The 72,089-nt window shown below is 41.5% G+C and overlaps 1 protein-coding gene across 1 annotated transcript; it reads left to right on the top strand.

Annotated features, from left to right (window-relative positions):
- Positions 1-32,095: 32,095 nt before the first annotated feature.
- On the top strand, positions 32,096-63,261 carry LOC134645546 (rho GTPase-activating protein 20-like). Its single transcript, XM_063499025.1, has 15 exons — positions 32,096-32,392; positions 34,930-35,015; positions 42,104-42,280; positions 43,422-43,571; positions 44,121-44,162; positions 44,425-44,509; positions 44,667-44,744; positions 44,980-45,046; positions 46,747-46,953; positions 50,971-51,161; positions 51,769-51,933; positions 52,653-52,762; positions 53,207-53,396; positions 58,647-58,758; positions 59,960-63,261. The coding sequence occupies exons 1-15, from the start codon at positions 32,300-32,302 to the stop codon at positions 61,618-61,620; spliced, it is 3,414 nt and encodes a 1,137-aa protein (XP_063355095.1). The 5' UTR covers positions 32,096-32,299; the 3' UTR covers positions 61,621-63,261.
- Positions 63,262-72,089: the final 8,828 nt, after the last annotated feature.

Raw genomic sequence — 72,089 nt, 5'->3', positions numbered from 1 at the left:
CATTTCAAATCTAAGGTCCTCCTAAAGGCTGTGTCCCAGTTCTTCCCCGATAATGAATTAACAAAACATCTAAAAACAAACAAACAAAAAACTATCCTCTACACATAATTATACTAAATGCTGATTCACACTAAGCATGTTGCAAAAAAGTGATGCAGATTTCCAAATTTTTCTTACTGAACACACGTGTTTTTGCGGAAAATTCACTGTGAAAAAATGAAGCTGACATCAAGCAATGATGAGCTGGTCCTGATGTTTTTAAATAAGACAAAGGGGGGGGGGGGGAACAAGATTCTGGGTTACTCCATTTCTCATGAGCAGAGAGCAGGGAGCTTTTCATGGTTTCATCCAGGAGTTGAAGCTGTATCATGGTTGCTTTCATAGATATTTCAGGATGTCAGTGGGGCAGTTTGAACTTGGCAGAGTTGGGACCACATCTGAGGAGGCAGGGAAATAATTTCAGAGGCCCAACTGGTCCAGAGGCGTGTCTAACCGTGTATCTGAGGCAAAATAGTATTATTTTACTGTTTGTATATTTAGTACTGGTGCACTTGTTGCAAAATGCACTGGTCTGAAAGATCAGATCTGTTTATTCTCATCAGAAAAATCAAGCTTTTCATGAAAAAATTGTGCTGTTTGTGTGAACGGCAGTACAAAGAATAGGTGGCTCTGAAAAAAATAATTTTTAATGCACAAAATATTTGCACTGATTTTACTGGTTTTCTTGAGGTCTTGATTTTTTGCTGCCTACCTTTTATTCTTTTATCTATGCTGACAGTCTTCTGCATCAGGTTGCACTCTGTTCAGACAAAAATGAGTGGAAAGCTACTAGCTGTTATGGAGACTGAATGTAGCCTCATCTCACAGTGACAAACTGCTGATGAACATCCACAGCAAACATTGACTGAGTTGATTCATTTCTACTGCTGACTGAAAGGACTGTAACACAAACCCTGTCCTCAACTTTTAATGCTGTGAACTTTCTGACTGTTTCAACATTTTTTTTCTTTGCCAAAAAAAACAAAACAAAAAACGGACCGAGCGACAAATCTAGAGCTTTTGGAACAAACCTTTGCTGCTTAGCAGATTAGTCAGTTTATGCTTGTTACACAGATGGGGGCTGTTCACTGTGGGAGAAAAAAGAAAAAAAGCCATTTTGTGCAGACCTGCCTTAGTTTGCGCCCTCTTTTTGTCCCTCTTTCTTTCTCTCTCTGTTGATGAGTTTGTGGGTGAAACTAACAACTCTCTTCTCAGTGTAGTCGTGGTCCAGCGAGGACCCAGGCAGACGAACTGTTTTTTATCTCCAGTCTCTGGCAGCGCTTAAACCTGGCTCTCATCTCCGCTTGTTGTCAGGGTGTTAACCTACCAAACATGGTAGCGTAGCGCGGGTAACCTTGCAGTTTTGATTAATGATATGTTAAACTGCCTGCTCTGTATTTGCGTACCTGTATTTACCTCTCCGTCTCCTCCTCCTCCTTCATAGAGATTCCTGGTTGGTGTGCTGGCTGGAGTACTTACGCCTAAACCTCTGAAGAGCCTGTAATGTTTCTAGGAAGGCTTCATGGTTTATTGAGCCAGCTTAAAGACAGTTTTCTGGCACAAAAGTGACTCTCTGCTTACCTGACTGGATTAGACTCATAATCTATGTTGGTTGAGAGGAAGTTATGTTCAGAGTTTCGGTTTAAAATAGTAAAAAATGCCTCTGCTGCCCTACCCACAGTTTTATATATATGTAAAGTATATAACACAACGGTTCTCTGTGTTATTAGACATGTGAGTGCTCTCTATTTAAATACATGAGTGTGTGTACAGCATCCCTCCATACAAGGCTTAAATATCTCTTTATAATGGTGCCTATTATCACTTCAGCATAGTGTATTTGAATAGCACAGTCTGCTGTGGCAGCAGAGGGTAGAGGTGAAGAACACCAGTGTACTGTCTGTCTGTGGGAAGAGCAGTGGGTGACACTGACACACACCCATTCAGACAGACAGAAACACACACATATAAAGCACGGTTTATTTTATCCTTTGCCTTAGTTTGTTTGCTATCTTTGGTTCTCACACTCTTCTTTTTGTTTTTGTCATTTTGCTACTTAAACTGTCTTTGACAGGTTGTTCTGATAAGCCTCAGGACCAATAAAGAGGCTTATGATGATCTGCTACCCCCTCTTCTCTCCCTTCTCTTGCTGACCCCTAAACCTTGGAATCGTAGAGATTAGGAGGCAGTGGAAATGAGTCCTATTTAAAAAGAAAACATGGATGTATCAATTACACTTCCTTGTCTGCACACCAGTGGTGTTTTTCCTCCTTTTCCACCACTTGTGACAGTTTGGATGACACTATCAGTCTTCTTTATGACCCCCAGTCATCTTTTTCTTCTATCATTCTCCTCCTTTTGCCCTCAGCCCCTCCTCCTGTTTGGCCCTTTCCACCTGACTAGCCAATGGGACCAGACGGACTAGTCTGGGTATGGAATGAACGGCCAAAAGGAGGGTGGGAATGACTGACCAGGCAGGACCAAACACCCTGCCCGCCAGACAGACAGAAGTAGAGAGCCTGAGAGTAGTGGGTTGAGACTTAATTTAAGAAAATTTGGCTTTTCTTATTATTTAATGGGCATTTTGTAATTGAAACTTGTCTTCTTGTTGGTTTATCTCAGTGGATCTACATGCATGCTGCAGGTTTGGAGGAGCGGGTGTCTAAACCTGAGACTTGTGAGGAAGACCACAGGACAAAGAATAAAATGGAAGACACAAATATTAAAGTTTAAGGAGGAGGAAAATTAAGGGTCGATGTCGGTTTAGCTGGTTCACTCTGTCAGCAGAGACACACAATGCCAGCAGGAGCACAGAGGTTTACTGACATGGAGATGTTAGTGGGGATGGAGGATGAGCAGGTTGACACTGCAAGGAGCAGGGCAGGGAGCTGTGTGGAGTTTCACAGTATCAAGGTAAGTTTTCCTTTTGCTTTCAAGCTCTCTGGGACAAACAGCCTTTCCAGAAAATTTTACTTGCGGATTATGATGACACTGCGAAAATAACACACCACAGTGAGTAATGCATATTTTGTGTTTGGGAATTTCACAGGTCTTGTCACAGGAATACATAAGAATGTTTTACCTGTTTTTTGCAGTCATTTTTTGCATTTCAAAATAGAAAAATAGCCAAACCAGGATTGTAGTAATAGGTAGTTCATACAAGATCATAGAAAATTAATGCATAATTAGTGGAAAATCTTGGATTTTTATCAGAGAGCCCATGGGACAGTAAATTTGCACTTAAACAAACAGGGCCACATTTGCATGATTCTGGGAAATGTCTGAAAAAATATTATCAACGGAGCAAAATTTTAGTCAAACGGAGGTCTTGGCCTATGCAAAATCCAATTAATGACCTATGGTAGAATTTGTTAGCTGTCATCAAAGCATCAAATGAGGAGATGCCTTTTGAAAGAATGGTGTTTTTATACCTTCAAAATAGTTATCCACCTTTGGAGAATCAGTGCTGAAGAGGACTGAATCTATTCTAACAGCCCAACACACTAAAACCCTTTGACCAGTCCCCTACGTATAGTAGGGGAACACATGTCGAAAACTTCTCCAAAAGTGTTTTGTTTCTTAACCATGTGTTTTAATGCAGATTTAAATCTCTGCAGCTCAGTAAAGTATACATAACATTTTCAGTGTTTAGAAGGATGTTTGGTCGTTATTGCAGCTACTTCTCTGTGCCTCTGTTAAAGCCAGCAGACCAGAACAGATCTGTATATGATTGGAAAGAGGTGAGCGGTTTAGGGAGGGTCTGGAACATGTTGCCAGATGCTTTGTCAATAAATGCAGCCGAACATGACATATATATCTATCTATATATATATAGATATAACCTTAAGCGGGTCCTTTGTTTGGTTTTAGTTGCAGATTGTATGTCATATATATCTATCTATATATATATAGATAGATATATATGTATTTGCACAGCTCTACACTGCATTAATGGCCTCAAAGTCTTACAGCAGCTCTGTGCTTTTAGTAAAACAGTAAATTCTGTTTTTATTGAATGGCACCTTTTGACACTTTAAGATTTCTCTGCAGCTTACATCTAAACAACTTTCTGTTTTAAGGAAGGTCAATAAAATTTAGATTTAATACAGCAAGCTGAAAAAGTTTGAGCTAAAGAGAGTTAAAATAAAGACTTTTGTACACCAAGGACACTTACCATTTACATGTTTTGACTCTCAAAATACGAGATGCCTGATTTAGTTTGAAGGATGTTTTTGGCAATACTGAACTTGACTCATCCCAAGATGTCAGCTACCACAGTTTTTCCCAATTCCATCATGTGAAATGTAAATCTCTCTTATTTAGACAGAAAAATGTTTTGGATGTTGAAAGCCTGGCAGTACTGAAAGTTACAAGTACATTTTAAACATTTTGAGTTTCACCTTTATTCACAGTTTAGGCACTAAACCTATTTGGATTTGGATAAACATCATGGTTTGAAAAAAAATATTGGGCTATAAAATCCAGAAAAAAAATTGTTCTTGCAAGCCATGACATCTTTTTAGCTGCAGTCCGGTGAAATCAGCTGATATCGATCTATGTCTCAGATAGGCACATCTGCATTAAGCTGTTTTAGCTTGCCCACTGTTGCGCCAATCCATGTCAATTCAAGCTTCTCCTTCTAGCTCTGTCTCTGACTTAATCAGTGTCAGCAATCCATTTTCTTCCAGTTATCTAATTCAGACCGTATCCCAGATGCCATAGGACAAGAACTAAGGTACCTCCTGAACCGCCTGGGTATCACAAGGTTAAGACACAGAGCAAGACAAAACTCCCACCTCCCAACCCAACATAATGTCTAACACACAGGAAGCTGGAGTACCCAGAGAGAACCCAAGCAGAGAATATGCAAAGAAAGATTCCAGACTGGATTCAAACCCAGGACCTTTTTGCTGTGACAACAAAGCTGACCAGTGCACCACCTCACCATCTGTCTGTGACATGTCTGTAGTTAATAATGCAGTGTTTGGCTTTTCATGTATGCACATGTTAGAGTAGGGAGTTCCCAGAACCACAGCATAATGCCAAATGCAAATTAGAGACAACACAGATGCCAAAGCACATCTGCATACATTTGAAACACCAGCACCTTTTAAAACAAAAACTACAGTCTTTGACACCCTGGAAATGACAACAGGCTGGAACATACGGAGAGCCTGAATAACCACGGTGAGGTCTGCTTTATATCAGCTCTGGCAGAAATTAGTCAGGCTTCTAACTTTGCTGCATTTGTCAGTCTTAATCCTTTTGGAAAGAAACAATGACTATGTATATATGTTACCCTTTTAGTACTGCATTTAAATGTCATTTATGACTCCACCTTACCTTTGATAAATTGCACACATGGAACACATCTAAACCTGAATCCTGGCTGAAACCCTGCAAGCTTTCTCAAGGATTAAAAATACTAATATTGCTCTATAACTTTATGTAGCACTATCCAGGTGTTTAAAGTCATTTGCTGACCTCAGCCCTGTCCTCACTGACTCAACAGCAGGTCTGCTGCACACCTAGGAATCTCTCTCTCATTCTATTACTGTGCAGTAAATAAACTTGCAATTTAAGAAGGGTCACGTGGATAGCATTAAAACACAGTAATGAAATGCTGCAGTGTGTATGCCTGCCTTTTCATTAATATTTCTTCCTTTATTTTTCTCTGCTGTAAAAAAAAATTACCTTTACCATTTTTATGGTGGTTGCCCTTAATTTCTAACTGTGTTGTGGGTGCGCGCGTGCGTGCGCGCGCACACACACACACACACACACACACACACACACACACACACACACACATTTTATCATTTGCGTGTATGGGATTACAGCAGTGTAAATGTGAGTTAGTGTGTACAGTAGAAGGTCAGGTGGCATCATGTGAGGCCCACAGACTGGGCAGACTCAGAGGAATGCTGTTTTTGTGTGTTGTGAGACCGCCTGCTCTTTGTTCAGAAACCTGGCTGAGAGGAGTCCTATTGTATCCCCCTAAAGATAATAGTGCTGGTTTTAGCAGCTCAACTTTTATATATATGGATTACGTATGGGTTTGATTTTACAAACGCAAAATGAGATAAATTAGCATAGTGTATCCTAGTGTAAAGTCGTCACATTTCGGGCCAATAAGAATTGAACAGAAACTTTGTGTTTGAATGATCTCTGTGAGCACTGGGAACACAAACATCAGGACTCATTAATTATTATGTGCATAGAAATGTTCTTAATTTGTGTATATAACAAGTGCTCAGACACACACATTTTCTTCTGACAGTATTTTCTGTATGTCATTCTGAGTGAGATAAAAGTGAGATAAAAAGCAAAATAATATATTGAACCCCCCCCCCCCCCCTCCCCCAAAAGTTCAAAAGTAATTGGACAATTCACAGAAAGCAGTTGCATGGCTGAGTGAAACCTGCTTTCTTGATATTCTGGGACAAATGAAGCAGACATAGCTGAACTGTAACGCATAGCTTTCCACTGTAATTTGAAATATTAGGCTCAAAGAGATTTCAGAGCAGGTGAGCAAGGCCATCATTGGTTCATTCTTAAAAAGAACGACTGTACAGGCCAGCTCAGCAACACCAAAGGTTCTTAAAAACCTGAAGACAACTAAAGTGCGTGATGACAGAATTATTACCATGGTTACAAAAAACAACTTCACAACAAGTGAAGAACACTCTCGAAGAGGTAGTCTTATCATTGTGTACAATATGAGATCAGTGGATATACAGGGTTTACAAATAGGTGCAAACCACTGGTTACACTAAGTTCTGAGTAGACTTTCCCAAAAACATCTATAAGAATCTGCACGGTTAGGAAAAAAACATGGAATCAAGATGTACTTGAACCACAAAAAATTCAAAGAGAAAAATATGGAGAAGAAGAAAAACAGCTCATGATCCAAACATAACACATCTATCAGACATGGTGGAGACAATGTTACGACATGGGTGTGGTATGGCTGCCAGTGATACTGGACCACTGTTGTTTATTGATGATGTGAGTGTTGAATGAATTATGAAGTGTTCACTGCTCAGATTCAGCTGATCAGACAGAACCTCACAGTGCAAACAGATAATGACCCAAAGCAAGCGTTGAAAGAATTACGCAAGGCAAATAAATTGGATACTCCTCAATGGCAATGTCAGTGACCTGATCTCAGTCCAGTGATTTAAAGTTGTTAAATTCAAAACTGAAGGCAGAAGGACCCACAAACAGGCAGCAACTGAAGGTGGCTGCCATAAAGGCCTAGCAGACCATCTCAATGGAGGAAACAGCATGTGGTGATGTCCATGAATCTAGACTTCAGGTAGCCATTGACTGGAAAGAATTTTCATCCAAGTGTTGAAAACAGTTATTATTTAAAAAAAAGTTTAAAAAGTTTTTATTTGAAAAATTGCACAAAGTATTTAGACTATTTTACATTTATCTTTTCTAATGTAGTAAATAAAAGCATCAATAATAGCCATGAACGTTAATCTAGTAACTCTGATGCAATTGAACTTTATAAGAACTTTTGACAGTAATTCTACCAAAACAGAAACAAAGCCCGAAAATTGGCAGCTTTTTCAGTGAAACAGAGCACAGTAATGGTCTTTAAACTGCAAGAAACCTGCTGAAGTTATTGGACAAACATCCCTAAGCGATACAACTAATTGGTAAGAAATGAGGCTTAAAGCATGACAGGCCATCAATTTCAGGGTTATTTTATATATTTAGTCAATGTGTAAAATCAGCTGTGTTAAATATTGATGTCTTATGTAAATAAATATTGCTTTAATTTGCTTAGCATTCAATAAATGTATGTATATTTGCATTTTCTGTGAATGCTGGGCTTCGTTATTGGTAAGAAAATATTGGTTTATCCCAGACTTATGGGTTTAGAATTTGTGTATCTTCACAATGTGTGGATGCCCATTGCCCAACAGTGTACTACAGTGCCAGCCCAGTGAAAACTAAACTGTACAGTATTATATAATGATTAAAAAAAGCAACATGCTGCAACAAAAACCCCACATGAGCCCTGAGCTGTTATAATAAATCATTCTTTACAGATGTAGTAGAATATAATAGAGTGTAATACCTTATGGCTAAAGGGCCATGCAACAACATGAGAGTTTATGGGATATTGTTTACTTTACATCAACTTCATAGACAGGATTTTCAGATTATAAAGTATACAGGTGATTAGCAAATGTCGTAATGCATGGAAAAAGTGCTTTGGGCTGGTGGGCGCTTAAAAGCTTCCTTCATATACTGCAAGTCACATAAACTTTATATTGCAGGGAACAGTTTTATAAACAATGTTACTCAGTTTTAATTCTGTCTTTCAGTACAATGTGAAAAAATAATTTGTGTGCTTTTGAAACTTACATCAGCTGTACAAACCATTACAGTAAATATCCAGTCTGCAGTTTGTCAAATCTTATGTTATTACAAGTGAACACAGTGCAGAGTTTTTAAATCAGCCACTCACAGAGCATTTAGCGTCCAACAATGAAGTAATACTGAAAAAAAAGGAGCGCAGGCTTAATGTTCACGATGATGGATGACACAGCTTAGGTGCGTTTTTAAGAGGCTCGTTGTAACATTGCACAGCAATTACTGAGCGAACGGTTTCCTGCGCATTTGACGAAATACAAGAAAAAAACCCAAAAACATCCATTCGAAACAAAAAAGTTTGAAAGAAGGGAACGTATACGTGATTTGCAGATAAGGAGCTAAAGCTTGCAAACACGCAGTCCTTCCAGCGGGAGGTTAAATACATTTTCCAAAATACGCTTCGAAACATCAACACGTTTGCTCTGGTGGAGGAGGAAAGCCACGAGCAAAGCTGTGTGACGCAGAGGTCAGCGGGGGATCTGTTTGTGTTCAACACAGCCCGCTCATACCATGAGTGAGCTGTCTGATGCTATATCAGTTATGCAGGCATCAGCATGTGCACACGCATACACACATACAGTGAGTTTGAAGTTCAGTAGCCATGAAGTCCAGTGTATTATTAAAGTTATCTCTTGACTCTTCCAGGTATATCATTACTGCCCCGTAAGTCATAACAAATCAGGCCTTACTGATGCACTGTATACGCACTTAGACGTGTATGGTGCCTGTGTATATGTTCAGTCCTGAGTGTCCATGTGAGGATTCAGGGGGAGTTAGCAATCGCAGTATATGAAAATATCTAATTTCTCTTGAGTGAATAAGTCCAACATCTAAGTGTTTTTCTGTGTGTGGTTTATTTGTGAAGAATCATCTGAATTTAAGGCCTTGGAAGTGAGTGAGGGCATTTATGGAAAGTTATTGGTTTGTCCTCAGTGAGGAGCAGACCTTCAAATGGTTGGTTGATAGTTGAGAATTGTTTTGAGCTTGGAATCACCCCGGGGATGCAGGGATCTGAGGGCGTGCATCTCATCTGTATTACTGATTCACTCATAATTTTACTGAATCTTCCATCAGTAATATTTTTTCATGAAGCAGATAGCTGATTCTGGGACACTTGTGACAGGTGCTGTGTTGTGCCTGGGGGAATCACAAGTACCGTCTTGTGTAGCCACGATCAGGCAGCATGTTTTAATGCTTTGTATCTTGTTCTGTTTAATCTCAACAAGCCCCTAAAAACAGTCAATGATCACTGTCGGCCTCTCTCAGTTTTTATTACCGCTAATCATTTTAAAGCTCAGTTTTTAAAACCTTATGATGCAACTACAGCCCAGCCCATGCAGCAGTGTATTAATGACTAACCTCGTATTGTGGATGGATTATCTCAGTTGTTCTCCTGACTGAAGTTTGGTCCATTTACAGCATCCTGCCATGCGATTGCATTTGTCCCTAACCTTCGGGAACCCTCATGTTAACTTTTATCGAGTGGAAAATGTTAGCGTTCATTCTCCAGCTTCACTGTTTATGTTATGCTAACTTAGCTGTGTTGCTAGCGATCACGTAGCACATCAGCAGCTAGCCAAACCTCAGTAACTCTACAAAAGTCACTGCTGTTTAGTTTTCTGTCTTCATTTATGTCGGAAGTGATAGCAGAGCTGTACGCCTTACCTTTTTTCAGAAATCCCTCAGTCAAATCAAATCAAATCAAATCACTTTTATTGTCACGTCACATGTGCAGGTACACTGGTACAGTACATGTGAGTGAAATTCTTGTGTGCGAGCTTCACAAGCAACAGAGTTGTGCAAAATACAATAATGTAAAACAAGCAAAATATAAAAATGGCTAATCTAAAAAGTAATAAATATATGTACAATATGTAAAGGTATATACATTACTGAATGTGTATACTAAATATGTTTTTCTACGTGTGTGTGTTTGAGTGTGTATATAGTATGTATATACATGTTTTACAAATGAAATAAAGTAAACAATAAAATAAGATATATAAAATATACAGAGGTTGGTATGTGCAAAACAGTGGTATTTATATACAGTATGGAGTGCATAATGTTGAAGCTCCAGTAGTGAAGGTGAGGTGTCTATGAAGTGTTCAGCAGTCTGATGGCCTGATGGAAAAAGCTGTCTCTCAGTCTGCTGGTACGGGACCGGATGCTGCAGAACCTCCTTCCTGATGGTAGTAGTCTGAACAGTTTATGGCTGGGGTGACTGGAGTCCTTGATGATCCTCCCCGCTTTCCTCAGGCACCGCTTCCTGTAGATGTCTTGGAGGGAGGGAAGCTCACCTCCAATTATCCGTTCAGCACACCGCACTACTCTCTGGAGAGCTTTGCGGTTGTGAGCGGTGCTGTTGCCGTACCAGGTGGTGATGCATCCAGTGAGGATGCTCTCAATGGCACAGTGATAGAAGGTCCTGAGGATGCGGGGGCTCATGCCGAATCTTTTCAGTCTCCTGAGAAAGAAGAGGCGCTGCTGCGCCTTCTTCACTGTTTTGTTTATGTGTACTGACCACGTAAGATCCTCAGCCAGATGTACACCAAGGAAGCGGAAGCTGCTCACTCTCTCCACAGCAGCGCCGTTGATGGTGATGGGGGTGTGTACTCCTCTGCACCTCCGGAAGTCCACTATCAACTCCTTTGTCTTTGCGACGTTGAGGGTGAGATGGTTGTCTTGACACCAGTGGGTCAGGGCGCTGACCTCCTCCCTGTAGGCCGTCTCATCACCGTTGGTAATAAGACCCACCACTGTAGTGTCGTCTGCAAACTTCACAATGATGTTGGAGTTTCTAGTGGCCGTGCAGTCGTAGGTGTAGAGTGAGTACAGGAGAGGGCTCAGTACACACCCCTGTCAGAACATGGTATATTATATTTATATGGAAACTAGTGAGCTAACTCCCTGCTAACGTCTAACTCCGTTAAATTTGTGCCTGGGCCTAAACTCTGCAGAGTTTAGGCCCAGGCACAGCTAATGACGTCAGACTTAAAGACCAGATAGGAATTAGTATAGGGCAAACAGAAGTATTTATTAAGGTGGGAGTAAGTGGCTTGAAAATGAAATAAGTTTAAAAGGAATAGTAATACAAATAAATATTCCTCTAGTTTTCTTATTTGCAGGAGAATCTTCCCAGAGTCTTCTAGAGAGCAAGCAAACTTAGAAAAATAGAAAAAGTGGGGTGGTGCTGGTGTGGTGGTGGACTAGTTTTGGCATTTTGGCATGTTTAGCTGAAAAGAGTAAAGAAAATGCAAGTAGCTGGACCAACTGATATATGAGCACAGTATTTCTGTGAAGTGACACACACATGCTTCACAACTTGAGCTAAATGTGTTAGAACAAAACTGCAAAAAGAGACATGCAAGTTTCAGACTGGAGACAGTGTGTTTAAAATGACAGAAAAAAGCCTTTAAGACCTTCAATGTGCTAGACTGCTGTATGCCTTGACCTTTTGAGAACTCAGCTCTCTGAAGACCTGAGACGTGAGAGCAATAACATTCAAGTGTCAAAACAAAACAGGGTCAGGAAGGCAAACGTTGTTACCAAAGACCTGAGACTAGACAAGAGTCTGTCCTAAAAGCATACATTTAACTGAAGAGGCTGATCTTTGACTTGCAGAGAAGATTTTTGAATCGATTTACTTGTGACTTGACTTGGATCTAATATTGTGAGCGCTAATGTCGTGATGTAGTGTTTGAGACTCTGTGTGAGACATTCAATAGAGGAAGCATTTCAGGTCCAAGGAGTTGCCTGATTTCTTTTCAAGCCTCACCTCATCATGGGGGTCCATTATGGCTTGGTGAGGCCTCCTTATACGCCATCATCAGGCCTTTGCTCCTCTAAAAGCAGCAAGAATATGCGACTCAACGTCAGCTTGCATTACCTCCTGTTAGCTTCAGAAAGTCGGCGTGACACTGAAGGTTGTGAAGTCTGAAACGTCATGGTGGTAGCAGGAGGCATTAGGCTAGACGCACATAGGGGGAGGGTGGATTATGTCTCACCGACCCTGCATTCCGAGGTTAGAGAGCAGAGGGAGGAGGGGGGGAGAAGGTGAAGGGTAATGGGGACCAGGGCGGAAAGAAAAGAAGCCGTCGGTAATTAAAGAGGGAGGAAAAGAGACGGAAGATGAAAGGTAGAAAGGAGAGGATCCAAGGAGAAAGGGAATAAAGTTTTTGATGAAATGGCACCTGGCAGGTCTTGGCAGCTACTCGAAAAACTTTTACAGCTACAGTGAACGAGGCAGCTCCCTCTGCTGAATGCACCGAGAATAACCTGACAAAAATAGACGCACTGTGCCTTTAGTCGCCAGAAAATGACCCCCTGTCACCAGGTCATGTGGTCTGTGGCTGCAGGATTGCAACAAGTATCCAGTGTGAAATCAAGAAAGAATACGCAGAACTTTGAATTTTTCTCTAATAAAAATGTAAACACAGCGCAGTAGTTGCAAATAAGGTGATTCTAGACAAAGATTATAATGTACTCATGTTTTGATATAAATAATAAGTGCAACTTTTACTTAGAGTTATGTTTTCTGATACTGGTTACCTTATCTGAGACCTTGTCTATAGGGCATCCTACATGCTTGCAGTGCCACAGTCTTTTCTAAAGATTTTCTCTATTTCTATAAAAAAAAAGAAATAAAGAAAAAAAAATGATAGAAAAGGCCAAAGCGTGTTGGCAAAAACAGACCATCCATTAGCCTCATTATCGTGAATCAGTAGGTACTGTTACTGTTTCTGTGATGTCAGATAGCAGACATGTTTAATAGCATGCGCTCTTAGATACAAGCATCTTCCGCTGTGACATGAAGCGTCTGCAGTGTCAAGATATTTAACCGATAAAAACCTCGAAAGCAGAAAGCAGGGGGATGACAGCTTTTGCTGTGTCCGGGGCTGCTGAGGACATAAATGAACTTAAATAATAATAATAATTTGCATGCATGTTAATAATAACATGCAAAAGCTGCTAGTTCAGTAACAACATGCTCCTGAAGGGACTGAATAATAGACTTGAATTCATCTATCAAATATAGTGGCTAACCCTGAAACTCTTCTTAGAGTCCGAGGTATGACAGGGCCAACACTTCAGCACTAAAAAGCTTTTAAAATGACAAACAAGCTAAGGAAGGAGAAGTGACCAAACAATGTGTGCATGCAAACAACGCAGCGCTCATTGCATTTCTATAGCAACCATCAAACACAGCTTTCCCTCGATCTGCTGATAGAAAGCCTCGGAGCTTCTCCAGATGGTTTCCAGAGCATTAAAGGAGATAAAAGCCTAGACTGGGCTTTTTTTTTGTTGCTTTGTTGTTTTAGTGTGTGCACAAATGTGTATGTTTGTGCGCGTAGAAGTGGTTTGCTCTCCCAAGCCATCCATGAAGCAATTTGGTCATTATGTTGGCTTATTATTATGGGTTTCTGAGGGTGACCTAGTGCAAAATATGCACGGGTCTGTCCGCACACTTTTTGCACACGCTGCAAACACTCAGAAAAGACAGAAAGGCTAACAGAGATACAGACGGGAAAGAGTTGTATAGAGAAAAAACACAGCTAGCAGGAAGGAAACGTGGACAGGCTGACAAAAACAGAGAGAAAAAAACAAGAAAAGAAAACGATCTGTGATTCATCAGCACGTCAGCTGATGGGTGGATTATAAAGGGAAAAGAAACTGGAAAAAAAAACTAAGAGTGGATTGATATATATATATTGCATGCAAGAAAATGTGGTAGAAACATTTTAGGTCAGCTTTCCACTAATTATTTCCTTGGTGCTCTATACAAGTGCACAGACTTTGATGCAGGGGCACTGTAACCATGTCAAACTTGCATGTGTTGTGATTGCAATATGTAAAGGTAAAACAGTCCCAGCTGCTCTGTAGTGTTCAGTCTACTTTAATTGCCATAAAGCTTTTTGGTTTCTGTTAAAGTTGTAATGATTCATAATGATTACCGTGTGCTGAAATGGTGACTTCCAAACTTTCAACCCCCTAGAAGTTTATGATAAGTAAAATACAAATACTGTATTTGGAACAATGCTATTAAGACTCTGGCTGCATGTTTTTGTTGGATTCCTCCTCTAATTAGGTTGTTTTCTCTTCTCATTTATGTCTCTGACCTCGTGAATCTTAAAAAGTTAAATGCGGGCCAAAACTCTGCACTTGCTCAACATTTTGAAACTTCAGCAAATTACAGTGCAAAGATGAGACATGCATAATTTCTGATATCACATAAAGCTTCCTGTGTTACTTGCTCGATGAGAACCAGTGTCTTAACCAGCAATCGTCACCGTGCCTTTTAAATCTTATCCGATACTTTCTAGGTGAAGATCAGACAGATAGCCACGCTCTGCGAAACGCCACAGCCCTGACAGCTCTCGGCACTGTGGGTGAGTAGAGAGCAGCGGCGGCTGATATGAGTTGTGGGTCATGGTTTGCGGTTGCTGCAGCAGATAAATCGTGGTTAATTGTTTTAGTGACAGGAAGGCGTTAGAGAACACTGGTAGCTTTTGCAGAGAGATGCCCTGCAATGCAGCTGCAAGAAGGGAATAACGGGAATAAAGTGGCAAATGCATTGCACTTATCTTTGTTGTGGGGAAGATGTCTGGACCATGCAAGACTTTTTTCACTTTTCTCTGCATTTACCTGACTGAATCTTAGGCAGTGTGCATCAACGTGTTGAAAAGCAGAACTGAAGTCAAACTGGACTTGAAATCAATGATTTTTTCATCCCAAACTGACTTAAAAACATAGAAATCATATATAACTCTCTCAGTTACTCAGTTTGACGTAGTTTGACGAAAGCTGTGCATTCACGTCTGCACACATCTCTTCTGTATGCCCATTTATCAATACTTCAATCTCATCTCCAGAATGCAATCTGCTGCTTCGCTCATATGCATTTCAGCTAGACTTGTAAGAACTTCAGATAAGACTTTTCACATGTGAAGACTAAGACAGTATGACTCTCAATGTGCTGATAACACTCGGTGAGAAACAAAAAGACAGAGATCGAAAACTGAGCTAATTTTAGCTCTGTGCTCATTATGCGATACCACTATTTCTCTTCCACAGTAGTTGGAGCACTGCTATGGCAACAAAGGCTTTAATGACTTAAGTGAATGCTTGCATTTGTCTTTGAGTGTGTGTCTGTGTGTGTGTGTGTGTGTGTGTATGCGTGTGTGTTTTTGCCCCTTTATGGTACTCTGCTAAGAAGTAAACAGAACTGTCTGCTAGTTTCTGTGTGACCATCTAAAAAGAATCACAGACAAGCTTTCTCTTTCTCTTCCTCACACACACACACACACACACACACACACACACACACACACACACACACACACACACACACTCACGCATTTGCATGAGACAAAAATTGTCCATGAAAACATTACGACCACTCAGAGGAAGGGGATGACTTTTGTGACACAACACAAGTTTTGCTGCTAATAACCACAAATGATCTTCAAAGGTCTTGTGGTGTTGAAGATGATTTGGTGCAAAGCACAAAACCTTCAGCACCATATCAAGCAGGACTGTGCTCAAACCGCAATGCATAGCAACACTGTGTTTTAACATCAACTTCTCAGAACAAAAAGTGAAACAAATGCACTCTTTCTAACACGATAATAACAAAGTCTTCTTTCATATCTCTTCTAAACATTCAGCTGTTCACTGTTAATGAGCCAAAATAGCTTCTGAGTTCTAGTCACACTCCCAGAGGACCAAAACTAAAAAAAAACATAGATACAAATATCAATATTATAAGTGGAAATTCAAAAGGACACACATAAAATCATGTAAATATAAATCATATAAATGAGCTGAACAATATTCAGGACTTTTACAAGAGTTCAATAACTTGCTGTGCCCCTTTATGTCTGTCAGAATATGATGAGCAAAAAGATTTGCACAGTGTATAAATCATGTGACTTTGCCTCAGTGCTATTTCTGTCATTGCGACATATTTCCAAATGTGCAATTGAAAGAAAACAGGAATCAGTTAAACAAAAGTTTCTCCACCCAGACCAGATATGTGGACATCAGACAAAAATGTTTTGGCTTACTATTAAAAATGCAACTTTGCCCAAGGGTTACCCTGATGTTGCTACATCAAACTTCAGCAGCTTTATATATCAAGCAAAGTTTTAGAGCTTCCACTGTTAATGTCCCAGTGATGTGTCCAAGGTGAGAGCTGAGGTGAAGGTATGTTTTCAGTCTTGTCTTCCCTCTGATAGAAAGACGGGTCAAAAAACACTGAAAAACAGCCCTATGTTAAACTATTAAAAGTGTGACAGAGATGTTTATCACTATCCTTATTTTACATTTTAAAAAGTGATAGATAGGATGTTAGCCTTGATGGAGCGTGCCATTTTTCTCCATGTTGAAAATGCATTATGAAAACTAGAATCTGAAAATGGTGCAGATTCTTTTATTTGTTGGATGATATGCTATGATTAAACAAAAATCTAATGAAGAATCGCCAAATTCATTTTACTTTTAGGCTACATACACTACATACACTTTGATCTTGCACACTTAATCCCAGGAATATCTGAATATTAGAAAAATATGTTCAGTTTCAACAGTGAATCTCATGTTTTCTGCATAACAGGAAAGTTCAACTCCAGTAAAGGAAAGAAATCTGTCACCACAACTCTCAGGGCTTAAATTTTAGGAAATAAATGTGTAACATTACAGAAATAGTTCTGGTAACTCATTGCTCAGAGTGCCCTATTAGTACAAAACATCATTTTTTTTGTTAATTCACAGAAAATGTCCTATTTTTAAATTGCTGTGGGCTAAAAAACAACAACAACAATGGAAATTTCTATAGTAGTAAAAAAATAAATAATTCAGGACGATTCCTCTTAATTGTTTTTTGTTTGTTAGTTTTTTTTACTATGGTGTCATATGAGTGTCCGTGTGAAAGGTCGTTATCGTGGAAAAAACTGTAAAACTTTTGAAAATACAATTAAAAGTCTAAAAATTATAACCTTCATATTCAACACGTTCTCACTCCCAAAGCGTAACATTTATTTACCGTAGTAAATAAGCACAAAAACAATTGAACCTGCTCAGCTATACCATACTGCCACTGCCAGTACTTACGATTGTTTTACTGTACTTTTATATATATATTTTTTACATTTATATTTATTATTGCATTTTGCACCAAGGGAGTGGCACTCCAATTTCGTTGTACTCTGTACAATGACAATAAAGGCTATTCATTCATTCATTTATTCATTCATTTTACGCTAGGTGACAAATCGTCAGTGTATCACACTTTCAGGCACCCAACACGTCCCTTTATTGCGAGATCGGAAAAATGAGGAAACATGAGAACCATTTGGAATGAATCTACACATATTTTACTTAAATCGCTTTGGAAAACACTAACGTCATTAGAGTGGCGGTTATGGTTAGGGCTGGAATACATGGCTGGAATGTCTATTACTGCAGGACCGTCGTTCTACTGGATTTCATCCACAAACTGGCGCGTAGCATAGGAACGCAGAAGATCACTTTTCGCGTTCCCATGGAGCGCCTCGGGACGTGACAAATGGTCGGTATATAACGAAGTGAGAACAGTCTGTCATATTTTCCAAAGCTGTCCAGTGGACTTTATTTGTCAGGCTCTGGAGAGACTCGGAGGCAGACCGTCACTTGAGTTCACAATTTATTTCCACAATACAGACACCAGGTGCGAATATATACAGGTGAGGAGGAGGGGGCACAGGAAGAGGGTCTCCGGAGAACACAGGCACGGAAGGGAAAGGGGCTATGTACAAGATCCTTGCAGCGGCTCAGGTTGGCTTAGACTCCGGCTAGCTCACCCAGTGGTGGTCCCAGGCCGGCGAGAATCTGGCACAGAGAGAAGAACAGGTAAGTCGCAGCACAAAAGAAACTCGAGACGAAGGCTTGATTTGCAGTGACACTGACGAGTGTTACTCAATAATCCAGCGAAGAAGCTTTCTCAGCCGCCGCCTTAAGTGAGCGTGGTGATGAGCTGATGAGTCGCAGGTGTTTGAGCCAGGGGCTGGAGTCGTCATGACTCCGCCCCGTAGAGCGCAGTGCACAGGAGGGGAGAGAGAGAGACGCAACATACTTGTAGCCATACAGGGACCGCCGAGGAGGCACAGGGTCATGACATTATTAGAGTCTTTGCAGGGCTGATCTTAGCCCCTGGACCTTATGTTTGACACCCTTGATCAGAGCCATTCAAGCTGAGCTGAAACTGATACAGGACCGTTTTTTTGAAGTGGGAAACAGCACGGTGCCAACCAAGCAGAACCATTTTTTATTGATTTTATTAACAGGTGAAACGTCACGGAGTGTAAAAGATTCTATTAGTGCTGCTCAGTTATCAGTGCTGATAACTTTTGGTTCATGAGGTTCTCAGTCATGAGGCAGAGCAGGTTAACTGGAAGGTCAGTTTCACATGTCAAAGTATCCTCGAACAAGATACCAAACCCCAAAACTCCCCTTGACATGCGTTTCTTAATGTGTTTGATGTCAAAGTGTCATATAAAAATGCACACTCAGTGGTCCACCTGTTACCATGAAGTGCACATGTTAAATGGACGATTAAACTACTTCTAGAACATTGATGACTGTATTTAAAAATCATACTCTGGCATTACTAGGAGCAGTTACATGGTGAGGATGAGGTAATCTAATCTTCTTCAGTTTGTCAAAACAGACCCCAGGTTATTACAGTTACTGTACAAAAAATAGTCTTCTTCTGTGACTAATTTCCAATTCACTGTATCAGAGTGATAGCGGAGTATTTGTAAGGAGGGAGTTGTTAATCATGCATAAAACTCTGTATATTCCAACAGATGTTGACACAGTGGGGTGGTTGTGTTTCAGGGACCAGTCCAGAGTTCTATCTACAGTGGGATCCTGGCCACATGCACACGTTTCTCTCAGGCTTTGTTTTGACAGAGCACATGACTGAATGTGCAGCAAGAAGCTATTACAGTGCTTGTGGCTCGCAGCAGCTCCGCTGCCCGCTTAAAAATAGCAACAGGCGTTCCCTGCAAGCAGCAGGGAGAAAGCTCTGTGTGTCTGTCAAAGTCCAACCAACACATTTTTGTGATTGTGTAGCATGTGACTAATAGGCATCTGTCTGCATAATGTGTGTGTGTGTGTGTGTGTGTGTGTGTGTGTGCGTTTGAGGAGTGCTCTTAAATTAGGGCGGGTTAATTGTGGCTGGAAACTGGAAAAAGTTCAACATTATAATTCTGGTCCTGATCCTGGTTTATTTCTGGCATTGCATATCCAAGGCGTGCCATCTAGTCTAATTAAGAAATGCACACACAACCACACACACACACACAATCGTGCCTTTTAATAAAATCCAGACCTTGCTTTGCTGGTTATTGCAGGGTTAGTGAAGCCACACTGGGGTGAAATCCCATCAAATTCCAACAGAGATCTACGGAGCCGTTCCTTCTCTGTCCAGTCAAATCTTTTTCTTCACATATAAACTATTATACAAGTGCTCTGTCTATTCTGCACTTTAGTGTAAATTGTCTGGCTGAGAGTTTGGCAGGGTCTTGGCAGTGTGCTGTTCTTATGTATTATTTGATGAAGTACATAACAAAAGAGATGAAAAAGAAGACTCAATCCTGCACTTCATTTCCATTTAATTTCAATTCAAATTTATTTGACAGGAACAATTTACAGCCAAAACAAAACATTAAACTCCTACGAGAAAAGGTGCAGATTTAGCTAATAGCTAATTAGCTATAAGCTAAATCTAGCAAACAAAAATGAGATGCTGAAATTGTTAATGATGACAAATCTGGTTTATCAAAATTCACCTTTTTACATCACATGAGAAAGAACAAAAGTGTATACTGGATTTCAAATAAGAAGCTTATTATCAGCCATTCCCTGATAGCTTTAAGGGATCTACCTTTCATTGTTTGCAGTGAGTTTATATTTTATAATACTTCTAATCCACTGCAACTTGGAGGAAAATATGGCACTCTCTTTGTGTACTTGACCATTTATTTCATTAGTATAGATACTTTCCAGATAACGCTAATTTGAAAATGTTGGTAACACATTACTGGATTAGTCTAGTTATGCCGTATAACCTATTAGCAAGTCTATATCATAAATATAACACTGTAATCTTACTGTATCTACAATACTTCAGTTAATACATTATCGAAACTTTCCAAGGTGAAGATTTCAATTCTTCAACCAGTGACTGATTAGCACTTACATAAGCCCTGATTCACATTCATATTCAGCACACAGTCTTTTGCTGTTTTCCAGTGACCTTTGACCTGATGTTCCTCAACCTCAAAAGGAAACTCAGTCTGTTAGATTTTCCTCTGGGGAACACTTAACTGTCCGTAAATGTGAAACTTTCAAGGCCCAGAGGAACCCTCCTCCGATTTCATTTTTCATTATGAGTTTAGGATCCTGGACATAGGAATGCAGACTTTGACCTCCTGACCTTTAACCCCTGCCGAGGCTGATAAGACTCGGCTGGTAGTGATAGGGGCTCACACACTGATCCCGGCTTATGCTGTGAAAGCATGCGCTGATTGACGTGACTCTCACACACAAGCAGTGTGCACAAATCCATCCAAACTCTGGGAGACGGACTTTACAATCACACACACACACACACACACACACACACACACACACACACACACACACACACACACACACACACACACACACACACACACACACACACATACGCCTCTGGTGATAAAAGGATGAGGCTGCTGACTGAAGTGTACATAAACACAGTTGAAAGTGTCTGATTGATTAGCGCTTCCTTCTCTGCTGCCTGTCTGACTCCTCCAGCAGAGAGCAACCAGTGTCATGAATCCCTGAGTGACTCTCTGTCTCCTCCTGTCTCCCGGCTGAGCTTCCAGACACATTATTCACAATCTAATGTGAGTCAGCACTGTTCACTGGCCTTTCATAAGAAGATGCTCAGATCTTTTATGCAAATTAGTATCTAGCTGGGTACCAGTTCAGGAAAGTTTTCCATCTAATGTTGTTGTTATTAACTCAGTTAAAGCATATCACATGACAATTAAAATCGTTAGAAGTGGAAGGAAATGATGGATACCTGCAGTGTGTATAGTGTTGTATAGTTTCTGCATAAACAGAACACACAGCTGCTGCATTAAAACAATGTGGATGGAGAACTGAAATACAGCAAACAAAGTCATCAGATTAAAAAAGAAATGACACAAATTGCTGTTAACACTCAAATGTGACCAGAGAAGCTATTATACTGAAGGGAGAGAGATTTTCTAATGAGTTTGTATTATTTGCTCCACCTCATCAAGCTGTCAGACAAGTCGCTGGCAGGGCTGATGGGGTCAGCACTTCAAGTCCTGCTGAGAGGGCTCAGCTGATGGACCGGATGGGAACAGATATTAAATGCCTGATGAGCGACAGTTTTGGCTTGCGGGGGGGTGGGGCAGACTGACTGCAATTCAAGCTGGTAGAATAAGAACGGTGGTAACCCAAGTTAACTGTCTAACTATCCATAGTCTAGCATGCAAAGATAATACATTTTCAGTGGCACAGAGACCCTCACACTCAATAATAACTAGCAAATAGGGTTTGACATCAAGTTCTGGACAATTCTGACATGGACAAAGTTGTTCTGTTTGCTCTTTATTGGCAATCCACTCGTCATTTACAGGTTTTAAGAAAACGTGCAGCAACCTGAAAAAGTCGTGCACTGAATAATCTCATGCACATTATCTCTGGCCAGCTGATCCTCTGCACCAAGGTCAAACTGCTTGAGTGCAATTCTTGCTTTAGGCTCTCATATTTTGGGAGTGCCATAACTTACGGGGGTAAACGTGACCGCTTTTTTACTTAAAGAGTTCACATTTTAGAAATTATCCAGAGTCTTATCTGCTGTCTTTGATTGTACATTATCCTTTCTTTGTGTTGCTGTGCAAACGGGTCAAACGTGATCGTGTTTACTTTGGGAAAATATGCTGCTCAGCTGATTTAAGGGTGACCTCTGCGCATACCCGTCATAGTCATTTCCCGGAGGGATTTGTTCCTACATTTTTCCCTAAAAAATACTAAAAAAAGACATGTTGAAGTGATGTTTTCCATGTTGTTTAGATGACAAAGTTTCAAAACATTACAGTCAGAAACTGCCAAAAATAGATGCAACATTTCCTGGCAGCTTCGTGATATATTGTATCAACAATTCTGAAGTAACTCCTTTTCCTTTTCTTGACTGAGAAAGAAAAGAATCAGATATTGATTTTACACTGAAGCATTTTTTTTCACTGTTTATGGAAGAATATGGCTGCAAAGTGCTGTTAAAAGATTACCTTTGTTTGAAGATGTCATTGCTCAGTGGATGGGGTCGTGAGGGTCAGCCTGCAGGGATCTGAGCCTGTAGCTCCAGTATGTGCTTCCGAAACAGACTGCTGAGTAAGTGCAATGGTTTCATTACTTTAAGAGTAGAAGAACAGTAATTGATAGAGCTAATATTTTTATTAAACATGTATGATTAAAGTAAGTGTTATTGGTTGCATTACTGGTGTGTGTCAAACTGTGCAGACCATGAATTTGCAGCGATCCTGGAATAATAAGAACAGTACGCTTTCAGGTTTTCCACTCTATGGATTAATCAACACTTCGGAAAGCTTCAGTATAACTATCAGACATTTTTATATTACACTGTGAAATGTGTGCAGACGACAGGCTGTCTCAAGTGAGGATCAAAAGTTCTCCAAGTTCAGTATAATTTATAAATATTTAATCTTTGACACAGACCGCGTGCGTAAATGTGCACAACTCTCCTACTTTGGAGAAGCCTGTGGAAAGGTTCTGCTGGTGCCTGATGCTGCAGGTATGTAAAACGCTCAAATTAAACAGTGCTATAAACATCTGGAAAAAGGTGATTTTTAGCCTCCTTTGGCATTTTAGCCAAAACTGATCATTCACTGCCTACAGGTGGTACCCTGAAGCTGCAATTTAATTGAAAAAAATAATGTGTAAAGCACATAAAACTGAAGAGAACAGTGAATTAGAGGTGTGTGGATTGATCCAAATATCCAAAGTATCAATATCCATGCAGGTATTGGTATCAGAGCTATACCAGCACAATAGGATCATATTTTTTTATCCTCTAAGTTTAGCATGTAATCCATAAATTGTGTTAAATTATTTTATTTCTTTAATGAACAAATATAACTCAATCATTCACAATGAAAAGTGTCTGACACACACAAAAACGACAGTTTTTTTCAAATACATGAAAAGCTGAAATGTGTATTTCTTGTGTTAAGTCATTATTGTGGACATAAAAAATCACTGTGATTTAATGTTAAAATGTGTTCAGAATGATTCACCTCATAAATTATGTCACTCTGCTGTCCCCTACATGAGCTACCTTTATACGTTACAAACACATCAGTGTCGGTATTGATATCGGTGATGCTGGAGACTCGGTACCTATAAAAGCAGTTCTATGTGCGCCTGTGACAGCACAATGCGTGCTATAATCCGTTCCGATTTTATCCATCATTCAATAAAAAGCGGGTTTTAAAAAATCAGCAGCGTTTTTAGGCTATAGTTTGCGTTCTCCAGAGCGAGAATTTTCGAGATGCTAGGAGCAGCAGGTGGGTGGGGTGCAGCGCAACGTGCAAACTTTCAGGTAGGCTTCATCTGAAACAGCTGCATACCTCGACTAGCTCACACTAGAGAATGTCACTCACACCCTGGAGACGTTTAAAAGAGGAACACACGCGCCTTTTCTAAGTTTGGAGGAATGTGATGAAGCCACGCCAACTTACTTAAATTATCTGACTTTAAGACACAGATGCACATAGATAGTGTCCCTTAATACCTGATTTTATAGAAACGGGGGATATCTAGGGATAGGCGCGCGTGTGCCACAACATCCCAGTACCACATTGGCTGATCCACAGCGCTAGTGCACAGAGGATATCTGGCTCTGTAACACAGAAACGTGGTGTGGTTGAATCTGCACCACGCACAACATTTTTTGAGTTCTGATTAAAAAAAGCTAACCCGTGTTGCTGCATCCTTAAGATGACTGTGGGCGAGCACGCATAAACACATGTAAGCAAAACATGTGCACACTCTCCCATATACGCAGGAAAAAAGGAATCCCTGATTATGAGCCAAGTCTCAAAAGCTAAATGAGTCCAAATTGCGGAAAATCACACGGAATTGTTGCGCTTGCTGTTTCATACGGTTCATATTTTCCTCATCAAAACATTTTAAGTGTTTTATACATATAGGGAGACTATAGGAAATTGAAAAAACAATAGTATGAGAATTTTATTTATATAAAACTATAAAAATTAAAGCGTAATGAATGTATTCTAAATGGCTTCTTTGTTCTGGATATGAGTTTAGCTTGATATATTTCGTATCGTATCGTTAAGATACTGGATGCAGTGCACACTGCAAACTAAGCGAGTGACATAGTGACAGAGAGTCCGTCACAACAACTATAAAGCACAAACATTCAGTGCGTCAGTAGCATCTTTCACTCTGTAGGGATACTGTGCTAATCAGATTACAAGGGCTAGAGGGTCTGAAGGCAGGAGTGTGTGTGTGTGTGTGTGTGTGTGTGTGTGTGTGTGTGTGTGTGTGTGTGTGTGTGTGTGTGTGCGCGCGCGCCCCTAACTAGAGAGCAGATGTAGCAGGCCAGCAGCCAGGCTTAGACCGTCTGTTTCTCTGATTTCAGTCTCAGTATCTCTGACTGAGTGAATGACAGTCTGTCTGTCTGTTTTTCTCAGACGGTGAAGTTTTAGACAACACGGAGGTTTCACACAATTTTAAAATGGCCATTAAAAAATGCATTTTTCACACATCCTCATTGTTTCAACAATCAATTGAAATAGTTTTTTGGGGTTTTTTTTGCTTTCTGTCTCAGAGTTTCATGCTTGTTCCCAGGACAGGGCAACAAAATGGATTGTTTGACCTTTTTTAATGTACTGAAAACAGCTTTACAAGTTGGAGAGGCAGTCCTTAGACCCTCTGTTTGCAAAGAGCCCAGTAAGAAGAAAGCTGGCTTAAAGGGAGTGAGGCTAAATTTTTTTTATAGATGGCTGCTTCCACAGTCTCTCTAGAGCACTCACCATACTTCTACTAGATTAGTTAAACTCTTCCTCTTTTCATTAATAAAGAATAGAGTAGAATAGAACAGAATAGATCTTTATTGTCACTGTTACAAGAACAATGGGTTTGGCATCTCTCCATTAGCAGCATGTAGATTTTTACATTAATGTACCTTTAGAAGGGGAAAAACAGTTTAAGAGGTGCCTACACAGGGAATGTATGTAATAACGTATAAATAAAGTTGAGCAACTTCTATTTTTGAAGCTATACACCAATCAGAGATAGCATTTTGACTACTGACAGGTGACATGAATAAAACTTATTCTCTTATCATGACACCTGTTGCTTGGTGGGATGTTTTAGGAAGCAAAAGAACATTTTATTCTTAAAGTTGGTGTGTTGGAAGCAGGAAAAACAGGCACGTATAAGGATTGGAGCATGTTTGACAAAGGGTTCAATTGCATGTAGGGATGCATAGCTGCAGATCAGTCAGGGTGCTCATCCTGACCCCTGTCCATTGCCAAAAGCACCAACAATAGAAAAGTGAGCATCCGAACTGGAGCACAGAGCAATGGGAGAAGGTGGCCTAGTCTGAAGATACCACAGCATGCCTTCAGGGGCCTAGTGGAGTCCATGTCTCGGTGGGTCGGGGCTGTTCTGGCAGTAAAAGGGGGACCAACAAAATATTAGGCCTCAGGTTGTGAGCTTGGCAGCTCCACCCACCTGCTGGACCAACCTTTTATTTGCAAGAGGCAGCCAATCCGAGAGCTGAAACAATATGTTTAAGACAGTGGATGGAGTGTGAACTGAGGATCTACATCAAGGTCAGTTACTTTGAATTTTACTCTGGTAGAGCCCAAGAACATACGCATGCGGCAGAACTGAGCATAACAGCTTTACTCCAAACGGGAAGAAATGTGACGTATGAGCCACAACACACAAGATAATTATAGAAAGCATAAGTAACTTTTAGAACAATTTCTCCAGGATTATAGGCTGGATATATATACTATATACTGTCCTATAAACCAGCTAATTTTGTGCCATAATGTGAAAGTGCTATGATTAAAAAAAACCCTGTCTTTTATCTAGTAAACAGGCAAATAGAAAACCAAAGGAAGTTCTCAGTTTGGCCTGAAACAAAGAAAACAAACAGCATTTTGGTATACAGCTTGTGGGGCATAGTCTGCTTTAAAGTGGCCTTAACGTGATTGAGACCTGACTGTTATGTAATTTAAAAAGCTTAAAACCAGCCCTGAAAATGGCGCACCACTTGAGACAGATCTGTTAGAAACAGTTGCCAGCTAACCCACAATTTCCATCTCCAACACAATATTGTTTAGACGTCTTTCTTCGCTCTCCTCCACCTGACTCACTCTCTCACCGCAGGCTTTGTCACAGTCTGTTTCGCCCAGGCCGCCTCCGTCTGTCTCCTCCACATGTCTCCGAGGTCTGATATGCCTCGGCCTCCCCACGCCACAGTGTTTAGACAAACTGAGAGACACAGAGACACGCTGACTATGGCAAAGAGAGATGCTAAAATTTCTTGCCTTCTCTTTCTCTGAAACTAATCCTGATATTGGTCTCAGAGGCTTTAAAGACTTGATGGTTAAATCCCATAGGAGTAAACAGATGATGGGCTCAGTATGGGAAAACCCAAACAGTGGAAATGAAAACTAGCTTTCACTTTCAGCTTTAGGGGAGCTTTCACTATAAACATATTAGGAATTCCCCCATAAAGGTTTAATCAGAATAGAGTTAGGGGTTTTAAATCTTCGTGCCTGTCCTCATCTGAAAAAAGATAGCACAATTTTCTTTTTCAAACACTTAATACACATATTAGCAGGAACACGAAAAGGCCAAACACCAAGAATGTTGTAACAAAGAAACATGCCTTATGGAAAATGCTGGGTGTGCAAAGCATTTGGTTTAAATGGTTTGAATCCAGTGTCCTGGCAACATTTATTCTTGTTCCATGAACAATATTTTCCCTGCATAAATGAAGCCGTTTCTTGCCTAACTACTAATACTATGAAATACAGACTGGAGTATCTGTGGGTTGAACCACTGACCTTCCGACTGATAGATAACCTGTTCTTCTTCCAGAGCTACAGCCGGCCCATAGTACCAACTTTAGTAGTAATAATTAGAAATATTTGTTTTCTGTATCACTCTTTATCAGTGCCTCAAACATCAATGTGGAGGAATTTTGGCCCATTGTTCTTAACATTGTTGCTTCAGTTCTTTGAGGTTTGTGGGTATTCATTAACGCACAGCTCTCTTAAGGTCCAACCACAGCGTTTTAATCAGGTTTTGGTCGGGACTTTGATTGGACAATTGCAACACTTTGATTCCTTATTTTTTCAGCTATTCTGTTGTAGATTTACTGCCGTGTTTGTGTTGCATGACCCAGAATCAGCCAAGCTTTAGCTTTTTAGGACAGATGGCCTCACATTTGACTCTAGAATACTTTGGCATACAGAGGAGTTCATGGTCAGTCACGGCTGCAAGGTGCCCAAGGTCCTGTGGCTGCAAAACAAACCCAAATCATCACCCTTTTAGCCACATATGTTTTGAGGTCTCTGTGCTGATATGCTGTATTCGGTTTTCACCAAACGTCGTGCTGCACATTATCGTCAAAATTCGTCACTTTGGTCTCGTCTGTCCAAAGGACATTGTTCCTGAAGTCCTTTGGTTTGATCAGGTGTAACTTTGCAGACCTACAGTAAGCTGTGCTACTATGTTCTGTTTAGAGAGAAGAGGTTTTCTGCTGGCAACCCTTTCAAACAAGCCATACTTGTTCAGTCTTTTTTTTAATTGTACTATTATTAACTTTAACACTTCACATGCCAAATGAGGTCTGCAGAGTCTGAGCTGTAGCTCTTATGTTTTTGGGTTTTTTTTACAATTTCTATGAGCAATGCACAATCTTTTAAGTCACACCTGAATGCTCCAGAGCAACAAACTGTCACCATTTCTGCTTTTATAGAGGTGCTCACACCAACTGGTCATCAGTTAACTGAGCGCATTTGATTTGCTGCACTTGGCTGCTACTTACCCTCTTAATTCCTATAGAAGCTGTAAGGTTTTACTTAGTTTTTCACATAACTGAATAGATTTTTGTGAAAACTTTCCTTTTCAGTAATAATTGATTATTCAAGAAAGATTCCGGCCACGTGGAAGTCTGGCTTTTTAAAGTAGCAGCAGCGACAGTGGCTGCTGCAGTAGTGGTTGAGGCTACGGTGGTGGATGCCGTTTTGGGTCACAGTTACTCCCTGTCTGCCTGAAGTGTCTCCGTCATCTAACACACATCTATCTGTCCCTGAATCCGTCTATCCGTTTATCCACTAGAGCCTGTCATCAACCCCTCCCCGTACACGAGTATGTGTGTTTGTAAGTGCGCTCTTTAAATAGACACTCTGCTATGTGTTTAAAATGCAAAGTGAAAGCCTAACACCGTAACCCTCCAAAGACATGAATGAATCCTTCATAAACAGCTCCTGTCAAAACCCTGGACTCTCTCCAGCTCACTGTCTCTCTCAGGAATCTACTGTTTGTTGTCCAAATCAATACTCTCCTCGCCTTCAGGTTTTCAATAGCCCAGCTTCCTGGGCGTGACAGAGACATTCCCTCTTAGAAACACTTCAAAGAAAATGTCAAATGAAATTCTCAAGGACACGTACTGAAGGTCTGTGTTTCATTCCAGGACAGAATCCCTAGAGCAGATTAAGCTCCCAGTTGTTTCTTCTGACCTGAAGCCATTTGGCCAAACTTGGTTCAGCTTGGTTGGAGTTTGGGGCTGCCGTCTGACACAGAGATGCGTGACCCAATTTGGATTTCTGGCACGAATTAAAAGTGTGCTTTTTGAGCTACCGTGCAGAAATGTATTGCTTTGCCATGGTTACCAAAAACAAAATCCAAAGCACACTTTTTATTGGTGCAATCTAAAGTGGAACATTTAGGTGGTAAAAGAAAAAACAGTGCAGTGCAGTGCAGAGGCAGTCATGGTCAACCATTGGTGTTTCCAACCACATTTCTGACACACCCTCAATTTAGTCTAACTTTTTTTCTTTTTGTTTCCTTTTTCTTTTCTTTTTTTGGTGTTTTTTTTCTTTGTTTTGTTTGTTTTTTGCTTTGGGTCCCTCCAAATAGCAGGAAGCAAAGGCAGTCATTTAACCCCTAAAAAATAGAGTGCACAAAGTGCAGTTTAGGTTCATGGACAAATATGACTTGGCCTCACTCTGCTCTGGAATAAAAGCATGATTTAGTGGCAGAATAAAGGAATGCAGCTTTTTGTGCATCAAGCTATTTTCTCTAGACAGAATCCAGGTTCCCCGGCTGCTGTCTCATGTAGCTCGTGAAGTGATCAAAGAGGATGGTCAAACACTATCAATGTGTTCTTATCATTCTATGCATGCCACTTTTCACAGGACAGATAAGATGGAACAATCACTGCATACCTTTACGTTTGTGCAGAAGAGACAATGGTCTACAGTGGGCCGTTATTGTTCTTTAGCTTTGGAATTTCATAGACAGCAAGGCAAAGAAGAGAAAGAAAGACGACTTGGTACCTACATGTTCTTCCAGGTGAGCTAAACACTTTTTAAAGCTTTGAAACACACCGCAGTGGCACAAAAATACAGATGTATTCAGATATCATTTATATCAGGTAACACTCATGTTGCTGTTGATTTTATACTTCCTGGTTTCTCCTGTGTATGTAAGTCCTAACCGTGAAACCAGTGGACATGTGCAAGAGCTTAAAATTCAGTTCACAGACTCAATAAATCAGTTTAGCTTCAGTGGTGGTGGGTGCTTTTTGATTGCCTTCAGACTTTTAAAAGTAAACACTCTCAGTCCACAGAGGAAGGTATCCCGCTGAGGTTTACTGTAGCTGCAGCTAAAATTCAAATGAGTCAAGCGTCATGCCTGTGTTAAAAAAAAACAAATACTGTGGACATTCCTCCTTGTCAGTTATTATTATTATTGGCCCTGGAAGTACATTCTTACACCTGAACTAGGCCCTCTGTAAACTGCATTACTGTACTGCAGAAACAGGCGGCCTCTATATGGCACCGATTGCCAAAGAAAACACGGAGGGCGCTTCAAATGAAAACACACATACATGCATATGTACATGGGCGCGTTTAAGAGTGAACCTAAAGCATGATTTTAGCAACAGAGCTGGGTCAAAACATGAAGATTAGGCCATGATGGGTAGTCTTCAAAATAAAAGGGCCAAATTTGGCACTCATATGAACCACTTATAATAATTAGATAGAAAGTCTTCATTTGACATCAGTTTTTGTTGCAATACAAAAACTGCACTGAAGTCAATTAAAATGTTCAAGCATTTTAATTGACTTCAGTGCAGATTCTTTTATCTTTTTTACTGACATATGTCTGTGGAAAGGAAATTGCAAGCAATAATTTACATAATCATAATTTTTAGAATCCTGGTGCCATCATAGTGTTTTCAGTGTTGTCACTGACATCCACCCTCTCTCACAAATGTATGCTTGCTTCCTCCACAAAGTTGTTCCTTTTACATCAACCAGTCATCAGTGATGTTGTATTTTAGTGATAGAGATTACTCGACAAATCACAACTGAGATGCAGTAAATCTTGGATTCACCGGTGGACTGAAACAATTATTCAGGCTAGTCTTCTGATTCTGTTCCAGGCCTCTCAGACCAGTTATATTCATCTTTTAACTTTTAATGTTTATTGCATTTGTCTTGTTACTATAGGAAAGTGGAGTCTGTAAGCATACCTGTGCCAAAAAAAAAGTAATTATTTAGACACCTTTTCAAAGAGTGAGACACAAAGTAAGTTTAACTATCTTAGATTGAAGTAGTACACAAAACTGCTCGCACGTTTCCTGAAAATGAACGTATTCTCCCTTTCTCTCGTTAATCTTTGCTTTTCCTTGTGACAATCGTTTTCTTTAGGGAGTTGAAATATTATTGGTAGAGAAGCAGGCAAACGTTGCCTGCCTTGTCTGGACTCTGCACGTGCGCCCTTGTGCGCGTCTTTGAGGTGCGCACTGCTTCCAGAGTTTATCTGCCAGAGCAAGAGTGTGGCTTGATGTGTGGATTCTGAGAACCCACTGAGAATCTTACTTGTTTATTTTACAGTCGGGCTGACTGTTGACGGTAGGCCAAATGACCCTTTAGCTGCCGGGAAAATTCCCGGTGCTCCCAGCGGGCAGTCCGCCTCTGCTTTGGAATTTATTAAACCACTTTCAGACTTCCGGAAGCTGTTTGCTCTCCACAGACATCCAGCTGTTCTCCAACTAGTCTACGCTCACTTGTTGAATTTCTAATTTGAACTAACACTGCAATATTCACCACTGATGTTGTTATTTTTATATCAACTTGTATTTTTATATATATATTATAGTTTTGTTTTTGATTTATAAAAATGTCTCGTGATATCTTTGGATGCGCTGAAAAGTGGCTTTATTTTGAAAAGCAAGGGCGGAAGCTGTGTACCTCATTGTCTTTAACTTTGAAGTTTAGAGTGAGCCGAAGCACACCGTGACCGCTGCGCTCAGAGCAAACAGCGCTCAGAGAGAGACACACAGACAGAAGAGATCAGTCTCACCTCCTTTCATACTTCGGATCAGACCTCTCCATCATGGATTCGTTTCTGGCTCGCTCTCTCTTCTCCGCCGGATAAACTTTTGGACTTACTTGCGTATCATGGGAATATACCGTGGGTGCGCTCGGACCCGTGGATTTATACAGTCTTGATGGAAATCATGTCACCGCAGCAGGGGACCATGGGACAGAACAGGTCCGACTCTCTGACGGGAGAGAGCAAGGCGCTTCCCGACAGCAAAAAGGTACCTCTGAAGTATTGTAACGTTATCTAGGCGCACTTTCTGTTCATGTGTGCGCGTTTTTGCGCATCGGGTGCGCTTGTTGTGGGTCTTCTTTTTCTTTTGAATGACAGTATGAGATGTAAGACACAGAGCAGTATCTGCAAGAGTGAGTTAAAAGACCGAACGCACGTTTCTGTTCCTGGCTTGTTGGCTTCATTGTGTTATTTTCTGATATGTGTCTTTTTTAAATGTATTTTTAAAAAAAATCAATCTTTTAACCCTCATCTGTGTGCTGCGCATCACGTCTAGAGGATCGTTAGGACTGAATTAAGACGCTTGACTGTTCCTCGTCCATTGTTATTGTGATTGTACATAGTATGAGCGTTTATGTGATCACAGTTTTTCACAGGCTTGATCAAGGTTTGTCCTTGAAGACTTGTGTGGATCCACCCTGTGCACGTGGAATAGTGTAATCTTAAGTGTGGAAAAAAGAAAAGCAAAACCAGAGGACTGGATTCTGGTCATTTTTTCCACCTTGTGATATATTATTATTATTCTAGAAAAAGTTGAACTTTTTACCCAAGAAAAACTCTTAAAAAACAAAACAGGTCATTACTTTGTTTTTTCATGCTGAGTGCAGAAAGTATGGCAGAAGCCAAACAGAAAAAAATATAAAGAGCGATTATTTGTTAATTTCACAGGCAACACGGGCATGGATGTTGCGCCTCGGTTAGTTGCGTGGCTTCTCTTCACTGAGAGCATAGAGTATTTAAACAGAAGAGGGGAAAATAAACACAATTTTGCGTGTCATTCCACATTACCGCCTGTGCTGTAAATCGAGGGCTATGCATTACAATTATATTCATGTAAATATTTCCCTCCAGATCTTCGTCGCTGATAGAGCAGGCGATTCCCAGCGGCTGCTGAACGAACGCGTAGCGCCCCCTCCTCACGCCTGTTTAAAGCAAGTAACTGCAGCTTTCAGCATGGGAGGATGTGAGCGCTAAGTGTGAACATAAAAGTGCCGAAATGCCTCCCTGAAAGCAACAACTGGGTTAGAAAAGTTGACCATAGGTTAACAGGATGTACATGATGGTTGGCAAATATAATATGTACTCATATGATCTCCACTAGTTACTTCTGCACAGTACACTGGTGTTTTTCTAAGTATTTCACCACTTTCCAGGCCTGGAATTATGGTTTTACAAATGATGTTGCTGTAGCCCACCCCAACCCCTCCTTTCTCTTTCCCTTCTCTGAGCAATTGCTGCTCTTTGGCCTGTCTGCAACACACTGGGCTCTGCTCAGCCTTGGGAAGTTATGAGAAATGCAATCTGTCAGCCAGAGCCTCACCGAGTGAGAAAATGCTCATGAAAATAGAGTTTCCACATGCATCTCTTTGAGTAGGACTTGTTTTTTCCTCTCGGATATTTCTGTGAGAATGTGCTTTCTTGAATTGTACGTGACAGGCATGACAGGTACATAATGTGTACTTGTCCTGCAGCTTTACAGTCCAGACTTCCTCTTTGGCTTTAGCACACAGGCTGCATAATTTAAGACTTGAGGCTTCAGGGTGTCCTGCCTCGTGTCATTCACCACGGCAGAACAACAGAACAACAACACCTGTCACCAACGTCGCTGGTGCGCTTGAAAATCTGCGTGGAAATGAGCTGAATTATCAAACTCTTACACAAAACTAATGGAAAAACCCAACCCGATTTAAAGGGTTTCCACAAAACCATGAAGTCAATTCAACTAATTTGTGGGTGTCAGATATTCATCTCAGGCAAGACGTGTCACTGTGAATTATTGTTCCTTTTTAAAAAAAGAAAATAAGCACATTGAAGCTGATGCTTCTTTCTTTTTTCCAAATGTCCAATAACTCACAGCATGTTGGGCTGGGCTGTAGCAACTCTGACCTCTATTACTAACAGGAGTTTGTTAAGAGAGGAATGTCACCCTTAAGTAACTCCAAAAAGATTCCAGGAAGCTGAGTCTTATTTAATTTGGGTCGCTACTTTAATTATTTCTTGCCTTCCTCTGATTGAATCACTGTAGTGTACGTCGTGGGGGAGGAGGAGGGGGAGGTATTGTGAGCTAACAAGGTTTTGGTATGCCGTAGGTTTAAATGAAATAGCTGTGGCGGACATAAAGATGCCTGTCATACTTCTGTGAGTGAGCGCACCATTTATCGTGCCACAGTGGGAATATGTGAACCATCATAAACATCACACGACGATGATATATTTCCCAGCTCCGGCCATCTTTTCTGTCTCGCTGTGACTTATTTTTCTGTCTGCCTCCATCTCGCTCGTTTCCTCTTTTCCCTCCTTTTTAACTGCCGTCACTTCTCCTAATAGTCGCTTTCTTCCCTTCTCTGTAAGCCCTGTATTTCCTGCATCGACCACAGCTAAACAGCCAGCTCAGAGCAGTGCTGACTGTGTACTTTGCCTTCCGTCTCTGTAACCATTGCGTGTTGTACCAAACCGAAAACAGTGACGCAAAGTAATGTCTCGCACTGACCCACGTCTCTCACCTCTCTCTCTCTGACTGTGCAGAAGATGAAGACCCTGGCGCAGAGACGACAGTCAGCTCCTTCACTCGTCATCAGCAAAGCACTCACCAGATCAAGAAGCACGTCCAGGTATCAGCAAACACACATACAGCTGCAAGCTGCTGAGGTGCTGTCACCACTGTGTGCCATATTTCTCCCCTTTTTCTTCATAAACTATTGACCGTGCATGCTTTATAAAGGCTTTATAAACTGTATTTAATGTATTGAAAAAATCCTTTTCCTGTTTTCTTTGCCTAGTAACCTGTTATTTTTTGCACGTACAGACTTTCTAGATTGTTTAAACATAACTTTTCTAGTTGCTCATGTTTGCAGACTTCATGCATTTTGATGGATATTTGCACTGACTCACAAACTTCCTAGAAAGTACTTACCTGTGGGTTTGATGAGGTGATATGCAAGGGTCTAGACAAGAAAGAAAGTATAGCTACGAGGCTGAGATAAAAATCACTGATTAGAAAATATATGCCTCTGATGAGCAAAAGTGGAAGCCTGTGGTTCCAGGTCTGAGGTGTTTAGTATTTCAGACACACATTAAAGTGCCTAATTTCATCACTTAGATTCAGATATTTCTAACCTTTTCTGTCCTCAGACATCAGAATTAAGACTTCCAGGCCTTTCTGACTCATTCATCGAGGGCTTTTAAATCCTCACTTCCGTCAGAACTATCTGGCTTTTCATCACCCTCGTATCTCACAAATCCCTTCATCTTCCTTCAACGGTTTCGGAAATAAGCTATTACAAACCCTCCGGGAAGGGTATTTATTTACTAGAAACTTTGTTTCTGTTATGCACTCTGTTTAATTTTCTGCCAGTGCCAGCGTTTTGGGGTTTTTAGAGGAAAAAACACTTTGAGGCAGGCTGGCTTTTCAAAACACTTTGAGGCTTTAGAAAGTTTTTATGTCGTCATGATTTCACCTACAAGCGAGTGTAGAGAAGTGCTGTTGGCAGCTTTTATGGAGATCAGGATAGGGTGGTAAATCTCCACGATTTAGACAAACTCTTAAATAGGCCAGTGTTGTTGTAGGGTCTGTGTGTGTCTGTGTGTGCATATGCGCTAAACAGAGTTAGAAAGACAACTTAGATGCTCTGTTTGGATGCAGAGTGAGACACCATGAGACCATTTATTGAGTGAAAGACAAACAGAGGCTGCCTGAGAGTCTGTCCAAGTCTGACCTGTGTGTGTGTGTGCATGTGTGTGTGTGTGTGTGAGCTGACCTGACGCTCTCAGCTGTCACCCTTAACCCCTGACCTCACATCAGGAGGCTTAGAGGCCGGTGGAGGTCAGCTGGGGTCAGAACCTAACATGTCAGTGAGTGCGTGAAGTAGTTATTAAGGTCCGGATATGTGTGTGCAGGGAGTGCTACCAGTGGTTAGATGACTGAGAGTAGGTAAAGGCTGATGTGACTTTCATGCAGCAGGTGCTTTTCTTTCTTTCTTTCTTTACTAACTGGGCACTTTTTATTATGAATGCATATTTGTTGTTGTTAAGATTTGCAAACCACATGCAGGCTGTTATAAAACCCCGGAGCCCCAATTAAAGCAGTTAGAATGGGTATATCCATGTGCCAGCAGGTCTTGGCAGTGGGTTGCACATCATTGTATCACTGCTGTGTTCTTTAAAAAGGCTCTGCTGCTGTTACAAACTCTCCTTGCACAAATCTTTACTGTAAGCAAGCAGCTTTTTTGTTCTATTTGATAATTTTGCCCTTATAGGCTAGGATTTATTGTCAAGTCCTTAACTTTATGCTAAAGAGCTCCTCTCTGAGAATAGCACTGACTTGCTGAGTGTCCTGTTGGTCTGGCATTTTCATCTTGCTCATGAAGCTGTTACTCACAATCAGTTCACAGGTTTAAATATTAAACAGTGCAGAGCAGCTAAAGCAGCTACAAAGTGAAACACACCTCAGGCTTTGATTTGAGTTTCTGTTTTGTTTTTTTGTCTCATCTCTGAACTCTTTCCCCCCTTTTTTTCCCCTCTGCTCATGACTCGTGCAGTCAGTGAACAGCGCTGAGTTTTGGCTCCCGTTCACTTTTTGAAATAACAGTGCTACAATGAAACTGAGTTCTGAGGTACCGGGGGAAAAAACAAAAAACAAAACGAAGGATTAAAAAAAATTGGCATGGTGAAGTTTCCATTGTTTGGAGTGTGTCTTTTTTCACAAGAGATATTTTTTTCACAGCTTCTACTTCTTTTCTTCCCCTCTGTCCCTGAAATGCGTCCTTGCCTGCGTTTCCCATCAGCCCTAAGAGGCACCTAAAGGGTCTCTGGACCTTTAGCGCAGCCATTTACATCACCTCTGTGCACAAACTCTCACACTTCATCTCGAAGTATAACGTCATCCCTTTGCCTCCCAACTACAGTGCGGGGGATTAAGGGTCTCCTTCAACCTTCAGGCAATGAAATCTATACACATGGACCCTTCCTGACCTCACACTTTCACAGTGTCACCGCAACACACACGCACACATAAATGTGACAACCACACGGCTCTTTGCTTAATCTCAAATCTAATCTTATTCCTGAGTAATGACTTTTAGAAATGTAAAAAAAATTAAAAACATCTCAGTTTTCACCTTTTTTCCTGGTTGTTGATCTCAAAATGACAAATACAAGAACACACACCCACTTGCACATCATGCAGAAATCATTTCCTGGTTGTAATAATGAGCTCTGTTAAGGATATCATGGCTGACAGCCCCTAGGCAATTCTAGCTCCTGATTCTGACCTCATCCCTGTGTGTGTGTGTGTGTGTGTGTGTGTGTGTGTGTGTGTGTGTGTGTGTGTGTGTGTGTGTGTGTGTTTCCTCGTCTATATCAGGGCACTGGTGTCAGGATGAACTAACATTATATTTTGCCTATGAACCTATTGGATGCACTCAGAGCAAAAAAGGGTCAAGGTTTAATTGTTTTATGTGCAGTAGTGAGTTGTTAGTGAGTTATTGTTAATGGTTATTATAGTGTATCTGAATCAGATGTTGCCTGACTGTTCAGTTTCCTTCAAATCTGTAGAGCTTTTTAGCCTTTTTTTAGCTTTTTGTTTTTGTTTTCCCATCCTTTTAGGGGTCTAATTAGCAATAGAAAGATGCAAAGTAGTCCCCTTTTCAGGTTTTAGGAAGGTTAAGGAGTTGTTCTGTAGAAGGAAAAAGGCACCTATACAGATAAAAACAAATCAAAGCTCCTGACCTAGTTACAACTATAGTAGGAATGTAATTCAGAAATGTGTGAGTAATGAAGTGAGTAATCTCTTTATTGTCAGTCTTACTGCAGTTTTCTGGGGGGTTTTTATGCCACGATAAACAAAAGCTTCCACTGTGATTCGGGCGATGGTGCGGAGTGGAGTGTGTTTATGCAAAAATGATGTCTTCCCAAATCCGCTTGTTAACAGACGGTCTCTTTTCACTGCTTCGTGCACAGAGATGCCAATTGTTGCTTGTCTGAAGATCTTTTATCTGGGACAAAGAGGTCAGGCTGTTGGTGATTCAACCCTCCTCGTACAGAAACATATGCAAAGGTTCAACGGGTGACATCTCTTGTAGTTGGGGGAAGGGGGTCTCCAAATTAAATAACGTTATCTGCACTTCACCAGTATCTCCTCTGCTCTCTGTTTCACTTTGCGCAGAGCAGAGGAGACGAAAGAAGAAACTAGCTTTGACTGAAGACTGCTGAACTGTGCTGACATTTAATGAATGCACACAAAATGAATAAAATATTTAGCTTCTTACATTATTTTCCTTTCAGTTTCTTCCTCCTTTAATTTCTTGTGGCTTGGGCTTCCCCTTTAAGGCAGTGAAAGAGGAAACACGGACATCTCTGCCTTTGCTCTTTCGTCCTATCTTTATTTTTATTCCCTGTCAGAATTTACGCGTTTCATAAGAAATAAGAGCGAGGCTGAAAGTTTGCTCTGAACATATTTCCATTTATTTGCTTCTTCTCGCCATGTGTTGGCTTAATACAGGAAAAGCAGATTTGCCACCAAAGACAAATTAGCTGCAGACAAATTAATGACACAGATGATGCACAGAGACACATAAATGACACTCAGAGTTCTTCTCAGGGTTATTATCAAAGCTGAGCAGATGGACACAGTTATATAAGTGTGTGTCATTTCTGCCCTGAGGGAGTCAGTCTGTTCTGTCTAGGCTGACTGTTTGACAGCTGGGGAGACTTTAAACTGTGCATCAAGACACAGCAATATAAGCAAAACAGCGCATCAAGCCCCACTAAGGTCCCGATACAATGGGAAATACCTGGAACTGGAAATAAGTGGTAAAAAGAAAGTGGAAACAATGAGTGGAAAGAAAGCTAAGCAACAAACAAGACAAGCATAGAAAGTTCCAGCTGTTTGTCCAGCTGTTTTCCCTCTGGGTATGTAGCACTTACACCTGATGGATCATACTTATGTCCATGACTAAGGCTTTACTTATCTTCCTCATCCCGGCCTTCATGATTTAAATACTCAGTGGACTAAATGTGTGTTTTTGCTGCACGAGGCCGAGGAGATGCCACAGTCACAGGCTTTTCTTTACACGTGAAAAAGCTCCATTTCTTTCTGCAGCTGGGTTTTCATTTGAGCCGTCACAATAAGTTAACAGAGTCTGGCTCAGTGATGAGGATGCTTTTCTTTGTGATTCAAATTTGGCCTTTTTATTGAACACCAATTCTGTCTTCTTTATTCTCTGTAACGCTTGCTTTTTATAATTCCATCCCTCGAGGTTTATAACTTCGTAGTTCTCGGTTTCATGGTGTCATTTTCTTTTCTCGATACGCTCAACTCCTCATCAGTCAGGCGTTTAACGATTAGGAGCCATTTTTTCACAAATCTGTCAGTTTTTGCTGTGTAAATGAAACTCACTTGTGACTGTCAGACTGGGTGATTTATGCTTATAAGACTTTTATGCAGAAATGTTTCCCGCTCCTGCTTAAATATTCATGCGGGGACATTAGTATGCGGCGTTGTGCAGCTCATTGTACAACTCCCGCTCCCCCCTCCCATATCGTGTTTTAGAAAGTCAACAGTTCTCCTCACGGAGCCGTGCCTGAACAAAGGTGGCCATGTATGCGCGGGCGGGGTGGACGCTCAATTTATCAACATTACACGATGCACATTGGAGCCATTAGCTGTTCATCCATCCGATTCAGCTGTCACTCTTACATTTAGGAGGAAGGGATGTGCGGTGAATACGGAAGATGTTGCCCTTTTTGTGGGGAAGTGAGATGTGAAAGAGGCTTTACAGGAAGGTTTGTCCATGTTGATCTGTGTGTGTGTGTGTGTGTGTGTGTGTGTGTGGGCTCTTCTGACAGAAGCATTTCTCAACTACATTTCGGTGTCCCTCTCTGTTTTAGGGGTGTGCAACATTACGTTATGGTGCCATCTTGAATGATTTAATAAGAGCCAAGTTCTGCAGGCCAACATCTTCCACTGAATCACTGATGCTCTGCTGGCTAAATTCATTGAACCTAATTAAATTTACTGAGCCCACATTTGAATTTATTTTTGGATGACACACAAAGACAAATAATATGAAAGTACTCTAGCGTGGCCGTCTGGTTTTTGTTAATTAGTTACGTAACCGCTTATGCTGTAGCTGGAAGGACTTTGGCGAATCAGAGATTCATCTTCCCTGGCTTCCAAATATTGGTTCTTTCTCAGAGTTTTGCAGCAGAAAAGTGTGTCCTTGCATGTGTCCTGGTAGGCATCGGGGGTGAGAAACTATCCTAAGAAGAGGGCGTGTGCATCGATTAGAGTGTATGTGTTTGTGTTTGTGTTTGCACACGTCTGTTTACATGAAAGAGACTAAGAAAAGCGGAGAAAGATTTAAAATGTGTATGTAAGTGGATATTTGGGTCTTTTATCAGCCACCGCCAGATAAACAGGAAAGGATGGAGCTCTCAAATGATTTCCTCTTCCTCTAAAAAATGATTTTGTCTCGTCTTAAAAAATAGCCCTTCTGTTAACATCTGTCCATCAGTGAGACATAATATTGACATCAAGCGGTTTTATGAAAACAAAATTACAGAAGTGTCCAGCTTTCTCTCTGCGGCTTTTTCAGACAGTTTTAAATCCCCCGAGTTATCTCTGTGGCGAATCTTAAAAAACAAAAATGATGATCTTTTTACATGTTTCTCCAAATATCTTATGTAACATAATTTATTTTTGTAGCCAAACAATTTCCCTGATGTTCTAAAACTATAATCTTGTCTTTTTTTGTATTAGTTAGATTACGTGCGTTGGGAATAAGAGTCGGAATGAGGAGAAAAATGAGGAGGAATGCTCAAATTTGGAGCTATTTGGAGGGTCAGCTAAGCCTTTTCACAGCTTGGCTCACATGCTACGTGGGATTCCTGCTTTCACTTACACGATTCCTGGTTGTTTCACATTCTGTATAAGTTTGGAGGAAAAAAAACCCTCCACAAGAAAACATGCAGGAATAAAAAATAAAGTATTACTCCACCAAACCAAATGTGTGTGGAAATAAAGTCGTGGTCTTGTGGCCAGCATAATACAAAACGTTCAAGGTTGTTCAGATTTAGCTATACCGTGGGTTTTGCTTCAAAACCGCAAAGCATTGGCTCCCAACCTTAAAGTCGTAATAGCTTCCTCAGTGTTTACCGGGATGGAGCTAGTTTCCTCATACGATGCCAGGCAGAAATTTTATGCCTTAACGTCTTCCTGGTGGTAATCCAAATTAAAGGGAGGTAGTGTTTGAATTGCATCCTTCTAAGCTAATAGTCTTTCATTTGATTCTTGAGTTTCGTGATGGTGGTAGGTATCTCAGGGGCTGGGGGAACCTGATTTGGATCCATTAGTAAGAAAGGTGCACACTTCCTTAAGTGTCTTGCTCAGACGAGTTACTTAAATCTCCTCTTTCTATCCTCACAGTGGATTACAACTGCTTTGCTCACTTTTTAGGAGTTTCAAGCTCACAATGTTTCTTCACTTTTTTTTATTCTTGTCACTCGGCAGCTTCTGTGAGCTATTCAGGAGCTCTGTGGCAATTTTGCAATAGCTGTTGAGCGAAGCAAAGAGAAATTCAGTCCAACTGTGTTTCCAAACCTGTTGTTTCAGTGCATGCTTCCACATACTCCAAACCACAAATTTCTCCTTTGGGGATCAATAGTGTAAATCATTCCTTGCGTCTGCGTTGTCTCCCCCCAGGGAAAGCTGCTTGACGCCAGTAAGCCCAGAGACTTGTCCTCTAGTCCAGGCCTTCCTGGCTGAGTGTCCAGGCCGTCTGTTCCTGGGTCACGCCCAAACACAGCTAAAGACCGGCCTGCAGATCCAGGAGAGGCACCTTTTCCTCTTCACAGACACCCTGCTCGTCACCAAGGCCAAGTAAGTTTCTCTCAGTGTTTTGTGAAATGACGGGGAGATGTTTATACATGGTTGTGAGTGTGAGAGGGGGTGGAACAGGAAATAGAGACAGAGTGACATAAACAGGGAAAAATAGGAACAAAAAGTGGCCGTGCAACATTTCATTGTTCCTAGTTGTTTCTCTGCTGGTCATAGCAAAAGAAAATTTGTGAAGGATGGAGTTTCCCCCTGTCTCTCTTTACATACTCTCCTGCTTCTTTTACTACTCTGTCCCTCATTTTTTCCCCCAGCATATAATTATTTCCCAGCCAATTAAATCCATATGAAGCCTGGCTCAGATCAAAGCCAAACTGGCTCGCCTTGGGCCTAAAGTATGGGGCTTCCCACCCACAAACTACACAACACAAGCACATTCAAATATAGAAAGCAAAGAGCACATAGACAATTTTGAGGTCCACACAAACACACACACACACTCACACATACACATAAACACACAAGCTCTGCGCACTTACAGTATGTACTTACTGTACACACAAACCCCTCAGTGCAGACACAGCAGGATGGCTGCGGTCTGTCCTGGGAGTCATGTGCCAGTGGGCGGAGCTGACCCTCTCAGTGGAGAGAGTGTATGCTATAATTGGCTTTAATACATTGTGGCTGAACCCAGGGTGAGTTAGAGGAATGTGTGTTGGTGTGTATGTGTTTGAAAGATAGCAATAGCAAGAGAGAGGAGGGGAAATTTTTAAAAAGTTGAGTGGTGTGTGTGTGTCTGTGTGCGTGCGCCTTTATATCCATAAAGCAGAGAGTATGTGTTTGTTTGCCAAATGTATGCATTTGGATCATCTCCCTCGATAATTACAGATGCTGTGGCACATAAATACATGTCTACTGAGCATGCCTGTGTTTAACGTCTGAGAATAGCTGAATCTTTTAATATTTTGCTTCTATATTAAGTGTTTTTTTTAGATTGCCATATGCCACAGGAGGTTTATGGACATCAGTTATTTAAAGAAAACTAAGTCAGATTCCACACTTAATGAGAGCCCAAAAAGTTCCTTGTGGAATGCCTTGAAACCCTGAAACCAGTTGATAGATATGAGCATTTATCACATTTATCACAAAACACTGTAATATAGCATACTGTTTTGCTTGTTTGCAGGTCTCCTACTCATTTCAAGGTGAAGGCTCAGGTCCGGGTTTGCGAGATGTGGACGGCTAACTGCATGGAGGAAGTGTGCGAAGGAAGCACGAACCCCGAGAGGAGCTTCGTGATGGGCTGGCCCACCTGTAACTGTGTAGCCACCTTCAGGTATGTACAAATTGTTCACATTCAAGAATAGGAATTCCTAGAAGGTGAAATGTAGCCGTGTTTTTTTCAAATTATCTTGATTCGATCAAACAGGAGAAGCTTGAGGTAACTCAATTTCCTCTAAAGTATTCATTGCCAGCCCATTAGCCACTTACTCCTGAATATTTCTGGAAGAGTACGCAATGTACTGAGGTGCAGATGTACAGTATAGTAGAGAACCCCACCGCAAAATCCATAAAAAGCTTAAGCACAAAGGCAGCTTTCAGTCATAAAGCCGTTCTCAGTAAAAATAGAGCGAGTAACCACACACAGGCACAAACATGCAGCACGTACAGATGCATTCAGCGCCGTATATTTGCACCTGCCTTAGCAGCATCTACACATGTGTACCCATTCACAAACACACCCATTATATTTTCCATCAAGAGGAATCCAGTCATAGCTCCAGGGGGAAGTCTGGTTTTTAACGGCGGGAGTTACATAACAAAGCAAGAGCGACAGTTACTTTTCCTCTGATTGTGTTTTATAACATCACTGATTTCATTTCAGCTCTGAAGAGACTAAGGACAAGTGGCTGGCGCTCGTCAACAGGTAACATATTGATTAAAGGTTCTTTTTCTTTGGCCCTAATGCTTTGTTTAGCTTAAAGTTCTTCCTTGCAAATCAGATCCCCCTCTACAGACCAGAAAGGATTTGATTTTAAAGAATGAAATGATTAAGCTGAAGCCTCCACAGCATGAATGTTTTGTATTAACAGACAAATTCATAAACTTATACAAAAGTGTTATTCTAAAACAATATTCTCACTATAACACTGACCTCCTTCCCATTCCCTGTTTTCCACCAAACTCAGTCGGATAAGTGAGGGAAAAGAGAAGGACGACCCAAAGACCATTCCTTTGAAAATCTTCGCAAAGGATATTGGAAACTGTGCATACGTAAGTTTCCCTTCATCCCCCGTGAGTTTTTATTGCCTCTGTCAGCACAAAAACAGCTATTTGGGTAATTAATAACATCTCTAGCACCACTATAACTTACGGATCACACAAACATCTACATATTTCCGTAATGTTTACCCAAAAATGTTTCCACCAGGCCAAGACGCTTGCGGTCAGCAACACAGACAGCACCACTGAAGTCATCCGCATGGCTCTGCTGCAGTTCAGCATATCAGTAAGTAACCAAAGGCCTGTGTTCAGGATCCAGTGATTGATGATCGCTAGATATTAAACTTTGTCGTGCGATGCTACAAAACTCTCTCGAGGCTCTCAGTAATGGACCTTTTGGGATTCACAAGCTCTATGAAACAGTGCAAAACCTGATGGCTGAAGTGGTGTCAGAGCAGTTTTTACTAAAGGGGTTTCTTTTTGCAATCTCATTAAACCCAATTTTCTTTTTCTCTTCTTAGGGCTGCGTTAAAGACCACCGGCTGTGGGTGAGCTCCATTAAGGATGACCCTCCATATCCACTTATCGGTGAGCCCTATTGACCTCACTGTATAAAACAAAATGATAAAAATAGCTTAAAGCAGTCACATTATACCCCTTACCCCTTTTTAATGAGTTTATGTAAGTCTCACAGGTACCTCGAATTGGTTGTGAAACAGAACTTTATTTCAGCCTTCATGAAGACCCCTTAGTTTTATCTGCGTTTTTAAATCCAACTAAGCCGTTGATGCCCACGCCCTTTTTAGGTAGCGCTCTGTGAATGAATGACTGCAGCAACCAATTGGCACAGTAATCTATTCATATATCAGATGCAGCCATGATTTTGCTTCTGTCTTTCTCTCCAAGTCAGGGATGTCCAACTCCAGGCCTCGAGGGCCGGTGTCCTGCAGGTTTTAGATGTGTCCTTGATCCAACACAGCTGATCTAAATGGCTAAATTACCTCCTCAACATGTCTTGAAGTTCTCCAGAGGCCTGGTAATGAACTAATCATTTGCTTCAGGTGTGTTGACCCAGGGTGAGATCTAAAACCTGCAGGACACCGGCGCTTGAGGCCTGGAGTTGGACACCCCTGCTTTAAATGATCATTTTCGATCTAAATGAGGCCAAATCATTGCACAGCGTACGCCTCCGTGCGTGTATCATGATTTTATAAAATCAGGTTTTTATCAGTGCAGAGGGGAAGCTTGGAACATGGTTTACGCGTGCTACTTCATAGGCACGGTGTTGTCTGACAGCAGAAAAACGACAAGCACGCAAACAAGAGCGACCCTGCTGGGATTTCATGGGTTTTAAAATTCAGTACAGAGAAGGGAAGAAGTAAGCAGAGTAAAAATGGAGACAAAAAAAGTAATCGGAGGTCAGTAAGGACCAGAGAACAAAAGAAAACATAAAAAACGCAGTAACTGACACACAGTCTTTTGTTTACTGGTTCCCATAATTTCCTATTCTCCCTCAGCCTTCTGATATCATTAGCTGCGTAATTTGTTAACACTTGCTGGCACGTTGTGCTCGTAGAACAAACAGTTTAGCCCTTGAGTTTGGAGAAGCTGCTCTAGCTAGGAAATAACAATGGCTCACTGTCCTATTTTGGCAGATCTACTGACCAGCTGGGGTATGTGCTTATCTAGTTTTGATGTCACAACCAGCTGCAAATCTGAGCGCCTCATTCAAAGACACACACTTTCTGATCTGCGGAGAAAAGGAACAAGGAGACAGTCTCTTTCTTGTGTTTTTATGGGTCTCCAGTCACATCGGGGACGCACAATTACGTAAAAAAATAAATAGATATGGCTGAATTTGATTACCTTAAAATACTTCCCTTTTAAAGGCACCCTTAAAAGAAGTAGTTCAACAGTTGGGTAATGATGTAGGATGTGGTGAATAACAAAACCTACTGACATCTAGAAACACAGCGTCTCTTCCTCAATGAGTATTTAGAAAAAAACTATCCACTTCTCACTTCTATGCATGCATCAGTGGTTCAAAACTCACCATCTGGGAACATTTCAGAGGACGTGGTTTTCTTGTGGGTTTTTTGTGTTACCATAATCTTTTGTTTTGTAGTCCACACAGAATTCCTGACATGCAAACACAGAATTTATGACGCTGTGTTGCAAAATGCAATGCTGTATATGGCCTTTTTTTTTTTAAAGCATCATGTGAGGTGCACAGACTGCACACACCAGGCCCTCCAGCACTAACCTCTGGACTTTGACCTTTCATTCAGGCCACGAGTTTCCCTTCAGCATCAAGATGAGCCACATTCGAGATGGTGGGAGCAATTGTGGAGGACTTGGAGGAGTAGGGAAGGATGTGCTGAGTCCCACAGACTGCCCAGGGGTTCTTCTGTTGGACCAGTGTCTCCCTCCAGACACGCAGTGCCAATTTATACTGAAACCCAACAAGGCTGTCCTTGGGCAGACTCAACTTTTAGGTAAGGGATTTCATAGTCAGTATGTGTCTGGTATTTTGGTTGTGTTTAGTAGTAGTAGGTATTAAAATTACATCCACCATTAAGTATTTAAAGTTAATCGTTTTGGGTTTAAAACGGTAGCATTCTGATGATGGCCCTTCATGCACCACGGAAGATTCATGAAGTGAGAGAAGTAAACATTGTTGTTTTTTTCATTACCGTGGCAGCTTAGGTTTTCTGAGTACATGGTTGGTCACTGTGAAGAATCCATCCATAAATCTAACTCTCTGTGAAACCACAAGGGGAAATATGAGGATACAGAAGTATTAATACAGAACTGAAAGTACTTCCCAGAGCGAGTTCCACTTATATAAAACGTTTCAGTATGTTTGTGCTCGTCTTTGAGGTTACCGTCGTGTTTGTTAGTCCTCGGTTTGAATCAGCAGGTGGACAAGAAGGGAAAAAAGGCGTCATCGAGAACGGTGGGAACAGCATTTTAATGGAGCGGTGGGTTACAGTAGGGGTTGGAACAGACGCGGTGTCAAAATAAGAAAAACATCGGACAGACAAAGAGGAAGAAACCCCAGAAGGACCGGATAAATGTGGGAATAGGAAGATGGAAAGTAGAAAGAGATGACACAGCTATTGAGTAAGTGTGGAAGGTCAGTAGAGGTGAAGGAAAAAGAAACAGACAACTATGGCAGAGAGAGAAAGGATTTGCAGACCAAAAGACTGAAACTTGGACCTTAAAGCGGAGAGGTACGGATAAATTAGGAGGAAGAAAAACAACATGACGGTGGACAGAAGTGAGGATGAACTGCGGGTACGGAGACCAGGATGGAAAAAGGACATGATGAGGTTTAGTGGCGGGAAGAAGCCGAGGAGAAAAAAAATGTGTGTTTTCCAGTCAAGTAGGCTCCAGTTTGCCAACCGCAAGCTTTGCCTCAGATTCCTTTGCTTCAGGCACAACAGGGTCTTACGTAATCTCTCCATAACAGCCCCGCCACCATACATGCCTAATTGCTCACGCCCAACCAGAAAGCTAACGAATATGTGTTTACTGGCTTGTAGCCACGACAAAAGCCCCATTTCAACCATTTATTCTCAAACAATCACACAGGAAACTGTACATGTTTAACAACTAGCGGGTGTATGACAAATAAAACTCCTCCAGTTGTTCCCCAATATGCTTCATGTCCAGTTTGTGCCGGTCTACTGCGGAGATACTGTAACTGGACAAAAAGCCTTTGAGGTGGCTCATGGCAGCAACAGAGACTGAGGCTGAACGTGGATAAAGAACCACTGCACACAGCAACACAGATCTATGTTAACACTTAAAAAATGAGCTAAGATTTTGTACTAGACCTACATAAAAACAGGTATTGTTGTGCATTCAACTGCAAGAAGAGATTTTCTATGTTCCCATTACAATATGAACCAATACTGACATGTCCACCCCTGGAAGTGGCTTAAAGTCTGCTTGTCAAAGCATTCATTCCCTACAGTTCAATAGAGCCCAGTGTTGCCAACTCCTCAGTAAGGAAAATCGCTATTGGTTGTCCTAAAAGTTGTTAGAAGTCGCTAAATGACGTCATCGCCTAATTTGCATAATTTGTCATGCTTATGTAATTGTAACCTAACTTGTAGGAGAGAGAAATAACATCCTGGAAGAGACGTAAAGCGAGTAAAAAACACCCTAAATGCATTCTGAATATATTGAGAACTACAAATTAAATTCTTTTAGTAATTATTGTTTTTTTAATATCATAATTAAAAAATAAAAATAACAAAATTAAAAAAACATAATTAAAAACCCTCCTCGTTTATCCGGGCTTGGTACCGGCAAAAGTGACCCAAAACAGGCCCTCTGGCGGGGTTACACACACACATAGACACACAAAAAAGTGTGTGTGTGTGTTTTTAAGTAGTTTTAAACCTTGTGATCCACAAAAGTAAGAGTAAAAGAAGAACTGATGTCATTATAGTCAGGGCGGGAGCAGCGGCTTCGCTCACTGGAGATTCATTTGCAGGAGGGTGAACGTCTCCTGCTCTGACAGCAGCTGGGGGCGACTGCTGCGTGAGCATGATCCGCCGCCAGTGAGCGCTTTGGCACGGGCGAGGTGCCCACGGTAGCACCCGCTGCTTGTTGAGAGTAAGAGCGATACGTGCTTTCACGTCAAAAAGTGGTCATAAGTCTTCCTAATAACACCAGCAAAAGTCGCCAGATTTGTCGTTAGTCGCTTTTTTGGAAAAAAAAAAAAAAGTCGCTAAGGGGGTCTGAAAACTCGCTAAGTATAGCGACAAGGTTGCTAAGTTGGCAACACTGACAGAGCCAGGTTGGCCCATCCTCTGGAGCTAGCTACACCGGCAGTGTTGATTTGGTTAATTGGAAAAACTAAGAATCCAATAGAATTATTGCATTTATTCAAAGATGACTTATTTCATTTGCCTAAAAATTAAATAAGTAAACTACTAACTAACATGTCAGCACCTGTAATCTGGGGGTTTCTATTACAGGACACTGTGACACTGACGTCACTGTGTAGTCATGCCTGTGGTAGTTTCATTGTCAATGAAGAGAAATACAACTTCTAGCACCTGTTTTATAACACAGTAGAAGATTAGTGTACTGTAAGATGACAGAGACTGCCCACCCAGACATGTAGTCTGTGTCTGTTTCCTCATTCCTCTGTCTCTAAAATGGTTCCCTGCCTCGAGAGCTGTAATGATGTAACACCTGATTTACACCAAGGTCATGTTTTTTCAGTGATGGCGAGGCCTGCTGAGAAGTGCCAGAACAGGCCAGTAAATCTGTTACTGTTGAACTTTGTTCCAGAGTGTATTTGGGCATCACGCCACGGCAGATTGTTAAATAATGAATTCTATGTGAGGTATGCCGTGTATTCTGAGGGCCCTTTCGGGGCCGATGGATCCCCGCCCACCGAAAGAATCTTTTGTTTGTTAGGTTGAGTCCCACCCTTGGATACAAATCACCGACGCTTAATAACATAAATGTTATCATTTCAAGATTGTTGGCAATTCAAAGCTGCTACAATTACATTTCACTACAATGGCCCTTTAAGAGATTTAATGCACTGTTTGCACATTTCGCCCGTCTAAAAACGTCAGCGGTGGCTCAGAAAGGCAGTGCTGCCACAATTAGTGACGAATGAGTCATTATCATAACATTTGTGATATGAATCAAGATTTTTGAAATGCATTTCAGCCCGGAGTGACATTTTATTTAATCAGCAGTCCAAAACACAAAGAAATTAAGTCATTATTAAATATACATTTTTTCTGTTTAGCAGCTAATTCTAATGGGCTCCATAACAGTTAATCATGCTAAAACTAGCTTTTTAAGCTGCTTGTTTATTTTAGATGTCTAATTACACGCTAAAGTAAATGTACATTCTTATTTATAGGCACTTCAGTGCACACGCGCTATGCAAAAACATGCTGAGCTGGTGCTTGAACTACACAGGCAGACATTGTGCCTTTGCACTGCTGTGCAAAAACTCAGGAAAGGGAACACGCAGTCACATGCACATGTTCTTTTTAGCCTTTATTGAGACAGGAAAGCAGAGAGAGAGATCTGGGGGACATGCAGGCCTTAGCGCACTTTCAAACCTTGAGCTCTGCAATAGCAACAGTCTGTGACCTATATCAGCTCGCTATGCATTTTTTGTTAAACACACCCGCATGAGTAAACAGAGTAAACCATCGTCTGTCACATCTGCTTTCATTGGTTTTCATTTCTCAACCATGAGCAGCGCGTTAGCATGATGCATGATGAAAAGCTCCTGCATCTGAAGCTGATGAGCAATTCGTAAGCAGTTCTGTCTGAAATTCAAGCCCACAAAAGTAAACATTATGAAACAGTTTCTGAGTCTGCAGTTTTGAAGCTATGTGAATCAAACAGTTTGGTTTCCTGAACGTACCTTGGGGCGCATTTGCCATCCATTACTCAACAACAACAGTTTGATTACATCTCAAACTAAAGTTCTCCTTCCTCTATTTTTATTTTCCTACCCACAGAGCCTGGTCAGCAGAAGTCTTTTAAGAGAAAGAGATCTCTGATCAATTGGCCTTTCTGGAGAGGTTCGAGCACACAGCTGGACGGCGTGCCCCTGTCCCCAACCTTGCTCTCTGCCGCTCACGGTCGGCTGTTCGGACAGCCCTTGAGCTCCATCTGCTCTCCAGAAAACGGCCTGCCTAAACCTGTCATGGTAAGCCGAGTGGAGTTCACATAACAGGGGTCAGGACCCTGACTTGAGGGAACACAGGTTAACTGTTTAGTTAGGGAACGAGAGACTTGAGGGTATATAAGTAGATTGTTTTTAGGAGCATTTTATTTGACTTCTACTGCTGCAATCTTACTATTCTATGACTTTAATACATCCACCAACCACTTAAAATAATTGGCGGCCCCATTTTCCATTTTAGATTAAATCAGAATTTTTTTCCTGGAAACAGAATATATTTTAATGTACATATTCTTCTTATTATGAGTGAGTGACCCTCTCACTGAGGTGTCCTCTAAGAGAGACGTCTTTCTTTCGTTCTTTGTAGAAACACTGATTCAGACACATTCATCCTGTTGGTCCACAGAAGAATCTGTTAAAGGGAGGTGCCGAATTGAAATCGAGATAAAAATTCTGGCAGGAATTCTTTGCAATTAAGACCTCAGTGGAATGAAATGCCTTCTGCCATTAGGGCCTGTTTCCTAAGCTCTCTCTTGTGTAATCTCCGACATTAAGTTCTCCTGTTTCATTAAATAATGTTGTTATTAAACTGAACAAGTTGGTAACCTTCTGTTTCGATGTTCCTCCAAAGGACATGCTGGCATTTCTGTACCTGGAGGGGCCATACACCAGAGGCGTCTTCAGGCGTTCAGCTGGAGCAAAAGCCTGCCGGGAGCTCCGAGACAGGCTGGACAGCGGGAGCGAGGACGCGGAGATCACACACCAGTCTGTGTTCGTCATCGCTGCTGTCCTCAAGGTAACCACACACACACAGCTCTTCCCCCGTCTCTCTCTCTCTTGTTTGAAACTGAAAACAGGCACGACTGATGTTGGTCCAAAGTCACCTTAGTCCAGACAGGATAATCTGTCTCTGCATAGCCAGGCAGGCGGCCAGTCACACACAAGGTGCAGCATTGTTCAGGATCCAGGCCAAATGGCTGTCATACAGTCGGGCATCCAGGGAGTAGCCCGGGCCTTCTTCTTCTTCTTCATTTATTTATTTTTTTACAGAGATGGTCCAACTCCCTTTTTAAATTTTGTTTCACCTGTTTTCCACATAGAGTGCAAGGATTGTCAACCTCCTGTGATATAAAGGGGTGGCTGTAGCCCTTTAAATTGCAGGACGGAGAGGAAGTCATTTACTAATCTACAGGTTCGATCCCTGGCTGCTCCAGTCTGAATGTTAAAGTACCCCTGGGCAAGATATATCACTGTCAGCAATCATCACAACTCCTCCCTATTGTACCAGTAGCCTAACTTTAATTTCACAAGTAAAAATGCACTAACATAATTGGATTTGTTCAGTGATTATTATTATACGACCACCAAACTAGGATCAAAACAACCACAACCACAGATGAAGCCATAAAAAAGTGAGAGCAGCAAAAATCCCTTTGACAATTGTTTGCAGGCTATAATGCCTGTCTGTCAGTATAAGGCATGCTTCAGCTTCACTTATAAACGTTTTGCATACAGGACTTCCTGCGAAATATCCCAGGCAGCATGCTGTGCGTGGACCTGTATGACCAGTGGATGGAAGCGATGGAAGGGGAAGGAGGAGAGGAGAGGATACCAGCTGTCCAGAGGTAAGAGGTCTCTCTTGAAATCTTAAAATATGCGATATCTAAGGCCGTGATCGTCCTGCTAATCTTATAGCTGTCAGTGTCTAACAAGAAGATGCAAGTCATACGCGCATTTTACATAAGTCAGCAACACAGGACAGGAAAGATTGAATAAATGGCTGTTCTGGTGGCCTGTGGTAGACAAACACCTTAGACGCTGTTGGTTTTTCCTTTAATTACCCACAATTTATGTTTAGAATGAGAACTAAAAACAGAGAGCAGGGATGCGTGTATTTCCAGTAGCAACAAACGAAATTCCTTCTGCTTAGGAAGAAAAGCAACAGTGGAAATTCTCGTCCAGGCAGAAACAAGCAGCCGTACTGAAAGGAAGAAGCAGGGACCGAGGATGTTTTTCGTAATGTGTTTGATCTCATCTCCTCCCGTCGTTTCCTGCCCCACTCCCATTAGGCTCCTCCACCTCCTTCCCAGTGAGAATCTGCTTCTGCTCCGACACGTGATCGCAGTACTCCACTGCATACAGGGCAGCGCCGACGACAACCAGATGAACGCCTTCAACCTGTCTGTCTGCATTGCTCCCAGCATGCTCTGGTCTCCGGCGCCAAGCACCCCTGAGATGGAAGGGGAGGCCACTAAAAAGGTGAGAAGGGACAAGCACACGGAGACTTTAGAGACTTGTCCAAGTATAAAATCTTTAACTTGGCTGGTCACATTTAGTACAATAATGTGACATGTTGGGGAAAAACGCTTATCCAGCCTTCTTGCTGAGAGTTGAGGGAGATGTTTGTTGGATTAATATGAGTCTCAGTGTAACAGCGGAGCAGTTTGCTTGCTCGGGGCCAAGAAATACTTCTGCACAGAACCCCTGGAAAAACCACAAATTTCTACACTTTGGTTTTTGTACAGGCAATATAAACGAGACACAGCACGAAACTTAAAGACTTTCAGAGGTGCTAATAGGAGGATTAAGTTACTTTAACACAGAGCAAGGAGACCTACTTCCTTTGTTTCCCATCTACATACTACCCTGAGATCTGCTGCCTGCAGCTAAATTTTCTTAATGTATAGAGATTAGAGTAGTATCATTGTTATCATCCCGCTCGCAAGAAAATGCGTTTCTCAAAAAGCCAAAGTGCTCTGATCTGCTTCCACAGGCAGTTTGCAGAGTGCGAGGAATTTAACATTTGGAGGGAAAAAACAGAAGCAAACTGCTCGTGACCAAGCAGAGACCTGAATTTGACTGACAGTTAAGTTACAGAGGCTTTACTGACACAGGTGTACACGTACACTAAGTGCTCACATGCATACTTCATGTCAGGCCGAGAGCCATTTGTCTGCAGACTGAAGGCTTTCCCCGTGGACGTGACTGCCCACCTCAGAGCAGGAGCTGACCCACTGCCACACAGCAGTCACGCACACGCAAACCCCCGTCCCACAGACGCACACTGTCAGTCTCATTCACATGTGATCTTTGACAGTTACTCATAAGCCTCTTACATTCAGCTAAGCTTCAAATCCCCGAGTTTAGAACAAGACTCGGCAAGTTTAGCTTCTCGTATAGGGAAACATATGCACAGCATCTAGTTTGGTGAGTGTCACCGGGGTTAATTCTCGTGAATTGTAAAGAAAAACAAGAACAAAAACAGGAAATTTCATTTACCTCTCGAACGACTTTGTGACGATGTTGGAGTAGAGTCTGCAGTGATATTCTTGCTGATGCATGAATATCACTGCAGTTTCTCTGTATTTTTGTGTGTATAAAGTGAAGTCTGCAGTGAAGCAACCGTATGTCTTAGCCAGCCATTCTGGCCTGGAATGGCTTAATTCTACAGCCAGAGCCCATCATATAGTCACTGAAACCCTAAGCATACAAAGTCTGCTGATTTGTGGTCTGTTTGGAAAGTTACAGTTATTTAGTTACACATAATCTCACTGGGTGGCTGTTTTGCTTATCTTTTCCAATCTGTGTGTGTGTGTGTGTGTGTGTGTGTGTGTGTGTGTGTGTGTGTGTGTGTGTGTGTGTGTGTGTGTATATGTGTGCACGCGCATATGTGTATGTGTTTGTCTAGAAGTGGTTGAGGTTCATTTGAGAAAACACGCAAAGAATTTCCTACAGAATCTGAGGACTGGGATGTTTTTGTGGAAAATTGTGTCACTGAAACACCCTCTTTCTCTCTACACACACACACACACACACACACACACACTCACATAAGTGCTCGTTGGCAAAAAATACCCTCATCACCCACAAATACCTAAATATCAGCTTCACAAATACTCCCCTGATAACACTTTCCCTCTCGCACACCGCATATTTGTGTGTTCGTCTCGAGCACAGGCGGCTATTTTCTGGGGGGGAAAAACGAATTTTTAACATTCCCACCTTGCAGTCAAAGACAGGGGCCAATTTAAAACTTTTTGGGGGGGATCGTGGATGTGTATTGGCCGGTTTTCAACCTTGTCCGAGGACATGTCTGTGCTCACTGTTGGCCAGTTCAGTTTAGCCTTCGTGTCCCTCCTGCTTTCATGAAGCATATAATTTAAAGGTTTTTGGCTGAACATATCCCTTAAAGAGCATCTGAGGTAAATGCAGTTTGCGTCTAACTTTAAATGGAGACAGGAAGAGATAAATCATTTGGAAGTAAGTTGTTTTTCCTCAGGCTTGGCTCTGGAGAATGCAACTTTTGCTTTTCTTCTGCTTTTCTATATTATAGTAATATCACAGAAAAGTAATACCCAGCTCAGAATGCTGCATGGATGGGTTTCCAACGTGTACAGTTGCAGCATATTTTTACGCACACGCCCAAATACCGGGAGATTTCTTCCAAATCTTGCAGTACTATTGTGTACTCTGACAGTAGGAATCTGCAGTTCACGCAACAGATACATATTTTGTGAATGATACGTAGAGTTCGTATTTCCTGGTTTTCTGAATGGTTGAGAGAGTTAAAGATAACATCTCACTGAGGTGAACAAGAGGTTCTGAATGGGCTGCTGATGGATGAATAAGTGAAAGTCTCCTGGATGCCCACAGGCTCCTTTTGTTCAGTGCTTTGCATCACGTAGCAGTGCTCACTCTCACTGAGTGACAGTGAGGAATGCTGAGTGTCGCCACAGTGGATGGATGCACAGATTTGATTCAGGGCAGACTTTTACACCTTCCTGATGCTAGCCTCCTATTTACACTGCTGGTTTATATCAGCTAATTATTTGCTTCATTCCAAACACACGTGTTGCCAACAGGGAAGTTGCCCTCTGGTTGACATACTATGCAAAGTCAACACCCATAACACGGTTGGAGGATCTTTCTCACCTGTTTTCTGTAATATTTAAACTTTATTAATGCCATTATCCATAGATAGATCTATAGATCCAGTATCTAGCGAGAACAAAAAGAAGGAAACACTGTCTCTCAGGCTGGTGCAACATTCAGAGTTGCAATCCAAGGTCTAGGTGTTTTATCATGGCCATATGGCACCAATTTCTCCTTTCCAAAGAAACCTAGGTTGTCAGTGTTGGGTTATTTACAAAGTCTTGATCAGATATGTTATATCCAAAATATTGGACGCGGATCAACTTTAAATACCCGTCTAATGTTAGCTCTGTTTGAAAATCAACAATTACCTTTCTGTTGCCTCCCATGTAGATGTAAAAAGTCAGTGTCAGGGGAGAGATTTGCAACAAGATCTATGTAAATCATTGCCAAGGTCTGGCAGGGACTTGTTTTGTTGTTTTTGGTGGTTGGAATACTGCGGCAGGTCCTGTATATTGATCGCAAGTTCCCAAAACTCACACCCTGTTCACACATGTTTAGTTCTCTTCTTTAAAAACCTGACTCGAGTTTGCTGGAAGAGCAATTTACCCTCCAGGACTTTGCGGCAGCAAACTGTGAGCAACTGCAATATGACTCCTTTTATAGAAAATAGAAATAAAAAAACTAGTTCAACGAGTCATAAATAACCACATCATCCAGTTTTAAATGATGTTTCATTTGTAAACAAACTGATTTGGGACATAATTCAGATTGACTGGGTGCTGTTGATCACGAACGTCACCGTTTGATTGATAGCGTGCATGTATGACCTCGGCTAAAGTTGTTTGTGATGATGATTGGCTTCCTGAACACTTCAAAGAAACAGTTGTGGAGTTCATTGCGTTACATAACTCTGAATGTACAGCTCATCATCCATCATCTGCTAGCTTAAATGTAAATAAATAAACTGTGAGTGGTAGTTTAAAAAGCAGATTTTTTCAAGCTTTAATAAACGCTGGGTTTAGAGGAAAGAAAACCATTTTAAACGACTTTTATAGCACAGCCTGATTACTCCTTGTTTGGACAGACGACGGTTTTTTGGCGCTCTGAGACGTTAAATGCATACGGACACCGTGCAGACACAGAACAGACAACATCTGGCCCACAAACAAACAAATGAGTGTTTACCGGCGCAGTATTTCCATAGTGTCACAGGCTCATTTATGTACACATCAGGCAGATTTCAGTGGAAATTTCCCAGTGGCCCTGGCGTTTGCCAACTATTTGTGTCACAGGACGTCATGTGTGTTTCGTAAATTTTGTCTGTTTAGTTTTAAAGGCAGCGGTTTCTGCCAAGTAGTGTGATTTGTTTGAGGATGGATTCCAACTGGGCTGATAAAGCTCATAAAGCACAGACAGCGTTACAGTGTTTGAAAACATCAACTGAATGCGCTTAAATTAGTCGTTCAGCTGCGAACGATTGGTATTTGGATCCCTTTCAAAGATTTTTGCCCCTTTGTGACATTTGTGGCCATGGTTTTGCTGCTAAAAGACGTGATTTGCATTATGTTAAAAAACACACACAAAAACACACAAAATGGGGAAAAAACTACACCTACATTGTATTCGGTATCAAAGCCAACCCATGATGTCATAGCTAGTATTATCAGGACATTTTCCAGGGCTGGTAAGAAAGAATGGACAGAGGAGAGGGAGTCGATGTTTTCCCGTTCACTGTGGAGGTTGACATCAACGCAAGCAAATGAAAAGAAATGTTTCCCCAAAATGATAATATGGAAAAAAAAATTTTTTTAAAAGAGCTTTTGACAGCTGTTTGAAAACAGTGCCACAAAGTTATTTGGGTCACTATATCATAGAGCAGTGATATCACAAGTCAGTAGCTACAGTATTAACAACCACACACCAGTTTAAGCGCTCTGCTTCTCGGGCGTTGTTCTGAGCATCTGCGTGACCCATTTCCTGCATTTCTGTCAAGTCAAAGTCAAATTTATTTATGTAGCACATTTAAAACAAAAACCATTGACCAAGGTGCTGTACAATTAAGATAATTAAAAGAAATAAAAATATAGGGAGACATGATAAGAGTTAAGAAAAAGAATCATAAAATTAGAAGATTTGAGTAAGAACGGTGGCAGCAGGCAGACCTCTCTCTGCTCCAATTTGCCTCTACATCGCTTTTATTGGACCGCACAGCAGCTGACTTAGACATAAATGTTTTTGTGCCCCAGGATGGAAAACACAATCCCTCTGAGATAATATATAGAGAAAGACCTTTTCTCATATTTTGTGGGTCTCTCCAGTAACTGGGGACATGGAATTACATTGAAAAAGAATAGAAAAAGTGGTGCTACCTAGTCACAACGCCACGTTTTGTGTTTCACGTTGCAGTTTGTGAGTCCAGTCGGTATTGCACAGACACATAACAGTAAACTTCCTGTGTTGCTAAATGATGGCTGAACTGTCTGTTTCCGTGAGGTCCAGCTTCAGCAAATGAATCTGTAAACACAAACACCTCTTAATCTATAAGAGTGAAAACTAATCGTTTGCCACCGAAGTAGAGCAAAGTGAACATGTTGGTGACAACACGAAATAATCAGGCGCTGTTTGTTCCTGCAGGTTTGTGAGCTCGTTCGCTTCCTAATAGAGAACTGCAGCACCCTCCTGGGGGACGTCACATCACTCTTCAGAACCTTCAGCCAGAAGAGCAGCAGCAGCGACCATGGATCTGGTAAGAACTGAGATTTAGGCCAGACAATAAAGAAAGGACAGAATATGAGTAGGAAAAAAACCCGTTAAAAGCCAAGAGATATAGAAAATACTGCTCTCTAATAAAGTGCTTAGTATTGAGACTTGATTCCTAAAGAGTCTGATCCCATAAAAAAACAAACAGGCTGCAACTGTAATGGAAACATTTACAGATTTTGCAATTTGGGTTTCTTTTGCTTTCAGTTTTCTGACTTAATACATGCAAACTGAAACCGCACAGCCAGAGCTATTACAGGGAGAGGCGTGGCATTAAAAAAATCTTGAATTGAATCTACTTCATTGACGCAGAAGATGGTAAAATTCCACAATACTCTGCACGCTCGCCCCTACCAGCAACTGAAACTGAAAAAGCCACTAATGTTGTTGCATATGTAGTAGTATAACCTGCTGGTAATAAAGAAAGAAAAGCCTGTTAAACCTTATTTTGGGGGCAAAACCACCAAACATTTTAAGCGTTACTATCTAAGATTTAACTGGTTATTCTGAAAATGTATTTTAACCCAAAATAACTGCCTGGAGTTGTTACAGAGATGACTCTCTTGTGGCAAAGCTTTGTTCTAGGAGGGCTTTAGCACAGCTAGTCCTTTGAAAAAACATAACAAAAGAAAAAAAGATGTGCATGGAGACTATGTTCTTGTGTCAAATTTGTTCTAAAGGTCAAGTGTGTGTGTTTTGTGTGTGTGGGATAAAGGATCCTTTATTTATTATCTGAAAGAGTACTGATAAAGCCTCACTGTGTTGCATCAAGGTGGTTTGGGACTGAGAAGCTCGCTCTGTGTGGGTGCAACTGAATTGCCCAGGAGCTTTAAGTCATGTTGACTGGGGTCAACAAATTGACCTGCAGTAATTTCAATGATTGCCAGGATCACATGATTAAGATAGCACTGAATATCCTCATTCATGCTGTTAGCTCTTCCTCATGCTGTAAGTAACCACCAGGGGTCAAAGAGCGCATAGCAGAGATATGCTTTGTCCTCTGTTCTCCTCATGTGCACCAGTGAACTGTGACTTTGTTCATTCAGCTCAGGAAATGCTCTCACTTTATTGAGTCTTTTTTTTTTCCTCTAGCAATGGCAACCAATCAGTTAAAGTGACTCTTTAAAGTGAAAAATGGCACTGTTGCTAATGCCAAAGTGAACCATGTTTTCTCTTTTTCTTCCCAGATGTGTCGTCCTTCCAGATGAACGACTCGTCTTACGACAGTCTGGAGAACGAGCTGAACGATGATCCCGAGTCTCCCTTCCAGGAACAGCTTCCGCTTCGCGACAAAGACAAGCCGGACAGCTGCAGCCGTGACTCTGTCATCACGCTCAGTGATGGCGACCCCGAACCTGACCCCGATTCTAACCTTTTGCTGCAGCTCCCGCCACTGGCCAGACCCAGTAGGTTCAGTCCCGTGGTTCGACAGCCTCGCGTACGCCACGCCAACGGCTCGTCACAGGGTCCTAGGAGACTGAGGAGGAGCTCAGAACCGGCCTTAGCCCTGGCTAGCATGCCGACTTCAAGCATGGTGTTGGCTCATGCTGATAACCTCCACCCGTCAGTGAGGAAGGCGAGCTATGATGCTGCCATGGAGGGGGAGGCGGATGTGGATGAGGTTTTTCTTGAACAGGGGCTGAACGGGCTGCAGCTGAAAGAGGAGGGAGAGGATGGCTGTGAGAAGAGAGGAGTCAAAATCCAGAACAGCGGGCGGAGGAAGACGAAGCATGCCCCTCCACCGCCACTGCGACTGGATGCCAGTTGTTCCAGTCTGTCTTCACCGGCAACCTCACCAACCGGCTCCTCCCTCAGCTCCTTAGACTCTGCCTTCTCACAGTACTCCACTGATTACGCCACAAATGTGCCACTTCCGTTAAGTGAACCCCTTCCTCTCTCCCCCCTTTTTCCTGGACGCCCACAGCAGTCCTCAAGGAGCTCTCCCCCTCAGAGAGAAGCGCTGGCTCATTGGCCACAAGCCATCCAACCCCCTCGAACCTGCCAAAGTGCTTCTCACTCTCATGGCCTCCACCCTAACACATGGCTTAAAAAGGACCGGTGCCTGACGCTAAGGCAGTCCGATGGTGGACACACTGAGGAGGACCTGCCCGTGGTTAACGGGAAATCCTTCTCAACCACTAACTGCTTCTCTGTCAGTGCCCAGGAGGCCATGGTGACAAATCAAAACTGCAGACATAGATCAAGCAGCCCTCCGTCTTACCAGCAGGCTCTGCTGCAGCTGCAGCGCAGCAACTCTCCTTTTTACAGCGCGACAGAGAAGCCTCTGACAGTCAAAGATCTGAGACAGCTCCATGACCAGACCTCACCTAACAAACTCAAACCAAACCAAGGAGCTGAGATCACACAGAGGCTGGCTGCAGGTGGCTGCGTGCAGCCCCCAAAAGGTGTTTTCTTTGGACAGAGTGCCACCACTCTGGTGCTCCAAAGACAAAAGTCCCACTCTCTAACTCCTGCTATGGACATCCACAGAGGGAGGAAGACCCTTCCTCGCCGAGCATCTGAGCCTGCTAAGGTCAATGTGAACTCTAACCGCGGCCCCAGCCTTACCTTAGACAGACTTCCTGCTTCTAAAGCCCGGCCCCAAGACGGCAGAGCATCAGATAACCACGCCAAGCCGCGCCTCTGCTTGTCGCCCTCTGCCACCAGGGCTGTAAGGGACTACTTTTCCTCACAAGGTCAAGAGGATGTGGACGCCTGCCTGCAGAGGAGTCATGAGGTCGCACTAGCAATTGTGCAGGGTAAGAAGGAGTGGCAGAACAGGCGGTGCAGCGACCCGCGGCTGGAGGACTTTGAGCAACTTTTTTTTGCAGAAGAATCGTATGTGTAAAAAGGAACTTTGTATAGACAAACTGTACAGGGGAGACTGACTTTCATGTGATATTGTAACTTGTACACAACTGTCTTTTTATTGTAATTTTTTTTCCATATACACCTTTAACCTGTTGCTGACTACTGTAATGGTACATCAGCGGTTTAAGATTTTTATGAGGTACAGATGCAGCTTCAGTGGTCCACATCTTAGTGGGTTTAACCAGCAAACAGAAAACTACAGAGTTTGGAGTTTATAATTAGAATTCAACAATTCAAAGTATCAACATTTAGCTGACAGTGGCATTGCCTCGTAGCACTGCAGCTTGGGTCCTCAAACTGTTGAACAGTCCACAAAGCTATAGACGAACTGGGTCAGTGTAGTGGCTCGAACACCAAAAATCTGGTTTCTGTGGACAAAATGTTTCTCTCACCGCGTCCTTGTGCACCTTCCAGATGTATTGTTGTTTCTTTTTCAGCACGTGATGAAAGTCTGGAGAGCTTGTCAGCAGTAAGAAAAAGAAACGACAAAGAAATCCTTTTTTTTTCGTGTTCGGGAAGCTTGCAAAATGTTTAGAAAGCAAGCAGAAAATCCATTACAGCTGATGGGAAACGAAGGCCGTGACACATTTTCACAGTCGCATTTTTAAACAGTAACATTAAACACTTGAGCAACATTCGTACCGCTCGTGACCGATCGCAACCATGAAGTGAACTAATTCTTTTCCAGTGACTGAAGTGTTTGTCTGAGTCAGTGAGGCGGTGGGGGCAGTTTTTGTGTTCGTATAAGCATCTTGCAGACACACAGCACAGCGTCGTCCTCAGTTAGTCTGGTTAATATCTCTGACCTGGAAGGAGAAAATATCTGCCTGTAAGTGTGTGTGTGTGTGTGTGTGTGTGTGTGTAAGAGAAAGCATTGCTGATTGTCAGCGTGTCCTGAGCCAAAAGAAAATCAGTGCCGCTGAAAGAGAAATCTCTTTTAGTTTTGCTTTCAAAGCACTTAATTATCCTCATCAGGAAGCCCTTTGGGTATCGCAAGGAGACACCTTGTTGAGCAAGTGCATGTTGAGTTGGATGTACCAGTTTGTGTGTTTTGTCCATACATGTATGATCTTTTTGTTCCAGCGCTGCAGTGTTGACTCCATAGTGACACTTAACAGTAAATGGCCTTATTCCACTGTCTATTACCGCGATGAAAAGTATGTAAATACATACCCACAGATAATGTTAGCTATTGTTAGTTTGCACCAGTAATAAACAGTGTTATCTCTTACATAGCTTCTTCACAGGACCACACACACAGAAGTAAGGCCATTGTCATGTGCTGCCATTTTAAATGATCTCATAGAGTACTTTGTCCTGTATTATTATTAATATTATTATCTCCTTTACAGAACTGTGTTCAGCCTGTATAGTTCTCCATATTTATGATACAGATATATATATATGTATAAATCTCTATATAAATATATTATCTTGTTGTTTCGTATGTGGTGTGTGGTGTGAGGAAATCAAATGTGTATTTTTGTACATGCCAATTCTGCTGCTGCTGTCTTTATAGAAAGAGTATTTGCTACCAAATGCACCCTTTGTATATTGTGTACATCTGAATTCCAGCAGGAATTCACAAGAACCAAAATATAATTGATTTCAATAAATGTTGCTCTTGTGAAACTACTTTGCCAGTCAAATGTGAAATTTGTTCACAGGGGTGGTTTTGCATGACAGTTTTGTGGCTCCTGGAAAATATCACCAGGGTGGGATACAGGATTGGGATCATCATTTGCATTTATTGCAAACAAATGAACAGCGTGTGGACACACTCCACCCTTTGATGGCTCTGCTCGGAAACCGAGGCCAGTTTGCTGTAAGGTACACCTTGCTGTAATGGGTTGGATCCACTTTTGCCTTCAGAACGTCCTTAATTCTTTGTGTAGCTTTAACAAGCTTCTTGGAAACATCCCCCAGAGATTTTGGTACATCACACAATTACTGAAGATTTGTCTGCTGCACTGCCGTGATGCAGATCTCCTGATCTGGTGACAGTGGAGGCATTTAAGTGCAGTGAACTCCAAGTAAACTAGTTTGTGATGATCTGAGCCTGAACCAATCACCAGCCTGAAAGGTTGATACAAGGCAGGATGGATCCATGCTTTCATGCTGTTCCTGCCAAATTCTGACACTATCATCCTTATGTTGCAACAGAAATCAAGACTCATCAGACCAGGCAACATTTTTTTTCCAATCTTCTGTTGTTGCTGCACACATCTCTCGGCTGACTGTAGATCAAGAGGTACAGCAGATCGGTTGGAAGGTTAACGGTTTGATCCCTGGCTGCGGCACACTGCATGCAAGACTTCTTGTGCAAAATACTGAACCCCAAGTTGCACTCTGATGCATCAAGTGTTAGAGAGAAAGCTCTTAGAAAAAGCATTGAAAAACGTGCTAGCAGGGATCTATGTGAATGGGTGAATCAGTCCATTTACCAGGCCCACATGTTGCTGCTATGTGATTGGCTCATTAGGTAATTTATTAGGTACACAGTTGAAGAGGTGTGCCTAATAAAGTGGCAAGTGAGTGTAAGCAATCCAGAACTACACCAGAATTTAAAATGTCTTCAAATTTCCTGAAATCCAGCTTGGTAGTTATTACTAATCTTACTAAAACAGGCGAACATAAAAAAAAGTGTAATGGTGCTTAAATATAAATATCCAAATATAAACTGTAGACTGTATGTAAATGATGTAAAACTCAAAAAAACTCAAATCTGATTAATAAATCCCAAAATATGACAAAAGTGATGTTTAAAAATACAGGTCTATAGAGAGCTCATTACAGCTGCATTCAAAGCTAAAAAAATAACACTTCTATCCATATTTTAATAAGTCAGCTTGTAAAGGAGGTCAGCTAATCAGAGCGCTACTCAAAAGTACAGCTTAACAAAGCAAGAACATAAGAAAACAATCTAGCCTAATGAGTACGGTTGAATAGTCCAAAAAATGTACCTCATATCATGTTTAGCATTTAGTTTAAAAAGGTACAATTCCCTAAAGCCAACACTTATTCCAGCTGACCCAGAGTCTAAACTGATTCATGATTCTTCATGCATGACAACACCTTGACAAGAAACGGATCATATTAAGGCAGTGTAATGTTCACACGCTGTTTTCAAAAATCAAACATATCAGTATGCTGTGGCACGAAGTGGAAAGCACATGTTTGATTAACATTTCCACAATCTCCACCACTTTATCAGTTTTGGTGACAAAAGTTTTGCTGGGGCATATTTACTGATCTTCAGAAGGTGAATCACTATGAATTATGGGATGGCAGTATCTTCGTGTCCTTGATAAAGTATGGTGCAATGTATCCCGTGCTAAAGACGGTTTAACAAGTCAGTGAAAAAATAGTGTAAACCAAATGCACTCCTCATCATTTAGAATAAAGTGTTGTGTGACGAAATGTGTTGAAACAAATTACCAAACAAGCTGCGTGTGTGCTGTGAAACTCTCATGACTGCAGCAAAAAGGAAATTAAATCTGGCAACGGTGCGGGAGAAGGAGAAACTTTAGACCTGCACGTCTGATTAATGTGAGCGCGGAGAGTGGATGAATATCACCAAACTTGTTTCGAGTGTGTGGTTGTGGATACGGCCATCACAGCAACCGTGACGTCACCTACTGGTTAGTGAAGTCCCTTTGTGAAGGCTGGAGCTGAGCGACTTTGCGAGGGGTGAATCTCACTGAGGAATTAAAGAGCGCTGCACGCTCAAGGTCGACGTCTTTTGACTTGCTGGGAGTTTTCATAAGAGTTCAAACTCATTATGAGCATCTTAAAACCAAAGATAAAGGGAACAAGTGGCCATGTTTCCATTCCTTAATTGGGTTTTCTCTTACATGTTTTCCAAGTTTTGATCTTTTCCTTTATCACTCCATGAGTTTTTCTTCTCTTCGGACTGAATCTGTTTGATAACTTGAAATGAAGTTATTTTGTGAACAATCCCAAGCTACATCATTATATAATCAAGGCTCACAAATCATGGTGGGATTCTTACACAAATCCCCAGTCTGATTCCTACACAGCGGCAGAGGAAGAATTAAGTGGGGCTTTGTGATGGTTTCTCTAACCCTTGTTTATGAGTTTTTGTGAAAACCCTCAACACCGGCAGCCACGGTTGACTCATATATTTACAAGAAAACTTTGTAAGACGTCAACACCAACAGAAATATAGACAGAATCATCAAAACCTTTCACATCTGTACACTTATGGGCCACATGTTTTCCACTAATGCATGATGTGGAGATATACAGGCACGAGCTGATGTGGCTTCACTGGCCTGATGTTGCTAGGGAGACAGGTTGCACAGCAGGTTGGGAGAATTAGTCAAAACACAGCTTTGTTGGACAAACAGAGAGGTTCAGCTCAGTGTTAGAGGAACTACAGGCAAAAACGGGTTTTCTTACTATGAGTTCTTAAAGAACTCATGAGAGGCTGATCTCTCTCAGCCATATTTGACAACCAGCAGGCACCCTAACACCTGCTGGCCCCCTGATTTTTCCATACTTCTGTCATGGGGGTAACAGAGCCAAATAGAGGAACATGTTCAGAGCAGCAAAATCTTCTAAAGATATAATAAATCAACTTGTTTGATGCTGTGCAAAAGTCTTGAGCGACCCCTCACTGTCTTTATATGTCAGTAGAAAAATGAGAAATGGGTGCATTTATTGAAATATGTGCAAACACACATTGAAAGGACATTTAGAGCTTTTTTGGGGATGTTGGCTGCCTTTTGTTCTGTTTGATCAAGACGATCCCACACTGCTTCAGTAATGTTGAGGTCCAGGCTCTGTGGAAGTCATTGTGTGTTTTTCTATCCAGGTATGCTTTTGCTGCACTGGCGTTGTGTCTGGGATCATTGTCGCGCTGAAAATGAAGCCGTTACCAACCAGATGCTTCCAGCTTTTATTGCACGGATCAAAATCTGACTGCAATTTTCTGTGTTTATAATTCAAACTGATCGAGTAGTATTTGAAATTGCTTTTGTCCTTTTTTTTCCTGCTGCTGCTTCGTATTTTTATGCAATGCTGTTGTTCTCTATAATGGATCAGTCTACAAACTTTTAAGGGCAAGAATGCAGGTTTTCTTGAGGTTCATACTCTATTTTAGGTCTCTTGCTGGTTTTACAGGTGCAGTTCGCGCTCTCAGACCTTAAGTTGCTCCCGTAGCAACAGAAAGATTTGCTTTTATTTTCAGAAGGATGATAAAGGTTGTTTAACAGCCGCTTGGCTTCTCCATGAGATTCCTCAGCCAACGCCGAACTCGATGCACAGTGAGGTCACGCTTGATCCCAGTCATGAATTTCAGACAAATCAGCAATCAGTATGCTTTCCCTCCCTTTGCTATACTGTTGACCCACTCTGAAAAGCATGCAACTCCCTGGGCAGTATCCCTGGCGTTATTCCCACATATTGTTTTTCTGACACACATTCTCCAGTTTTGGTGAAGCAGTAACGCTGCAGTGAAAAGCAGGCGTGAGTGAACTCCCATTCGCTAAGACCCGTTGGACCCTGAATGTGATGTTGATTAATTTTCTAAAGGCAAAATACAGGATCACAACACAACTGCACTAACACAGCAATACATCTGTAGAAACCTTCCCAATGTTTTATAGAAGCTGCTGTAAAGAACCAAGCATGTTATGGCATTGTTTCTCCCTAGCTGAAAATCATAAAATAAGATTGTGTGATGGTTTATGGGGCTAGGTAGATGTACACAAGCACAGGAAAACATTTTTGTTTGACATTTGTACATATAAATACAGCAAATTATAGGAGTAGCTTAGAAGAATGTAAGACCTCCGACAAAGCTTAGTTACATAATAGGAGAGAAGATTTATGGGGTCGGATACGGAGGGTTGAAAAAATGTGGTCAAGAGAGCCTGGTAAAGACACCTGGTAAGAAGTCAGTGAGGGAAAAGACTGGATATGTGAAGGCATTTGAGCATATTAATGTGTATTTCCACTGAAATACTGTATGCAAAGCTATTTCTCAAACAACAGCTTAATATTTCATGCGGTCAGTGTTAATGACATTAGCCATTTTCAGCATGTTGCTGTGTGCTCAGCTAGCTAATGAGCTTGATTGTGTCAGATTTGACTCAAACTGTCTATAAAAAATATACTTAGTCCCCAAAAAGTGTAAAGCAAGAGGGAAGATTCAAGGGTTAACTATGATAGGGTTAAAGTTGGAGTTTTCAGTGGCAAGAAGGTGGCTTTCCTTTTACCAGTGACAAGAAGCGTGATGCAAAGGTGACAAGTGTTGGTGTGATTATTTGGGAATAGAAGAAATATAAAATCATGTTGGTCTGGAGCTCCAGGCAAAATGTTGCCTCGTGGGGTAAGGACTCGGAGGGCCATGAGAAAGGTGGTGGATTGCTCCAAAACTACACAGATAGAGCTTGTTTGTGATTTGAAGGCACTTAGGACCACAGTCACCAAGAACACCATTGGTAACTCACTATTCTATAATGGACTGAAATGTTGCAGTGCCCACAAGGTCCCAGTGCTCAAGAAGGCACATGTACAAGCCTGTCTTAAGTTTACCATCTAACTGGGAGAAAGGGCTTGACCTTCCATTGTTGGAGGAAAAGAAATGCTGAGTATGACCCAAGGAACACCATCCCCACAGTCAAGCACACAGGTGGAAACATTAAACTTTGGGCTGTTTATCTGCTAAGGGTAGGCACTTGTTATTAATCTCTGGCTCTCTTCCACAGCATGTCGTTTTATCCTGTTTTCCTTCTCTCACCCCAACTGGTCGCAGCAGAAGGCCACCCCTCCCTGAGCCTGGTTCTGCTGGAGGTTTCTTCCTGTTAAAAGGAAGTTTTTCCTTCCCACTGTCGCCAAAGTGCTTGCTCATAGGGGGTCATATGATTGTTGGGTTTTTTCTCTGTATTGTAGGGTCAACCTTAAGATATAAAGCGCCTTGAGGCGACTGTTGTTGTGATTTGGTGCTATATAAATAAAATTGAATTGAATTGAATAAGGGTACAGGACGACTTCACTGCATTGAGGGTCAAATAAATACCGTCAAGACTACAGCGGAGTGTCTAAAGAAGAATCACATTAAGGTCATGGAGTGGTCTAGTCAGTCTCCAGACCTCAGTCCTATAAATCTTTGGAAGGAGCTGAAGCTTCGAGTTACCAAGTGGCACCCAAGAAACCTAAAAGATTTAAATAGTTTCAGTAACGAGGAGTGGGTCAAAATCCTTCCTGAGATGTGTGCAAACCTGGTTGCAACAAATGTCTTACTGCTGTGCTTGCCAACAAAGGTTTCTCAACCAAGTACTAAGTCGTGTTTTGCTTGGAGATCAAATACTCTGTCTCCCAAAACAATGAAAGTACCTTAAGAATAAGACTGTTCATTAAAACTTCAGCAGGGGATCAAAAAATTGCTTCTTCCATTCTAAATGGGATGCATTGCAAAAGGCAAATTATCCTACTGCTTATTAAAAGTGTGATCTGAGTAAACAATTTTGTGATGTGTTTATGCGCTCAATCCCTAGTTTCATACAGTTTGATACAGTTCGTAAGTAATGGTCCTATCCAGAGTAATAATAAAATAAATCATGGGTATTATGTTGGATTTGGGGGTTTTATTTGCAATCCGGTCTTTAAGTCTGATGTCGTTAGCAATGTCTGGGCCCAAACTCTGCTGCAGGTCCCTAAGTCACACGATCACTGCGGGATCACTGAGAGTTGAAAAACTGTCTAAATTCTTTTATCTGTAATAAAATGATCAGTGTAGCTGCTTTACCAGGTGTAACAATTAAGTTAAACATCCAGGCATCCATGAAAATGGAATTTATTAAATTTAACGGAGTTAGAAGTTAGCAGGAAGTTAGCTTGCTAGTTTCCATCTAAATATAATATACCATGTTCTGACTGAGGGATTTCTGAAACAAATTCAAACGTACAGCTCTGCTATCACTTCCAACATAAATGAAGGCAAAGTAAACAGCAGTGACGTTTGTAGGGTTACTGAAGTTTGGCTAGCTGGTATATAACGATGTGCTATGTGATCGCTAGCGACACAGCTATGTTAGCATAATATAAACAGTGAAGCTGGAGGATGAACGCTAACTTTTTCCACTTGATAAAAGTTAACGTGAGGGCTCCCGATGGTCAGGGACAAATGCAGTCGCATGGCAGGATGGCAGGCTGTAAACGGACCAAACTTCGGCCAGGAGAACAACTGAGATAATCCATCAACAATACGAGGTTAGTCATTAATATACTGCTGCATGGGCTGGGCTGTAGTTACATCCTAAGGTTTTAAAAACTGAGCTTTAAAATGATTAGCGGTAATAAAAACCGAGAGAGGCCGACAATGATCACTGACTGTTTTTAGGGCCTTTTTGAGATTAAATAGAACAAGGTACAAAGCATTAAAACATGTTAAAAACACAAGCCTTATTAAATGCAGGGTAGTTTGGGCCCAGAAGCAGGATTCATTACGTCATCACTTAAAGACCGGATTGATAATTTGCTACTGTATGCTGAGTCAGCACTACCTTGCATGTCACTTCCATTTAAAACAAACAAACCAACCAACCAACAACCAAACAAACAAAAAGCAAAATTATGACCTTTAATTCAGAAGTCCTAAATAAAATGGTTGAAGTCCCCCCTTGGCTGTGTGTGTTTTATATACACCCGTAGTCAAGCCCAAATGTGAAATAAAGAGCTAAAACATCTGTGATATTTGATTCTTGACATGCCACCCCCTCATTGTTGTGAGGCACCTCGGATGAAAGGCTCCATCATTAAATGGCTAAAAATGACCCTGCATCATTTCCCCTTTCATCTACAAAGAGTTACGTCTCTATTGCTGTCCTGTCTACAGCTCCCTTTAAACAAGTCATCCTCATCCTCCCCGTCTCTTCTATTATTCTCAAGAAAGCACGCATGTCCACTTATTGATAACTAACACTTTATTCATATCCACAAACAACAAATAGTAAATCTGTTATTTGTCTGTGATATGCAGAAACCTCAGTACAACTCCTGTGCTGTTTTCCACATGCTGGGGTATGCATTTGTGTATTCCTGTACCCTTTATGTGGGTGCCAGTGGAGGTGGGTGGGAAGGCACATGAGTCTGACCTTTGCTGGCATTAAAAGAAACAGATTAAGCCCAACTTTCATCTGCCTCTTTGTTATCCACACCAACGCTCCCATCCGTGTTCCCCCATGAAATCAATAAAAAATGCTTTGAAGGCCTTTTTTTAAACTGCTGTTGGAGGGGAAACCCCAGAATATTCTTTGGGAACCGCTCTGTAAGGTGATCTTACTGTACATCATACAAGTAGCCTACCACAGAAATGCCAAAGTTCTTTCTTCACATATAGTTAGCTGTAGTTGTAGTCCATATGGAGTACAGAGTGTGACCCTAATCTATAACATATAGCAGTTATCTAAGTGCTTAGATATCCAAGTCCCCTCTCTCTATAGATAACTGATAACTGATATTTATCAGGAGAGAGGGGGAAAGCTTGAGAATAGCCCTCTTTCTACATGCAGCTTTTAAAATGAGCAAAGTTATTTAAAAAATACTACAGTATACACTGTAACCTATAGCCTTCATGTGGTGTGCCTGGGGGATTCCTAAGTGAGTTTTTGAGAGAGCACCCAGAGCCTTAGCACACATTAAAAACTCAGTATTCAGATAAACTACTTGGTCAGTCCCAAATTCCGGTATTTTGCCGTCTGGATAACTTTGCTCCCAGCAGAACATAGTGGTCAAACCTGTAAGTCAGCCTGGCACCAGTTACATCAACACGTAGGGTTAGCCTAAGAAAAATAGTGGTCTGGTGGTTTGCATGAACAGGGTGGCCTGGTATGGACTCAAAATTCCCAGCCTTAATTATTGTTTTTGTCTGCCCCTGTGTGGAAACCTGAAGCTTTCATTGTACATGCGCTGAAGCAGGGTATGGTTAGTGAAGGGAAACTTTTGAAATTAAAAATTTCCATGACATTATTATTTATTTATTCAATTTTTTTGCATCTTCAAGCACACCTTAAGGAGAAATCATTTATTTAGTTTTTCAACCTCAGTCAAATCAAATGTGAAATAAAGCAATCGTTAAAAATAAAACAACATTATAAAGCCAGAAAACCACATTTAAAGTTAAGTCACTGTCATTGTCAGCGGCTATTATGACTTAACTATTTCAGAACACCAGCACAGCTAATGGGAAGCCTAACAACCAAAGGTGGCATCACAAAACTTTTCCAGAGGACAGCTGATTCTCCTTTTAGTAATAAGCTCGCCAGCTTTGTTTTGCAGTTTCTATTTTTAACTTTTAACTGATCCTTCAAATACACTCTTTGTTTTGGCTGGCAGCGAACACTGAAACACGAAACATGAGAGGGGGAGAAAAAGGGCAGGTGAGGTGGGGGTGCTGCGATGACCTATGAGTAAAACTGA

This window comes from Pelmatolapia mariae, linkage group LG16_19 (assembly GCF_036321145.2).
Source record: "Pelmatolapia mariae isolate MD_Pm_ZW linkage group LG16_19, Pm_UMD_F_2, whole genome shotgun sequence".
Taxonomy (NCBI): Eukaryota; Metazoa; Chordata; class Actinopteri; order Cichliformes; family Cichlidae; genus Pelmatolapia; species Pelmatolapia mariae.
The sequence above is the reverse complement of the archived record's forward strand: the minus strand, read 5'-3'. Positions and strand labels throughout refer to the sequence as shown.

What these genes read in the sequence shown, in the direction of transcription:
- LOC134645546 (XM_063499025.1), top strand. Translation starts at nt 32,300, where the DNA reads ATGGAAATCATGTCACCGCAGCAGGGGACCATGGGACAGAACAGGTCC. An exon ending in ATATTGGAAACTGTGCATAC is followed by an intron (nt 44,510 to 44,666) that starts GTAAGTTTCCCT and finishes TGTTTCCACCAG; the next exon opens with GCCAAGACGCTTGCGGTCAG. An exon ending in CCCTCCATATCCACTTATCG is followed by an intron (nt 45,047 to 46,746) that starts GTGAGCCCTATT and finishes CCTTTCATTCAG; the next exon opens with GCCACGAGTTTCCCTTCAGC.